Source organism: Bactrocera dorsalis, chromosome 3 (assembly GCF_023373825.1).
Source record: "Bactrocera dorsalis isolate Fly_Bdor chromosome 3, ASM2337382v1, whole genome shotgun sequence".
In the NCBI taxonomy this organism is placed as follows: Eukaryota; Metazoa; Arthropoda; class Insecta; order Diptera; family Tephritidae; genus Bactrocera; species Bactrocera dorsalis.
In genome coordinates, this window is record NC_064305.1 from 35,025,220 (window position 1) to 35,097,308 (window position 72,089).

General features: G+C 38.3%; 2 protein-coding genes and 1 pseudogene across 2 annotated transcripts; all 3 read right to left on the reverse strand.

The window, feature by feature from the left end:
• Positions 1–22,749: 22,749 nt before the first annotated feature.
• On the reverse strand, positions 22,750–23,673 carry LOC125777549 (uncharacterized; annotated as a pseudogene).
• A 3-nt stretch (positions 23,674–23,676) lies between these two features.
• On the reverse strand, positions 23,677–24,647 carry LOC125777550 (uncharacterized). Its single transcript, XM_049452649.1, has 2 exons — positions 24,601–24,647; positions 23,677–24,157 (listed from the first exon to the last, which is right to left on the reverse strand). The coding sequence occupies exons 1-2, from the start codon at positions 24,645–24,647 to the stop codon at positions 23,677–23,679; spliced, it is 528 nt and encodes a 175-aa protein (XP_049308606.1).
• Positions 24,648–47,911: 23,264 nt separating this feature from the next.
• LOC125777551 (uncharacterized) lies at positions 47,912–49,144 on the reverse strand. The gene is made up of 4 exons (XM_049452650.1): positions 48,550–49,144; positions 48,223–48,467; positions 47,998–48,157; positions 47,912–47,931 (listed from the first exon to the last, which is right to left on the reverse strand). The coding sequence occupies exons 1-4, from the start codon at positions 48,677–48,679 to the stop codon at positions 47,912–47,914; spliced, it is 555 nt and encodes a 184-aa protein (XP_049308607.1). The 5' UTR covers positions 48,680–49,144.
• Between the last annotated feature and the right edge of the window lie 22,945 nt (positions 49,145–72,089).

The following is a 72,089-nucleotide window of genomic DNA, read 5'->3' on the forward strand; positions in this document are numbered from 1 at the left end:
CGGTATTGGCTCGATATAATCTGTGCTACATTGTAACAATAACACTTCAATTTACAATATATTGCATTTGAGGCATAAGTGCAAGTTTGGTTTCAGAGCAGAAAAAAAATGTCAAAATTGTCGGCTAGTGTTATTTATACTTTTTATATTGAGCAAGTCATACATACAGAATTTCAAAGTGGGGTGCATTAGTTTGACATCGTTGCTAACCTGATGTCAGAAGATCATAAAATTTTATAGCGAACTCCACAATTGTTCCATGGATCTTTAAATTGGAGGCGAACGATGTTAAAAATGGATGCCGCGTTCACTTAGAATTACTGCCGTAATTTTAAGTAATTGCTAATCAAAATACCAAAAATATCAGTTCTTCTCTTCTCTTACCACATGAACTCTTTGGGATGATCTGATATTTACATTTATATGATATCTATTTATAATTACAGTTTTTGCGGCCATCGTCAACTCGCCTCTACTGAGTGTCCTGGTAAGAACTTGTACATACTTGTATGTCGAGATCAAGAAACTGCTGCAACTGGCACATATAAGTTTACTAAGTTATAAGAATATTGGAGAAAATAAAGGCTGATGCTTGATAATAAAAACTTACTATTTTACAGATAAAGTAAAGATCCCTGTTTAGAAATCGGTAAAACTAGGGTAGAAGAGTTCTGTGCACCTAATTCTTATCAAGGTATACATATCCTAATATTTTCGGACTTTCAGACTCATAATACACACACTAAACAATTCTTCTCAGCAAGCGCTAGTTGACGACATCTCTACACAATTGCGAGATACTTCTGACCTAGAGTAGAACGTTGAAGAACTACTTGCTCTTCAAATTTCTTACAGCACATTATCTTATAGACATTCATGCGATAAAAGAAATGAAGTTCATGTCAAAGCTTTATGGATGTAGATGAGGTGGTAGCAATCAGGCACTTTCACCTTCATTGTCCAGCTTTTGCAAGACTTAAGTTGAAACATCACGGCAGGCATACTTTCAACTAATCAGGATACATAGACGAAACTGACTGACATTAGCCTTCTTCTTCTTTACTGCTTACGCCGGTATAGCCAAGTTAACGAAGCAGTCGTCCCTTCTTTTCGCTGTTTGCCGCCAATTCAAGATACAAAGTAGTTTTGATGAGAGGAGGTATTTCGTCTTGTCCACGTTCACAAGCACAGCTACATATTTCACTTCCATATCCTGGTCCTTAGTCTGGAGAAAGCAGAACTAACGGCGCTGTTATTGAAGCCAATGATACATACAAATTACTCGTATTATGCTCTCCAGCAATACATTGAAGAAGTCGCATTATACAAGGTTTGTCCGGAAAGTAACAGGATTGGTATTCTTTCGCCACGAATATACTTCGGATCGTACGCGCACCGACTGGATTCCGTAGAGGTCGTTCCTAGCTAACTAACGAACGCCTGGTCTGTTGTCTCCGAGCACCTGGAGAGTCAGGACAAACATTTTCGCACGATGTGTTTCTGTGAGTGGTGCAAGCCGAAAATGCAGCGTTCATTACAGCAGTATACGAGTATGCGATTAAATTCTGTGTGAAACTTAGTAAATCTGCGACACAGACGTTTTATATGATTAAGCAAGCTTATTCAGATGTTGCTTTAACAAGAAGTGGTATGTTCTTGCCCAAAAAAAAGAAATTCGAAGTTAAAACGATGTTCATTGCCTTTTCTGACATCAAAGGTTTCGTCCACCACGAATTTTGTTGGATAAACCTTCAACGCCAAGTTTTACGTGGAATTCCTCAAGAGACTGAAACGAAGGGTCAATTAGAATGGACCACGACCAGGACAACCTCCCGGCTCACACCGCCTATCTTGTGAGCTACCTAACCAAGGCCGGCTTCCCAATGTTTCCGCATCCACCCTACAGCCCAGATGTGACCCTCTCTGGACTTTTTTGTTTCCTTTCCTGAAAAGGCCGATGAAAGGGAATCCAAGCAGCATGTACCTATCTCAAGGCTACTGCTGAGAATGCCTTCCGTGACAGCTGATGCTGGCAGCGCTGCATCGACGCAGAAGGAGACTATTTTGAAAGTTTTTAAAGAATTTTATCGATTGTTTCAATAAATTTTTAAATCGACTCACTTCTATTACTTTCCGGACAAACCCTGTAAGGAGTCCCCTTTTCTGAAACTTCGTTTCTATATCATGACAACGCTTTTGGTGTTACCAAATGTCAGCTTACACAGCCGTATTAGCTTTGTGGGGATATCAAGTTCAGACATAGCGGTATAGAGGCAGTGTTTCGGCTTTAAAATCGACGAAAAAGTGGCGTGGGTCGATCTTTCTTTCACGGGTCTTTTCCATATTGTGTACATTGTGAAAATCTGATCCATACTAGATTTTTCAAACCCAACGCCACACTGATAAAGTTCAATCAGTTTGTTGACGGTGGGAATCAGTCTTTCATACACTACGCTCGTTAAAACCTTGCATGGGGTATTAAGAAGACTTATCCCAAGTTATTTGGCGCAGGTCGTAGGGTCCACCTTTTTATGGAATGGGCAGAGCAGACTTAGATTTCAATCATCGGGCATGCTTTCGTTCGATCATATATTGCAAAGTCTTCATACTCATGCATTTTGGCCTCGTGTTGTAGTCGATCGGAACGTTGCAAGGTAGGCTTTCTCTCCACTGCGATACGAGAGTCCTCATCATACCAGCTGTTCTTTCGACCTTTACGAAAACCAGTGGTTTCGCTTGCAGCTGTACGAAAGGAGCTTGAAATGCGATCCTACAGTTCCACAGACACACGTCAAGGACACTGGATACATGTCGTCTATCTGTCACAACCTGCCCTACCACTAAGCAACTCCGAGATCTATTCCACGAGAAAAACCATCCGATGGACTCTCCTGCTCATCCAGACTTCACGGTTATTCTTCAGGTACAGATCTCAGAAGCTATTCGTGGACATCTTTTATAAGTTCAAATTTCTGACATATGTAGGTAATCCCGCAGAAGGAAAGCTTCAATGAAATGAATACGATCGACATGTTTGAGTAGAGACCATTACTAATTAATTTATGAGTTGCATTTTTTTACTTGAAAATAGCAACTCATTTCAATAATTGCTTCATTTAGGTATTAAATAATTCAAATAGTTAAAAATTTTATCAACCGAATTCTGGGATCAAACAAAAAATTAATATTCTCACATTATTTGAGCATATGATTTAAACGAAGCAAAATCATGTGGTAACTGTCAAAGTTTATGACAGTTACCAAAATTCTCAGTGCACTCTGACAGTGAACGAGAAACTTTTGCGGCCAACTGACAGCGCACCGAATACACGGACGAAAGCAAAAATTCGCCGGCAGATTCAACGCACCAAACGATAGGGAGGGGGTACGCGCAAACCACTTTCAAACAAACTTCCGGCAGTTGAGGTGGACTACCAAAGCATGGAGAGATTAAGAGTGGAGTAAAAGTGGAAAGAATAGAGCACGCCGAGACAGTGCGCCCAGTTATAACTAAGAAATCAACAGCACCTGGAAATTAATTATTTCATATTTCGGAACGGAACAACAAAACGTAATTTCCACTAGAAAAAAGGAAAGCCGCATGCATACGAGTATTACGAATTACACACAGCACAGGCTGCGAGGGGGGTCAGAGAGAGAAGAAGAAAAAAGAAGGGGAGCTGGGAAGCAGTGAGCGGGGTCATAAGGAGGGCGCGCGTGTCAGAGGCCAGAGGTTGTGTGAGTGCGCTCGGTTCCATTTTCGACTGGCGCAGCTGGCTGACTGGCAGTTGATTACGTGATTGGAAATTCATTATTTTCTTAACACACATACAACCCTGCATATTCCTGTATACATATTGTATATGTATTTGTCTGTTGTGTTGAATTTTCTCAGCTGAAGGGAAATGAAATAAAATCAAAAGAAAGCAACGGAATAAACAAATGAACGCATAGATGGACAGAGATAGCATTAAAGAATAAAAAAAGAGATGAGAAGAACAAAGTTGAAAATAAGAGGTGAATAAACAATTGGAGCGACAAGGGAGCAAATAGCGGCAAGTGAAAAAAAGAGAAATGGAAGCGAGTGAAGATAATACACAACAAAAAAGTAACGAGTGAAGCGTGGCACCGAACGGTAGCATCCTGTAGCATTATCTGCGCAGCGGGATAACCAAATGGTGAGCGGCGCTGTGTGGAGGTGCGCGAAGGCTGTTTGGTTCAAAGAAATGCGTGCTAACAAGAAATTAAAATAAATGCAAATAAATGAAAGACAAATAGAGGTACAGTGCGTGACTGAGCTGCGAAAGCGTACGAGGGCTACTCGAGAAGTCACTGAAATTTCGTAATTGGAGGCAAAGTTGTTGACGAAAAGTGCCGTTGAGGAAACATAGAGTATAGTATCTCCAGTTTCACTAGGTTAGGTTAGGTTAAGAAGTCGATCTTAACAGGGATCTCACTTGGACCGCTTAGAACGACTAGCCGTTCTGACGCTTAATATTTTTTTAACAGATTTTAAAAACGACAAAACGATTTTAGCCTATAACAGATTTGTTGAGATGGCTAATGTAAGTTTTTACTTTCTTTCTGGTTCGCCTAGGGTAGGACTATTGATATATTTTAGCCTCAGTCTTGCAAAGGCCGGACAATGGAAGAGAAAGTGTCTAGAAGTGTCCGCTTTCACTTAGGTTTTTATGTAATTTTTTTTAGATTTGGGGCGTAAGCAACTCCACATATTATTATAGGATTCAGTATACAGCTAAGAAGTATTAGAAGATTTATTAGGCGATAACGCGACTTTAAAAAGCTTTACGTCTATATTTCCGTCGGAACGTAGATCAAACTAATTACTAGTGAGTCCAGCTATTCGTACAAAATACTGTTATGACTAAGCTCAGTGCTCCGGTAATTTAGGTCAAAGTATTCGAGGTTTCTGGAGTATCCAAACATATAATCTACTAGATTATTCCGTGGAATCATGACTATAGCTTATAGTACCATGATCTTTTCTGTATACAGTCTTTACTTACTATTTTCTATGTATGCGATGTAATTCGGTAAAAACTTTTTTGAGAAAAAAGTCAAAACCCTTGACACGAACATCTCTGACTACTCTCGTAGAGTATTTAAATGTTGAATAAATAATAAAGCAAAAATCATCTAATAATACGATTTTTAAGTTTTATAAGAAACTCATAAAATTACGGTTAAAGGTTGGTACGCAGCTCTCAAGTAATTGCTCAAGAAAAAAAAATACATTATTTCTCAACTAATTTTGACAGCTGGTTACGCACTGTGAATGATCCACATTAGAAGAGCAAGAGAGAATAAACAAATAAAATAAACTTTGTGCGTAATAGTATGTATGTATGTATGTGTATGGTAACATAAATATTTTCATTGAGATTTAAGAAATGTTGTTGATGATTGGTAGGTTTTGTACAACATTTCAAAATGGAATATATTTCATAATAATGATTTCAACTAACTTAGAATGAATTTGACGATTACTTCGAATTTCCTTCAAGAAACAATTGTTGATTTGATGTTTCTTCGCAAAACCAGGTTTGCCATATTCACATTTTATTGAAAAAAAGTATTAAAAATTAGTACTAGATTTCTTGAGAGCTGCGTACTAGCACAAGTAACTTTATCGCAGGAAAGTTTCTTGACCGTTTCTTAAGCGTTTTTTTATATGAAGTTTGTACGTTTCTTGAGAGCTGCGTACTAAGCTTAAAAGTGGAAATAACAAAACCAAACGCACGTGGTAAGTATGCAGTATTGGTGTGCTTTCAGTGATTGAAAAGCTGTACCTAAACAATGAGACTCCGTTGCTAGCATTTTTTATCGACTTGTTTTTTCTTCTGTGCGTGGTATGCGTGTAATAGCTAATTTCAAGAATGTAGTAAGCATTTAAAAAAAATATTCACTTTATTCTGTACTAATATAGGATTTGTTTTTGCCGGCTATTAACTAAAAACGTTGGTGCAAATTACGACGTAACACTGACATCTTTTAAGGAAGCGAGTTTGGTGGCCAGAAGTTAAGTTAGCAGATATTTAAATAGCGGGTTTTCAACACCAAAATAATCAAGTAACTGTGGAGACTCATCATTCCGGTGGATTGGCGTGCATTGGATCAGGACAGATCAGGACCCGGCAGATGGCAGCGTCGCCTGAGTAAAGTAGTACTTGAAGCAACCTCAGGTTGAGAAGAACGTGTTACAATAGATGATTGATTCAAGTCTATTATATATAGTCCATTCTTCGAAAGGAAGTCTAGTCGACTTCTTCAATACACAGCAAGAAGAATTCAATCTGTAAAAACATAAGCAATCCTTTTGTACTCAAGCGCATTCTTACCCCTACAAACTCCCACCTCTTGAACACACAGCTCAACGCAAAACTGTAAAGGGCTTTTCAAATCAAAGTAGGAGCGAAACAAAAAAATCCTACAATATCAAAACAGATGTTCATGCTTAAATATCGTATGAAAAGTATGCACAGATGATAAAAACCGTCCGCCGCAACAACAATAGCAAAAGCTGTATTGTTTATGACCTCAACCTACCTCTTGACCTACGAGGGACTGCTACAAGACTTACACTAGATTTTTCGCTTGTAAAAACAACTATAACGACGACAGTAATAATGCCACCCAATCCAACGTCCAAATTTTTCTTACGACTCCCCAAAGCATTGTTGCCCACTTTGACGGCGATTTAGGGAATTCCTATGGGTCACTCAACGCGTTCACCAGCTATTTTTATTGTTGTTTGTTTTTTAAATAACTCATGCTTGCATGTGTTGTTTTATATTGTTATGTGTATATGAGAATGCGAGTAGGTGGTGTAGAAAATACAAAACCCGAAAAAAGGGGTTCGGCCGGACAGTGCGTATACGTAACTTTAAGCTTCAGTCTGATCTCTGTAAAGGACTGATAATGAATAGATAATGATATGTTTTTGTTATTATCTTGTACATCTATACATATATGTATGTGTGTATTATGTTTCTTTACCGGCATTTGTGTGTCTTCTTGCATGTCTCATGCGTTTGACTTTTTAGTCGAACTTGGCAGCGATTGAAAATGGATTTTTATGTTTCTTTTAAATGCTGCTAAGCAACTCAGACGCACTAGTGTGCTGGTGTGTGTACGATTGTGTTGGGAGAGTCAATAAAAAAATAATAAAATTTTACTAGCATAACAAAGGCAGCAAGTAACCATAATCGAGAAAGAAAATATGCGCGAAATGGAGGCGCAAAGGGATATCATTACAGTGCAGAAAGTGATGAAAAAGTATTGCGAAGAAAAAAAGAGAGAGAGAAGTAGGAAATAACTTTTCCGCATATTTGTTTGAATATTTCTTGCGAACACTGAGTGCCACTGGAGTGCATTTCTTGCATGCGAATAATTTTTAAGTGTAAATAATGGAAACAACCGGATATTGAAGTTCTAGAGAGGTAGTTTGGGGTGCTAAGTGGTAGGATTTTGTTTTTGGGTAGGAGATAAATTCTATAAATCACAATATTCTCTTTAAAATAGATACATTTTAGTGCATAGTTAAGAGTTAGTACATGAGTTAAGATCCCATCGAAGTCTGAAAACAACGGCAGTTATCCGCGAGTGATTTGTCTTGAAGCAGACTCAGTGATGTCAGTTTATCACATATGTCATATAGTTTATTGCATTTAAGCCCACATATTGTTTTGAATATGGAGCCTACCTGTGTGAGTTTATGCCCTTTTGGTTCTCTATTGACCGCATTGACACGAAGTAACCGGTTCTAAACTCAACACCTATTTCTTCAAAGTAGTCGAATTACGATGAGGCACAAAGCATAGTGTCTCTAAAAACTAAGTCAAGACAATGTCAAACTTCAGGTTGCTTTACAATTTCAAAAACTTTAAAACTTTTTCAGCTCTGCGATGTCTAAAGAGTTTTGGATAGCAAAACGTTTAACACGATAAGGTGTAGAAGCTCCAAGTACTTGCGATTTGCTATAAATTATGCCGTCAATCAGATATAGACTCGGTTATTTCATGGTCTGAATACTAGAGCTCGCAATAAGTCGTCCAAATATAAATTTCCTATCAGATAATAAATAAAACTTATAAAACGGTAAGGTGAAACTAATGAGGAGTAGCAGACATAGTGGAAATTTGTGAAAAACCATCTTTTGCGGGACTAGCGTCATTTAAGGTAGCATTATGAAGATGAATATAATCGAAATCGGAGCAGCACACTCCAATGAAGTCTAAGACGTCAAAACTAAGAATATTGGTTGTTTTCTGGAATGCGCAAGGCTATCCACAATCTTGAGGATCTCATCTATTTATCATCTCATAATCGTCGGGTCTACGTAATGGGAAGTCTCGAATTCTCAACTATGCGATATTTCTCCTAATTTCTTCAGGTATGTTTTCTACCGCTGCAACAACAAAATCTTATCCTATCTATACTAATATTATAAAGCTGAAGAGTTTGTTTGTTTGAACGCGCTAATCTCGGAAACTACTGGTTCGAATTGAATAATTCCTTTTGTGTTGGATAGTCCATTTATCGAGGAAGGCTATAGGCTATATAGCGAACAATAGGAGCGAAGAAACAGTGGTAAATGTGTAAAAAACGAGGGAAATTATTTATCTTTGAGGGCTTCCGTTCCTTGAGCTGCGAAAGTGGTTCAAGATACACAAAAGTTATGTATGAAAGAATTATTTCTCTTTTAATGATCTAAATAAAAGTCCATAAGTACCGTTTTTGTGATAACTAATTTGGTTGAAATTATTTGTTAAAGTTATATTAACATAATAATATTAATTTTTCTATATTTATTGTTATTTTCTTCTGTCGTTACATGTAGTATAAAACTATTCAAATTTTTGAGGTAATCCGTAATTTTTGTGGTTAGCAGTCATTTTATTATTTTAGATCTTACTTGCTGATGTTAATTCTTACTCTGCTTTTCTTAGAAAATGCCTCGGAAGCGAAAATCTGGTATATCCAAAATGGCATGGTAGTTTTATTGACTGGTGATTTCCGTCAAACCCTCCCAGTGATTCAGATGGGGACACCAGCAGATGAAATTCAAGCGTGCATAAATCATCACGCTTATGGTCGACAGTTGAAAAACTCCGCCTGAAAACTGATATGAGAGTGCATCTTCATAATGACGTGGATTCAGGACTTTACGCAGAAATGTTGTTGAAAATTGGTGATGGTTGTTTAGCTGTTGACGTTGAAGGCTATATATTACTGTCAAGAGAATTTTGTAATTTAGTAGAAAGTGATGTGGCTTTCATTGCTAATGTTTTTCCGGAATTGCATCAAAATTTGTGTAGTGATCAGTGGTTGTGTGCAAGAGCAATATTAGCACCAAGAAATGAAATTGTTAATAGGATCAACACTGATATTTTAAACGAGGTTCAAGGAAAAATGAAGGAATATTTGTCAATGGATACAATTATAAATACGGAACTAAGTACTTCAGATCCTGTGGAGTTTTCAAATTCACTTGAACTATAGGGTGTACCGTCACATAAACTTCATATATACCAGTAATGCTTATGCGAAATCTAGATGCTCATCTGCTATGTAATGACATTATTACATTATTACATCAGTCATCGACTAGCTAAGAAAGCGATCGGACGTGTTGACTTCAGAAAACGCTCTCTCGCATCTCTAGTGTAAATCTCAATAAATTCGTGTCTACTCGTGTTACTTCTTCTTGTTATAAAAAAACAGAAAACAAAACACAAAAAAGAAAAAACACACCAACAAAAAAATGGCTCCTGGGCCGCCGGACAAATCTTCCAACAGATTTGCTTTGCTATCAGAGGATGTCAATTCTCCAAAAAGATCACGGATTGACTTACAAGCCAAAAACTTTCCAAAATTACCAACTATAAACAAAACAGTGAAAAATTCCAAATATTTAGTGATTTCTCCAACCGATACTGACAAAAGACTTACTAAACTTAGCCCATTTGCAATCAAAAAAGGACTTGAATCTATTTCTAAAGAAATCGATTCCATTTCGAAACTTAAAGATGGAAGCATCTTAATCCTTGCAAGCAATGCTAAATCGAGTGAAAAATTTTTAAAATCAAAAGACCTTTGTGGTATGTGTGCAATATCAGTGAAATTACACGCCAGTTTAAACTCAGTAAAAGGTGTCGTTTTCGACAAGAATCTTGCCGAAGTTGACGAAAAAGAACTTATTAATGAGCTAAGCTCCCAAGAAGTGACAAGTGTATACAAGTTCACCAAACTAGCCAAAGAAAAAACAATTAATTCTGGCCTCATTGTCTTAACTTTTGACAGATTTCAACTACCTAGTGAACTCGATGTAGCATGGTACAAATTAAAAATTAAACCTTACATACCCAACCCCATGAGATGTAAAAACTGTCAAATACTTGGACATACCCAAAAATGGTGTAAAAATAACCCATCTTGCTCCGTTTGTAATCTACCGCCCCATAGCGATACAATATGCAGCCGCATAACATGTGCAAATTGTTATGGCGAGCACACCTCATCGGACAAAACATGCCCAAAATACCAACAAATTAAAGAAATCTTAACCATAAAAACATTAGAAAACATCAGTATGGGCGAGGCGCGCCGAAAATATAAAGAGCAACACCCTATGCAAGTGGGCACAACTGTACCCTTTTCGCAAATAATTAACCACTCTCATCACAAACAAACAAAACAAGCAGAAACCGAAGACATATCATCAAAAAATATTCAAAAACAACACAGTACAACAAATGCATCGGCACTTACAGTGCATCACCATCCAATATCCAACAACTACAAATCAAAAGCCAATAATGAACAAAATATCACTCAACACAAAGATGGTCATACAACACAAAATTCTAATAACAACAATATCACCGATCAAACTTCTCAAGAGCAATTGATCTCTCTTCTTTCTCGTTACACATCTCATATCAACGAGATCTCCGAAATACCAACAACTTCAACAATCACTGATCATAGCTACGGAGGAAACAACAACACAGACTTGTCAAACCAGTTCGAGGATATCTCTGATAACATTTAGCAGCGGAATTAGTAAGAGTAATAATTATTCAATTTTGCAGTCTCTACATAATGACTCTCAACTTACTACAATGGAATTGTAAAGGTTACTATAACAATTACACAGAAATAGAAATTTTTTTAAAACCCTCTATAACTCAAAAATTGTTGCTTACAAATTAACTATTTTAGTGAGCGCCAAGCCTTATTGCCAAAGCAATATACAGATTATTATTTTTTTTTTACATTTTTAACACATATAACACAAAAAAAGGGAGTGTACAGCTTACAGGAAACAATGAAGTCTATGATCAAGAAAGTGGGCAAAATTATGAGTAAAATGAAATCCTTTAGGACAAATGAAAGTTCTTGAAACAATTATTGTTTTTTGGTATAAAGCATAAAGCTAACCCGCACTTTTCCCCGTGTGAGTGAACGCGTGCACATTTCGGGATTTTGCATCGGATTTTTTTTCCGCACAACATTGAGGCCAGTAGCTGACCTTCTTCACTTAAGAAAAAGCTTCATTGGAAAAAATAAAGTTAGGCGACTTAGTTTGTTTTGCTTATGCTTGATTAGAGGAATGGATTGTAACGCTACATTCTACATTGCTTGACAAGACGAAAAAAATTATACGAGTAGAATTTAGAAATGTGAAACGGTTGTTCAAACACATGGTAGTCTCACCAATGTAGATCTATCACTATGCTCCCCACAAATTGTCCTAATGCCTTTAGCTAAGAGCGCAAGCCTTATTGCCACAATAGTGATATTTTTTCAATTTACATCACAATGTACTTCTCAATTGTGCTATATTAGTGCATAAGTCTTCTTCAAATAAGCAATTAACTGTGACCGTCCAAATCAAATATTGCTACAGCACAAATTATATAGTTTCACCCATATTAACAAAGAAGCCGCACAAATTCAACAATAACCATAAGAAAGCTGACCTTCTTATTAAAACCAACAACGTAGAAATACTAAACATAATGTTACGATTTCAATGGTGGAATCCTTTAAAGTGGGGCTCCCAAAGCAAGACGCTAGAGGAACAAATTATTGCAAGCGAATTACATATTAAGTCAAATTACAAAAAGAAGAATGTGCCAACTCACTTTATCAACACAAAGAAAATATCACCAATGTAGATCTATCACTATGCTCGCCACAAAAACTATCTTCCTCAATGCACATGTTGGAATGTTATAGATGATCTCCACAATAGTGATCACTTTCCTATACAAGCCTTCAATTTTCTGGTCCCATTCGGAAATACATCTCTTTTAACATATTCAACAACTGTGACCGTTCCTAAAGATTGCCAAAGTTTCAAAATATTGCAACACAATTCATTATATAGTTTTCACCCAATATTAACAAAGAAGCCGCTATTGAATTCAAATAGAAAAAAAGGCTGCCAATGAATCTATTCCAAAAACCAAACGTAAAATACTAAACAAAACGTTCTTGGAATCCGAATCTAAATTTTCATTAAGGCAGGAAAGCAAGACGCATGTTTAGGAAAACTTATAGGGCAAGCGAACTCCAAGCATAGAAATATAGATACAAAATGATTGCCAACTCCCACTTTATCCGACAAAAAAATATCCAAAACCAAAGCCTTTGAAGACCTCACAAAAACTATCAATCCATCCTCACCAACAAGCTACATTTTGGAAAACAGCCACACCTTCTCTCCGGTACTTACAACCCTTTGGCATCAAATACAATTTTCCTTTTTAACAACAAAGTGTGACAGTTGTAAGTGGCGCGCCTCAATTTTATTCTTCTAATTCTGACTCATCAAATTATTGAAAAATAAAAAGTGAAATACATACTCTTAACGCAGAATTAATTTTTCTCCGAATAAGTACACAAAGTTCTTGGAAACAAATTTTACAATCGAGGAATTCGAAGCATGTTTAAGGAACTCCAGGGGCACAACTCCAGGCCAGCGATAAAAGTAACCTACAAAATGTTTGCTACTCCCTATAGACATGTAAATCGAATAACACTATATAATCGGTATAATATTATCCCACAGAATTTTAAAACAGCCACAGTCATACCCATACTTAACCCTTAAATGCATGATTTTTCCTTTTTAAAATTCCAAAGTGTGTATTTGTAAGTGGCGCGCCAAGCTGTCAAATTATTAAAATTAAAAAGTGAAATGACATATCGTGAAAGTGTATATTCAAAAACCAACACAGATATTTTAAGCACCTAATAAAAGTAAAAAGTACTGTGTTTGCTACCGTTTAGAAAATATGTAAGGAAGAAAACACTGATGTATATATACATCATCATGCATTTAAGGGTTAAACCAAGCAAAAATGAGATTTCCATCCAAAATTATAGACCTATATCCCTATTACCATGCTTAGGAAAATTACAAGAAAAATGATAGCCAATAGCTAATGTGGTCATGCTTAAAAAGGATCCAGCACAATAGATTCTCTGCTATATATTGACACCTAATAAGCAAAAATCTATCAGTAAGAAACCATGTGTCAATATTAGCAATAGATTTCCAAAGCGCGTTCGATAATATAGGAGTTCACGTTATACTAAAAAAACTAGTGGAATGGAAAACAGGGGAAAAAATGTACAACTATATAAAAAACTTTTTAACAAACAGGAAACTTCGTGTAAGGGTTAACAATGTCTTTTCTCCATTATTCCCTCTGTCAAATGGAATCCCTCAAGGCTCCCCATTGTCAGTAGTCCTCTTTTTGATTGCTTTTGAAGATATCGTCACTATCCTAAAAGAACAAAAAAACATAGATTTCTGTCTGTACGCGGATGACCTTTACATTATGTGCAACAAAAAAGATCCAAATGATATCCAATCCATCTTCCAACATACATTAAATAGCATCCACATCTGGTCAAAAAGATCTGGCGCTAAACTCTCTTTACAAAAATGTAAGCATTTTCATTCCTGCAGAAAACATAATTGCAGGAGAATAATTATTGATTTCAATAATATTACAATAGAAAATACCGATAATATTAAGATTTTAGGGTTGTATTTTGATAAAAGAAACACATTTAACAAACATTGTACATACATTAAGCAAGATCTCGCCTCCAGACTCAATATAATAAAATACCTTTCCTCAAACAAAAGCCATATCCATACTAACACACTCATAAATTTTACAAAACTTACCATCCTCGCAAAAATTGACTATGGATTGCAAATTTATGGCAAGACCTCGAAATCATCTCTTACGAAAATAATGGGCGCATATCACGCTGCTGCCCGATTTAGCCTCAGGGCCTTTCGGACAACTCCTGTCAAATATCTGCTAGCCGAAGGTGGTTTTCTTTCATTAGTAGATCGTGTCGCTTATATTAGAGCACGTTCTGTTAACATCATATGTTCTAACAATAACTCAATTTTGGATAAGGAAATAAAGCTACTTAAAACCCGAAAAAATACCATATCTATAAAATCAGGTCTTGTGGAGATGTTCTATATGATTAAGCGAACACAGAAATGGGTATTCAAAAACTCAGGGAAACATATCACTCCCCCTTGGTTGCTATGTTCCGAATCACTTATCAATACGCTTTCTGTATACCCAAAAGACTCAACTAGCCCTCTTATCTATCAACAAGCATTTCTAGAGACAGCCGCTCCATTAAAAAACAACCACTGGAAATTTCTATTTACGGATGGATCAAAAAACAATAATGGAACATCTTTTGCAGTAGTCCATGAAAATGGTGATCTCATAGCAAACGGAGTTTTACAATATCAAACGTCATCCTACGAGGCTGAAATACAAGCTGTCCTAAGCGCGTTGCAATTCGCCACCAATAAAAGGAATAAGTATGTCATCTGCACAGACAGCAAAGCAATACTGCATGGAGTTCATAACCTCAACAATCACTCAGAAGAAATATCTACTATTAGGACTTCCTTAATAAACTTAAAAAAAAGAATCAAGCTCATGTGGATCCCAGGTCATGTCGATATAACGGGAAATGAGTTAGCAGATAAAGCAGCCAAAGCGGCCTCAACATCTCCCCTTCAGCTATTTATACCATTTCCGAAAAAACGAATCAAATGTGAGATATTACAAGACCTTCACCAAAAATTTCAATACGAATGGAGCAAAGAAATTGGTCATTACAAAAACTTAAATCCCGACAAACACGCAATAAGACTTTCAACCAATACCACAGCTGTAATGAACAAATGTTTTATAAGACTACGCCTTGGGCACACCCGTCTTACACATCTTCACTTGATGAAGAAGGAGTCACAGCCAACGTGCCATTTCTGCAACTCATCTCCTTTAACCATCACCCATATCCTTAAGGAATGCCAATCCTTAAACCTCCACCGATCCACCGTATTTCATCAAGATCCCATATCCATACTAAACACCCCAAACGAAGACAATGTCAAAAATATTTTCAACTATTTAAAACTTTTAAATATACATAAATTAATATAAGTTATACATTATTTAACCAAAAGTAACCGATAGCCCTAGTTGCTAGTGTTTTTTCACATTTATTGTAATTTCAATTATAATAAATAATAAATAAATAAATAAATACATTATTACATAGCAGATGAGCATCTGATTTCGCATAAGCATTACTGGTATATATGAAGTTTATGTGACGGTACACCCTATAGTTCAAGTGAATTTAAAAACTCCACAGGATATGAAGTACTTACGTAGTTCCGTATCTATAATTGTATCCATTGACAAATATTCCTTCATTTTTCCTTGAACCTCGTTTAAAATATCAGTGTTGATCCTATTAACAATTTCATTTCTTGGTGCTAATATTGCTCTTGCACACAACCACTGATCACTACACAAATTTTGATGCAATTCCGGAAAAACATTAGCAATGAAAGCCAAATCACTTTCTACTAAATTACAGTTGAACGATATATGAAGTTTATGTGACGGTACACCCTATAGTTCAAGTGAATTTAAATACTCCACAGGATATGAAGTACTTAGTTCCGTATTTATAATTGTATCCATTGACAAATATTCCTTCATTTTTCCTTGAACCTCGTTTAAAATATCAGTGTTGATCCTATTAACTATTTCATTTCTTGGTGCTAATATTGCTCTTGCACACAACCACTGATCACTACACAAATTTTGATGCAATTCCGGAAAAACATTAGCAATGAAATCCACATCACTTTCTACTAAATTAAAAAATTCTCTTGATAGTAATATATAACCTTCAACGCCAAAGCTTCGGGTAACAAAATTGAGACAGAACGTACTTGGTGCTACTATTTCAACAGGTGTCGGTAAGGAAAATATTGTTATAATACTTCGGATACCAATTATTCCCACTGACTTTCCATTCAAATTTAAAAGGGTTCAGTTTCCCGTCAAACTTAGCTTTGCTGTTACTATAAACAGGGCACAAGCACAAATATTTCTGTTAGCAGGAGTGCATTTAGAAACCCCATGCTTCTCTCATGGTCAACTTTATGTAGCCTGTTCACGTGTATCTATGCCCAGAATTCACACATATACGTATTTGCACCCGACGGGAAAACTTATAACATGGTCTACAAAAATATCCTAGATTAATACTTTGTATTTTATTTTTTAAATTGTTAGAATTCAGAATTATTTATTTTTGTTACGGGAAAATATATTCTAACATTAGTTGTTGCATTTCAATACGCATATTTTAAGGTGTTGAATCTTCATTGTCTGTAGGAATTTTTAAAAATTGTTGATCTCAGCCAAGCAATAAAATTTAGTTATCATTTTGACTCATTTCTATTATTATACCTTACCCTTTATCTCTCATACTTATTTAATGGCTCTACTGCGGGCGAAGCCGCGGGTAATAAGCTAGTCTATCTATAATCCCAAGAGAGTCGGGTCTACATATAAAGAACACATCCGGATTTTTATCCACCCAAGGACTGTCAACTCGGCAGCATTCCCATAAATCACTTCATGGATGTTTTTTGCCGCTGTAACAACAACAGCTTAAGAAATGTTATTAGAGAATCACCTAAATTCATAGCTTAAACATAGACCATGGGGGTTGTTAAACCAAGCTCAAACTTTTTTACAACTCATTATATTTGCCGTGGCTTCAAAGTGCAATTGTATTAAAAAAACACGTCTGTATTGTATAACCGTCTATCGCCAAATAGCCGCGTCCTTATTGCATACCTCCTTAAATATACATTTGCTTAACGGATTGTAGCATCACGCCACATGATATATACTCGTGTGTGCATACATACATACGAGGGCTGTCCGATAAATAACCGACCTCAACGTGAAGCTAGCGGCACATCTGAAAAAAAAGTTTATACTTCAAATTGTACATACAGGTGTCCCTCGAATAGCACGGTACTTGAGTTGCACGAAATCTCGAATAGCACGGTTAAAAATTGCGACAACCCTCGAATAACACGGAGTTCGAATTACACGAAGTCGCGAAAATTCCTGTTAAAAATTGAGTATAATTTTCCTTCGAACGACTGTTTGTAGTATGACGCAATAATGCATTTGAATAACGCAATATTTAGTCCGTTCTCCTGAGCAGTCGTCTCGAATGGGTTAAAGCAGATCGAAATATTTAAGACGTTTTTTTAAATTTTGTGCATAAAGTAGTGAGTGCTTCGCTTACTGGCTCGTGTGACTGATTTTAAATTTTCCAAAGTACTTACGAACTAAAGATTTTTTAGTTGAAGATTTGTAAGGTTTCTATAATTATATTGTGCAGTTATTGAAATTTTATCCTCGATTCTTAGGTTTGCAAAATGTCGTTGGGAAAAAATTACCCTTGAAAAGAAACGTTATTACACTTAAGAAAAAAATGGAAATTTTAGACAAGTTAAAAGAAGGAGTTAAAATATCGACTTTAGCAAAATCATTGAAGCAACTATTCGGACAATTAAAAGAAATGAGGACAAAATAAGAATGAATGTCTTAGCAGGTTGCTCTACAACATCAAAGCGAACGGATTGCGCACGGGATGTTAACGTTGTCAAAATGGAAGAAGCTCTTTCAATTTGGATACAAGATTGCAATGATAAACGGATTCCTTTAGATGGACTTACTACCAGGCAGAAAGCTCTGAATATCTATAAATATTTGAAGGAAATGGCAAGCTCATCTGCACAAGAACAACAACAAAAGTTATTTTGTGTGAGTAAGGGCTGGCTCGAGAATTTCAAAACAAGATTCTCGTTGCGCAGTCTCAAACTTCAAGGTGAGATTGCTTCAGCGGATGCAGAAGCTGCTGGTGTTTTTATTTTAGAACTACAAAAAATTGTAGAAGATGGAGACTATTCAGTGGATCAGATTTTCAACGTAAATGAAACAGCCTTCTATTGGAAAAGGATGCCATCTCGAACCTATATTTCAAAAAGCCAAAAATCTGTTCCTGGTTTCAAAGTGGATAAGCAGAGACTTACTCTTTTCATGTGCACTAACGCATCAGGGAATTTTATGTTAAAGCCTATGGTTATTAGCCGATCTTTGAATCTCCGACCATTAAAAAACATCGATAAGTCTAAGCTGTCTGTTCATTGGCGAGCAAATAAAAAAGCTTGGATGACAGCAAATATGTTTAAGGAGTGGTTTGAAAACTGCTTCATTCCGGAAGTAGAAAACTATATGATGGAAAAAAATTTAAGTTTCAAAATTTTATTGCTATTATATAATGCCAGAAGTCATCCCAAGGACTTATATCATCCAAATGCCAAGGTTGAATTCCTTCCCCCCAATACAATCACTTCTCCAGCCCTTGGACCAAGGCATTATCGCAACCTTCAAAGCCTATTTTGTTCGAAAATCGTTTGAAACAATTCTGCAAAAAATAGATTCAGACGAAAATAAAACGCTTCTCCAGGCATGGAAAGAATTCTCCATTTTGGACTGCATAACAAAGATATCCTCTGCTATAAGTGAAATAAAACCTTCAACAATTAACGGTTCTTGGAAGCCAGTACTCCCTCATATTGTCCAAAATGAAAATTCTGATTCATCCGAAGAAACTCTACACAATGAAATTCTTAATATTGCTCATAAGATAGGTGGAGAGGGATTAGAGAATATGAATAGCCAAGATCTGGACGAACTGTTTCAAGAACATACTTTGACTACAGCTGAACTAATAGAAATAATTAATGAGCCTGATGAAGACAGCATTGTAGATGAAGACGAAGAAAAGTATCCTGAAGATTCTTCTCCCAATATTTGCGCCACTGATGTGCAACAAGGTTTGGATTTAGCAAAAAAATTAGAGCTTCATTTTATGGAGATTGATCCGTCACGCAAAAGAACCTTCCAAAAAAATTTAAAAATTTGTTTAGGTCCATACTTGAAAATTTTAAACACTACGGAAAATAAAAGAGTGCCATCCTCCAATATCAACTATGAAAATGTTTCCAGTGATGAGGAGATTCTACCACCTCGAAGAAAGAGAATTCGTATTTTGGATGACGACAGTGATCAAGAAATTTCCATAGATAAGGATCCTCTACCTATTCAAAGAAAAACAAATCACTCTTTGGAGACTGACAGTGGTTGAACATACATACATAATTTAAAAATTATTGCGTTTATAAAATTTTACCTTTTAAGTTTTTAAGTTTCACTTTTCTAAATTGAATGAAGTTTGTTATTTTTGTATACATAACTGAAATTTTATAACTAAAAATAAAAAAAAAATATGTTCTTATTTTTAATGTTTTCTTAATTAATCTATGGAACCAAATGTACAAATTTGTATGGATCTCGAGTTTCGAGTTGCACGGTTTTAAATAGCACGGAACGGTATCTCCAAAATTGTATGGTTTATAGGTATCAAATAACACGATTTCGATTAACACGGAACCAATTAATCGTGTTATTCGAGGGATACCTGTATTATAATAGCTACTCGCCAAAATTTCAGAAATTTATCTTGCGCAATTATCTGTTGACAGTCGTTTTTGTGAGTCTATTTCGGTGATTTCCCCAAAATGGAAAAAATTGAATATCGAGATGTAATTAAATTTTTATTTTTGAAAGGCAATACGCCTTCACAAATCAAAGATGAGTTGGACTCTGTGTATGGTGACTCTGCACCATCGTTTACCACCGTAAAATTTTGGGCAGCTGAATTTAAACGTGGTCGCAGGAGCTTGGAAGATGATGAACGTCCTGGGCGTCCAAAAACTGTAACCACTAACGATAACATCGCTAAAGTTCATCAATTGGTACTAGACGACCGCCGGATTAAAGTTAGGGAAATAGCTGAGATTATGAAGATGAAACTTGGATTCATCATTATACGCCCGAAACAAAAAAACTATAACAGGAGCATACTACGCATCATTATTGGACAAGCTAAAGGAAGAAATTTCGAAAAGTCGGCCACATTTGCAAAAAAAGAAAGTCTTGTTCCACCAAGACAACGCACCATCTCACACTTCGCCATGGCGAAAATCCACGAATTGCTGTTCGAACTGCTTGACCATCCACCTTATTCACCGGATCTAGCACCAAGCGACTTTTTTTTGTTTCCTCAACTTAAAACTGCGCTCGGCGGCCAGAGATTTTCGTCAAATGAGGAGGCAATCTCTTTCGTGAACTCGTATTTTGCAGACAAAGACGCCAAGTACTATTTGGAAGGGTTGCAGAGATGGGAGCATCGCTGGGAGAAGTGTGTGGAGTTACAAGGAGACTATGTAGAAAAATAAAAAAAAAAAATTTGAAAAAGTCGCGTGCATCATTGTTAGGTCGGTTATTTATCGGACAGCCCTCGTATATATGTATGTCTATAGTTTACATATTGTAGATTTACATTTACATTCGCTAAGCTAGAGTGAAACTACTAGTCTACGAAGACAAGGCTAAAAGGAGGACACAATCATATTGATCATTCAGCATTCAGCAACCAGCTGACTGGTATTGGTTTGCGTCCTTACTAATTGTACTTTACTGTATTTTACTGAACTTTAATCTTGAACATCCTGCCCGCCTGAATGCTCGCGGTTCAGTAATTCTTCTGTAGGACCTGTTAGGCGGCATAACTTCTGCACCGGTCGCTGACACCGCTGCTTAATACGAAGTCCATTTGATGATGTCTGGTTGGTACCAGGCCATCACTGGAGCTTCAGACAAAGGAGGGTCTGGACGACAATTGAATGGTCGTCCGATCAGGAAGTCAGCCGGTGTTAGCGCTATCCCTACTCCAGGATCATAGTAGAGAGCTATGAGTGGTCTCGATTTTAGACACGCTTCGATGGGAGCAGGAGAGTAGACAATTCAGTGTAACGCAACGTCTGGCTGCCCACGATCCTCAGCAGATGCTTTTTAGCTGAACGAACTGCTGCCTCCCATAGACCGCCGTGATGAGGTGCTTAAGGTGTTATGAACTTCCAACATGTACCTTCAGCTGCCAGATGTTGTTGAGCATGTGCTCTTACCCAAGCCTTTAAGTCTTCCTGCCTTTGACGATTATCCCCTACAAATTGTGCTCCATTATCACTGTATAACGTGGTACACATACCCCGTCGACTTATGAAACGATCGTAAACATCTATAAATGCCTGTGTACTTAAGTACTCTGCCAGCTCAATGTGTACCGCTCGTGATGCCATGCAAATAAATATGGCAGCATAAGTTTTTGTAGTTGAGGTGGCGCGATGCGTTCCCATACGAACATGGAATGGCCCCGCAGTCATCCAAGCCACATCGAGAGAATGGTGGTGCCACTAGTGCACGCTCTTTCGGGAGCGAAGCCATTTGTTGACGTTGTATAATTTTAAGATGCCTACGACATGTAGTGCAGGCCCAGATAAAAGACTTTTCTTGCGCCCGTGCGCCGATAAGCCAGAAACGCTGTCTAAGGAACTAAAGCATTTGTTGTATTCCACCATGAAAGCAACGTGTATGAGCATCAACGACTAGTAAGTAAGCCAGAGCTCCACGCGGAATTATAATTTGATGTCGCTGATCTTCACTTAAGTCGGAGTTTCTGAGTCGAACACCTACTCTCAGTATGCCGTCTGTATCCAAGAAAGGATTGAGTGCTAAGATTTCACTACGACCAGCAATTCTGGAATGCAATGCAAGACCCTTAATTTCTTGTTTAAAATGATTACCTTGTGATTGTCGAACATGCAGAAGTAAAGCCCAGTGCTGGTCTGCGACAGAAACTATATCGTTTCTGTAACCACGATATTTGGTTAACCAGCGTCTTAACCAAACAGTGGTGTTAAGTAAACGACTCAATTTACTAAATTTCTCTATGAGAGGTATCCGGTTGTCTTTCGTCATTTCGTCATAATCCACTGGTAATTAGCTCTGGAAACGAAGATGGAAACCACACGAGATTCAGCAATTGAGAGGTGCCCCTCCTCCTCCGTTAAAGAAGGTAAACGCATTTCATCCACGCGTTCGTGAATGCACGTCGGGCCGGTCCGCCAAAAATGATGATCTGCTAAGACGGCGGGAGATAAGCCTCTGCTTGCACAGTCGGCTGGATTTGATTGCGAGCGAATGTGCTTCCAAGCGTTGATGTCTGAATTGGCTTGGACGTAAGCTACCCGATTGGATACATATTGCTTGAACGTGGATGGTGATTTGCGTATCCAGCATAAAACAATAGTAGAATCATTCCAATATGTACATGGGGCGTTCTTAGACCTAAAGCTTGACGTACGTTGTCCATCGCCTAAGTTAGAAGATGAGCACCACACAGTTCGAGGCGTGGTATTGTCACATCCTTAATTGGTGCTATCTTCGTCTTCGCTGTAACAAGAGCTGAGCGTGACGTACCACCTTTATCGATCGTTTGAACATAAATAACTGCTGCATACGCTTTGCGACTAACATCGCAAAAGCCGTGTAAATGCACCAAAGAGCCCACTTGTATGCCTAGCCAACGAGGAATACGAAGTCGTGTAATATCCTGTAAACTGTTGCGGAATATCACCCATGAATTGAGTAGCTCTGGAGGAAGTTCAGCATCCCATGGCAGGCCAGCCTTCCATAAGTCCTGTATGAATAGTTTGGCCACCACGACTATAGGTGCCAATACCCTAGTTGAATCATATAATTTCGCCACGTCACTCAAAACCTTTCGCTTGGTATGCATTGACGTGCCGTCAACTAAGCCTACCTTGAAGAAGAGCTCGTCGCTCACTGAATCCCAGTAAAGACCCAATACCTTGGTTGTTGAGTTGTTCAACTCTAGTTCTGATGCAGAAACTGTTGTACCGGTTATCGCAGATAATACGTATATAGAATTGGAATTCCACTTTCCCAATATTAATTGTCCTTGTTTCAAAATAGTCGCTACATCTTGAGCACGGGTAATAGCAAGTTCATCGCTGTCGACGCTATCCAAATAGTCATCAACGTAGAAATTATAAAGTATGCTATGACGCGCTGCGGCAGCCCGCCTTGGATCATAGATGACGTCATAATTGTCATTCGCACATTCACGCAGTGCGCGTATTGCGTTGAATGGACTACAAGCCATTCCATAAGTTACCATCTTCAATTCGTACACTTGAAGGGGTTCATTTGGCGATTCACGCCAAAGTATTTGTTGCCATTAACGATGTCGTCTATCTACCAGTATTTGTCGGAACATCTTCTATATGTCTGCAGTGATGGCTACCTTGCATTTACGAAAACGGTGAAGAATGTCGACAATATTAGCATGTTGTCCAGAAAACTGTGTATCGTTTAAGGATGTCCCATTCGATGTCTTCACGGAAGCATTGAAAACGACGCGAAATTTTGTGGTTACCGCATGATGAGGTATGAAGTAACTATTTTCTTTCTTGGTGAAAGCTTGCTTGCTATCCTCCCTATGATCGAGAGCAATGTATTCTCGCATAAATGCAATATACTGCTCACGAAGACATGGGTCGTTCATCAACCACCACTCGAGTTGTAGAAACTGGCGGAGTGCCGAATGATGACATTCTCCAAGAGCAGGAGCATCTGGTCGAAATAATATTTGCACCTGGTACTTGCCGTCTGAGGTACGGGTCACTGTGTCGTTGAAGATCATCTCACAGTCATCCACGTGTACTTCGGATGATAGTATGGGCTCTTCGAGTTCCCAGAAGCTTCGAAGTAAGAGATGTGTGTATAGTGGGGTGAGCAGAACTGGTCCAAATTCTACCCAACCAAGACGAGTGCTTAAAGAGCAAATTTGCTCTGGAGAACCCTGGATGAAACCCACCTGAAAGAGGGCCGTTAGCAAGTCAGCACCAAGTAGCAGATCCACCGGACTTGGAGTGGCAAACGTTGAGTCAGCTAGCGGTAAATCTTTTAAATGGCTCCAAGCTTCTGCGTCTATATGCGTATCTGGCGTTACTGAGGTTATTGTCGGCACGACATAAGCCTCGAGTTTGAAGTTAATATTGTTGTTAAAGGCAGCCTACATCTGTACTGTTATATGACCCTTACTGTAGACTGCAGCGCTAGAACCGATTCCTTCAATTCGTATCTCCCCTGGACGTCAACGAAGACACATACGTTTTGTAGTAGCATCAGTAATCAGACTCACCTCAGAGCCCAGGTCGCAGAGATCACGACATGCGAATTGTCCTCCATTGTGATCGATCAGGATGACCTTTGCAGTCGCTAGTACAATGGTCCGGTCTCCATTAGGGTGGGTCGATTCCGGACTTTTTCGATTCGGTATTTCTAATAGTGCGGAAAAGTTGCCTTAGTACTTCCTGATTCCAATGCAACTTTTTGTTTTGAGATCGGATTGCATCTTCAACCCGAACCTCGGCATTGAAATTTCGGAAATTCGCCTAAAATCGTGAAATTGTCTACCTAGCACCTGAAATACGCATCTCATGGCAAAATGTATAAAACAAAAGTTATTTGTCACATCATTTGCTACCGAAATGGTATATGTGATCATGGCCGTAGGACGAACCGTTCCCGAGATACGAGCGAAAAGGCGGCGCGCCACAGCGCAAGGTGAAAATCGGCTTGCGGCCACACTTCTTGACGTTGATTTCGCCGAGTGCTTTCACTCACATTCATTCACCTACGCCAAAGGACACGTTCGGATAGGTCTCCACACTAATATTTTTTCATCGAGTTCCTTCACTCTTGTCGGTGATTTCGCCGAGTTCTATCACTTACATTCATTTCCCTGCGCCATACGACACGTTCGTACTGGTCTCCACATAAATATTTTTTCATCGAGTTCGTTCACTCTTGTCGTTGATTTCGCCAGGTGCTATCAGTTATATTCTCTCAACAAAACACAGAACTCAAAATGTCTGTATCTAAATTTAAATTTAGACAGAAATGTCCTGTGTTTGGCATATATCCGTACAATCTCTCTGAGTCCCAGTTACCTACTTACCAGGATGTTCTTTTGTGTTATCAGTTTGAAAGATTTCGTATAGGGCGTCTCCGAGGCGACAACTATGAACCTAGGAGTAAAGACAGAAATAATTGCAAAAAAGGTTGAAAATACTTTCTAAAAGTCATCTATTCCGATAGTTTCCCACACCAGAGTTGTACAAATGCTCACCACATACCATAAGAAATTTCTGAATCTTAAAAAAATGTTTTTAAGGAACCCAATAGGTTTGAGCTCTAAAAGAGACGACTTTGTCTCTTCTGCCGGAAAATTATTTGACATCGCTGCTTGTAAATGCATTTATTTTTCTTCTTGCACTTGTCCAAAGGAAAGGAAAGTTCCTATCAATGAACAACCATTTCTCTTGGACCAGAGAACCACAAGAATTGGTCGCATTGGAAGTGTTGATCTACCTGAAACAAAAAAGATTACAAAGAAAAATGAACGTAAAGAAAAGCTTTCGAAACGTCATTCAACATCAACACTTACCAGGAAAGTATCAGCTAGAACACGTGACCATTCAGATCAGCCAGACTCTCATAAAGACGACAACAATGTAGGCGCGTCGCACATTGATTCTTCGAAAAACGATGGTGATGATGAATTTTCTCTTCCATCCTCCAAAACCAAACAAAACACACTAGTATTACAACACACTGCTTTAGCTGCCCAAAGATTTGGAGTAAGTGATAGAGCAGCGGCGTTGATTGTTTCATCGGCTTTTCTGGATGCCAAAAAAGCAGGTTTGATAACAGAGGATCAGGCTAGCTTTGTCACTGACAAATGCTCCAGAACACCAAAAGTATTGACTCCGTATATGGGCTGTATTTTGACGGCCGCAAAGACAATACACTTACACAAGTCAGCGAAGGTGAAAAGTACTACCGCGACACTGTCAAAGAGGAACATATTTCTCTTATAGCGGAACCTGGTTGTCATTACTTTGGCCACGTCACTTCTCCTTCCGGGTCAGCTGAGGATGAGACGCAAGCTATATGGCAACATTTAAAAGACAATTCAGTTGATGTGGAACATCTAGAAGTTGTCGGTGCTGATGGCACCAACACGAACACAGGTTGGAAAGGTGGAATCATTCGGAAACTAGAAGAAAGAATAGGTAGGCCATTACAGTGGGTTGTTTGTCTTCTACATTTCAACGAACTTCCATTCCGTGCTCTTTTCGAACACATAGAAGGTGCCTCAAAGAGTCCAAATACATTCTCTCTCGACATAGGTAAACTGCTCCCTTATTGTGAGAAGTTGCCTGTTGTCAAATTTGAAAGTTTTCCATCCTGCCAATTACCTTCTGAGGTTATTAATCCGACCCAACTTAGCACAGACCAAGCTTATCTCTATAAAATATCAGAAGCTGTTATTTCCGGTCAATGTTCCTCAGATTTAGCGTCGATGCATCCAGGTAACATGTGCAAATCTCGCTGGGTCACCTGTGCAAATAGAATTCTGAGATTATACATTTCTACTGACAGACCAACAAAGGAAATAAAGATTTTGGTCAAGTACATACTTACAGTTTACTCACCTTTGTGGTGCTCAATAAGATTCAACAGTTCAATCAAAGATGGCTCGCGCCATCTCTATGCTGCAATTCAAAGGTCGAGATACTTACCCGCTAAACTGCGCAAGGTTGTCGATTCATCCATTCAACAGAATGCTTTCTTTGCTCTTCCAGAAAACATTATCCTTAGTATGATGACTGACGAACGGATAGAAGTCAGAAAGTTGGCCCTTGACCGTCTTCTGGCAGCCAGAGAAGCAGAGTCTGACACCATAAATGGAAGAGTTAGATGTAATAAAGTGCCAAAGCTGAATTTCAAAGCTAATACTTATTACGATATGATTAACTGGAAGACTATTACCTTGACTGTTCCACCAGTTCTTTGTTCAGTTTCTAACGAAGAACTCATAAAAGGGCTGTCGGGAGACACTGCAGAGGTATGGAAATTTAGTGAATTGCCCTCCCACACCGTGGCAGTCGAGAGAATCGTCAAACTGGTGACAGAGGCATCTTCTAAAGTTATTGGCCCCCAATCTCGTGATCTTTTTATACGCTCTACACTGAAATCTAGGCAACAAGTGCCAAAGTTTAGTACAAAATCTGATTTTATCAATAAATTTGACACAGATTCAGACTAAAACAAGCCTGACATATGGTTGGTTGGTTGGGTTGGGCTTGGGAGGAACCCGAAGAGCAGCTACCTCCACGCGGTGGGTTCTGGGTGACCAATACAGGTTAGCTGAGAGCTGCAACAATTTTGACCTTGCGCTGTGGCGCGCCGCCTTTTCGCTCGTATCTCGGGAACGGTTCGCCCTACGGCCATGATCACATATACCATTTCGGTAGCAAATGACGTGACAAATAACTTTTGTTTTATACATTTTGCCGTGAGATGCGTATTTCAGGTGCTAGGTAGACAATTTCACAATTTCCGAAATTTCAAGGCCGAGGTTCGGGTTGAAGATGCAATCCGATCTCAAAACAAAAATTTGCATTGGAATCAGGAAGTACTAAGGCAACTTTTCCGCACTATTAGAAATACCGAATCGAAAAAATTCCGGAGTCGACCCACCCCAGTCTCCATTAATGAGAAATGACCCGACCTTCCTCAAATGTCACTGTTGTCGTGGGTATACCTGTGGCACCTGCGGTGAAGTTGTGTCCACGGATATATTCCTATCGGTTATGTAACTGTTGGTGTCTTCCTCCATAGTTGGTGAATTGTTCGCAACGTGGTCTTTGCAAAGGATCGTATGATGACGATGATGGCACCTTAAGCGATGCACAATCACGAGATCCATGATCACTTCCAAGGCAGTTGAAACATAATGAAAGCCGCTTAACTGTATCCCACCGTTCCGGTATGGAAAGATTAACGAACCGTTGACACTTGTGTATTCGGTGTCCGTTAGCACAAAGTTGGCAAACAACCGTAGCCCCTTTCACAGAATGTAACGACTGTGATGAGTTTACCGTTGCAACGTTAGCCATAACGGGACGGGTTGGTCTCTGATGAAGAATTGTTGTGCCGTTCGTAACTCCCTGAGGCAAATTGTTGGCACGCTTCTCAACAAATATCAAAAAGTCCTGATATGTTGTTCGTCTGAAGGCTCATCCCCCACTCATACCTGGTGATTGTGGGCAATTTAGGTAGCAGAAGTGGCACCAAGAGGGCGTCCCAATGCCTTACCGGAAGACCCATTTCGCTTAAAGCTCGCATCACATTTTGGATGGTGTCAACTAGTCGAAGCAAGTCCTTCTGAGATTCGGCGGATTGATTAGGTAAATTCAGGATACGCTGCACGTGCGATTCCACTAACAAACGTGGATTATCAAATCGCCGTTTCATCTCCTGCCACATGTCCTCATAGCCGCCTGTGTAAAGTCCGCCGACCAATGGCGTAACTTGCTTAATTTGTAACTGGAATTCAGATCCTTACGATTGTAAACTAGTGCCTCGAACAAATCTTTGAAAGGCAGCCAATTCGCTGGGTCACCATTGAACACAGGAATCTTAATTGGATCTAATCGCATGTTCAATTGATTCGCAACACAAATACCACCTTCACCAGCGCCACATATACAACGTAGTCGAATACATATTTGTGCGTACAGCAACTCCGTAGCAGCCAAGAAGTCGTCATGTATGGTCAATTCGCTGGATTGTGCTGAAGACACCAGGTCCCTATGATACTCCATAAACCTTTCAAAATGCTTGTCCAACTGTGCGCGAATCACATCGCACTCAATACTGTGCGGATCGTAATTAGATGCTTCAGTCATTTTGCCAATGATTCAAACTAGCCATCATAAAAATCTTGACTTTAAAACGGGATCGAAAAGTACCTCACTGGAGGCACCAAAAAGATGTAAAAGAATTGTATTAAAAAAAACACGACTGTATTGTATAACCGTCTATCGCCAAATAGCCGCGTCTTTATTGTACATATACCTCCTTAAATATATATTTGGTTAACGGATTGTAGCATCACGCCACATGATACATATGTGCATACACATATTGTAGATTTACATTTACCTTCGCTAAGCTAGAGTGAAACTACTAGTCTACGAATACAAGGCTAAAAGGAGGACACAATCATATTGATCATTCAGCATTCAGCAATCAGCTGACTGGTATTGGTTTGCGTCCTTACTAATTATGCGCAGGATTGCATTTTACTGAACTTAAATCTTGAACAGAGGTTGTGATGAACTGCTCCAGGTTTCTATTGGAGGAGGTAATATTCCGCTATGAACCGACACCCAAACAAGTCCGATGATGAAGTAGCCTAAAAGTAAGATTGACAAAGAGTTCCTTACAAAAACCCGCAATGATGACGAATAATCAATTTTATTGTGCCATGACCAGAGCATATACATATATTCTTCAATCCATTATATCTACTCTCCTGACTTCTTCACTCATCCAGCGTCAGCTATTCGATTGCTTTTTTGCTTAATGCATTTGAACATTTTTCCACCATCGTCGTGTTGTCGCCGGCCTTTGAGGCCATCGACGGGATATTATTACGCATTCGTAGTATTTTATTTGTGTGCAATGAGGCATGCAACATAAATGTTGGAAATGGTAGTTCAACTATATTCATATGTAAAATAAAGTGTGTTTGTATGTATGTATGTGTATAAACTTATATATACATAACTCGTGTTTCTTTGTAAATTGGTTAGTGGTTTGTAGTTACAATGCCAATTACGAAACATTCGAAAGTTTGCGTTTTAACAAGTTGCGATATTTATTTAAATAAAAGAAATCAGTTATCGAAAATCGAGAGTCAAGAAGTTTTCAGCTTTTAATGTATATTTTGATGCTGAGGAGACGCTCTTCCGATTAATTTCTATTCACGTATACTGATCTCTCTCTAACAGCTCTGTAAAAATCCATGTTTCTTTGCTTTTTTAAGATGTTTTTTGGTTGAGGAGACAAAATCTACTTCAGGTTTTAGTTCTTTAAGTACGGACTCGTTAGACCTCAATAATTGTTATATATATTTATTGAAATATGTTATTCAATATCTCGACAACTCTGTCTAATTAACTCTTCTTCTGCATAGCAACCATTCCCTAAGAATCTCTTTCATACCAATTCAACTTTTTACTGTCGAAAGTCTCACATGTGCTTGAATAGAATAGTATACAACCGCCAACTGCGTCCCACCGCCTAAACCAACAACTACGCTTTCTTAAACTGTATTGATGCAAAGTTCAATCACCGTTACCGAATAAGAGCTGTCTAATTGCAAAATAAAACAAAAAACACACAAAATTAAGAAGTAGTCAAACGAGATGACACACTCCGAACGTGCAAACGTCCCTTGATCTGGGAAATTTTCAATTCTTCTCGCAAGCACCGATACACTCAAGAACGGGCTGACTTTTTGATGGTTCGTCTGGATGTTTGTCACAGACCTTTACTGGTTTATGTATATACGATAAGCGGAAGAGTAACTACGAAGGCTATTTCGAATTCAGATGCAAATTGATTTATGTGCTTTGCGCGCCTCAGTGTTGCCAGAGCCTTCTGCACGCTTTCGCTTTACATGTTTTTTCCAGTGAGAAAAAGTTCGAACAGAAAGGAAATCATGTCAGAATCTTACGAAAAGGAATACGAGTATTACAGTTCGAATGCAATCATAAAACTCTGAAGAAAGTGCGTTGCTTCTGTTATTAACACAGATCAAAGACCAAATGGATGTAATCAGAGGCTCAAAGAGGTTAAATCAAGAAAGATTTGATTACATTATTACATTAGATGTCATCTATATTCTCTAGATGGACTACATGAATGTTTCAACTGCGATTGTCACAGTTTTGGAAATTCAAAAATTCATTGGCCATCATTAATCTCCGTAGATTCTTTCGGAAATTAGACGCTTCTATCCCTCCGCTCAACGGCATTCAAGCGCCGGCGCTGTTTGTTTGCTTTGGCGCTATCCGAACAAGTTGAGTTATAGTGGCAATATACATTTTTTCTATTGCTAGTTTCGTACTTTTGCTGCAAAGTGACGCTCAGGACACCGCCAACCGGCCAGCAGACGCCAAAGTGATTGTCAAAAAACACATTAAAAGAAATTTCATTTAAATGTTGACCGCGGCTGCGTCTTAGGTGGTCCATTCGGAAAGTCCAATTTTGGGCAACTTTTTCGAGCATTTCGGCCGGAATAGCCCGAATTTCTTCGGAAATGTTGTCTTCCAAAGCTGGAATAGTTGCTGGCTTATTTCTGTAGACTTTAGACTTGACGTAGCCCCACAAAAAATAGTCTAAAGGCGTTAAATCGCATGATCTTGGTGGCCAACTTACGGGTCCATTTCTTGAGATGAATTGTTGTCCGAAGTTTTCCCTCAAAATGGCCATAGAATCGCGAGCTGTGTGGCATGTAGCGCCATCTTGTTGAAACCACATGTCAACCAAGTTCAGTTCTTCCATTTTTGGCAACAAAAAGTTTGTTAGCATCGAACGATAGCGATCGCCATTCACCGTAACGTTGCGTCCAACAGCATCTTTGAAAAAATACGGTCCAATGATTCCACCAGCGTACAAACCACACCAAACAGTGCATTTTTCGGGATGCATGGGCAGTTCTTGAACGGCTTCTGGTTGCTCTTCACCCCAAATGCGGCAATTTTGCTTATTTACGTAGCCATTCAACCAGAAATGAGCCTCATCGCTGAACAAAATTTGTCAATAAAAAAGAAAAGAACCGAACACTGATTTTGGTAATAAAATTCAATGATTTGCAAGCGTTGCTCGTTAGTAAGTCTATTCATGATGAAATGTCAAAGCATACTGAGCATCTTTCTCTTTGACACCATGTCTGAAATCCCACGTGATCTGTCAAATACTATGCATGAAATCCTAACCTCAAATATACATTTTTTCTATTGCTAGTTTCGTACTTTTGCTGCAAAGTGACGCTCAGGACACCGCCAACCGGCCAGCAGACGCCAAAGTGATTGTCAAAAAACACATTAAAAGAAAAAAAAGGACACACTCAAAAATAAAAATAGGAGAAGATCAAGTTAAAAAGTGCTCCGAAAGCGGGTTTTAACAGCAAGTCTAGCTGGGGAATACGCTAGAAGCTTGCAACTTTCATTGAAAATAACATTCTGAATGCGAAGTGCAATAGAGATTGTACTGCCAACACGCTCAGCCAAGTCTAGGGGCCAGAGCGACACATGAGTTGTGCGGCCTGAGCTCGTACTAGTATGAGATTGGACTCGATGTACGTTTTGCGGTGGACTGTTGCTTCAATGTGATTTTAGGTAGTACTTTGTGTTGAAAGCACAAATAATAGCGCTTTTTATACCAAAAATAAAGATGGCAGCGTACAGTTGATGACAGCAGCCTTTGAACGGTGAGAAAAACAGCATGAAATGGAGTGCATGCGAAAGTAAACGGAGTTGTAAAAGACCAACCAACTCCCATTTGGAAGTACAACGCGCTGTGTGCGTACGAAAATACATTTTAGTGACTGTGTTCAACGCGTACTTAGAGTGGACCCACAATGCCTGCGGGCTCAGGATGCCAAGACTGACCTTAAATTAGGCAAAGTAAAGATCTCTTTGCACACGTTGTGGAAGCGCGGGACAAGTTGCAAAAGCATGCATTAACACACAGAGTTGCATCCTCTGTAAAGGAGAACATTCAGTTCTAAGTGCGACTTACCCTAAATATGTGAAGTTGCTAAAGACAATAGAAAAAATGAGAATAATGCAGCAGAACCTAATCCACTGCGCTGCAGCACAAGCATATAAGCACAAACCATAATAGAGAGCAACATTGATGTTGCCTTACTAAGTGAGCAGCGGCAAAGCAGCAATATAGTCCTGCAATGGACAAAGATTTACGTCTTGCTGCAGAGAAGCAAAAAAAGGCTTATTTTGAGCGCAAATAGGAGGAACTTATTACGTAAGCTGCTATGCTCGTCCCAGCGCGTCCGTTAGAGAATTTGAAGACTTCCTCCTGGAACTATCCTTAGAAAGCAGAGGCATGGTCCACTGCATGGGGAAGCAGAAGTTCAAACCATCGTTGGCGCTTAGTTCTAGAATTCCTGAGCCAAACCAAAGTCACAATAATGAATAGCGGCAGGAAAAATACTTACCAAAAAGGAAGTAAAGGCTCTATAATACTCGTAGACCTGTTGTTTGCAAATGACGTACTAAGCAGACACATTAAATGGGAGGTGTCAGACATGTTCACAAATAGTAACGACATGGCAATCATTGCTGAAGTCTTATTCTCTCGAGACCGGAAACCCTCACACATTAGAAGCTGGAAGCAAACAGATTTTGATACTGACGTTTTTGAGATAGCCTGGAGCACAGCAGTAGCACCGGGCGAAGGCAGCGTCCACTTAATAACCACATTGCGAAAGCAACTGGTGGCAGCATGCGACGCTACAATGCGAAGGGCGAAATGTCGCAATAGGCAAACCCCTGTATACTGGTGGAATGAAAAAATTTCCACGCTGAGAAAGCTCTGTCACACAGCTCGACGTCGCCTACAACGCAATCAAAGCGACGAAAACGAAAACCGTCTCAACCGTCAAACCGTCAAACCGTGAAACCGTCTCAAAGAAGCTTTTAAAAGCCACAAAAGGCTCTTAAAGTCAGCTATAACCCGAAGTAAAAGAAACTGTGGAGAAGCGAATGGAGACCCCTGGGGTACTGCTTATAAAATCTGTATGTCCAAATTCAAAAATAAGCGGCAGCAACCCAAATGCGCTCCGTTCATGAAGAAAGTCGTCGAGGCATTATTTCCGACGCACGCTTCGATTATTTGCGCTGTGCGACGAAACGAAGCTGCTGAATCATCCCCACTGATTACAGAAGAAGAACTATTGGCCATAGATAAAAAATCTAAAACGACAAAGCGCCTGGTATCGATGGCATACTAAACAGAGCTCCAAAGCAAGACATAATTTCAAAGCCCACACTTTTCGCAAAACTGTACATAAGAGATGTTCCCCGATGCCTGGAAAGTCCAGCGCCTGGTTTTAATCCCAAAACTAACCAAACCACCAGATGAACCTCCTTTGTACCGACCTCTTTGTATGCTTGACACAATTGGCAAAGTGTACGAAAGCATAATAATAAACCGCTTGGAGATTGTAATCCAGGAAGCCGGCAGACTAACGGAAAGACGATTCGGCTTCAGAAAACAGAGGACTTCTATCGACGCACAAGAAGTTTTTCGACACTGCGAAAAGTGCAGTAAGTGGCAAAAAATGGAAAGGTGGTACAAAAAAATATTGTTCGCTCATCACCCTGGATATGAAGAATCCTTTCAACTCTGCTAAATGGACAAATATTTTCGAAATCTTATAGTGGTAGCAGTTGCTAAACAACTTGATGACCTCAAAAATAAATGTAATGAAAGCATAAATGGTATACACCAATGGTTTTCTTCCATAAGTTTGGAACTGGCTGAGCACAAAACAGAGGTATTGCTCATAAGCACCAGGAAAATTGAGGAAAAAATAACTCTCACTATAGGAGAGTGCGTGATTACAACCACAGTTGAAGTATTTAGGAGTAATATTGAGCACCACACCGAAATTCAAGCAGCACTTGGCAAACATAGCAAATAAAGCAAATAAGATTGTGCGTCCAACCGCCGACTTTTGGGAACTCCCAGTTCCCAACTTTAAGTGTTAACCCCAAAATAGGAGAAGACGCCTGAATAAATCTCTACTGAAGTAAGGCTTGCCAAATCTTTAAATTAATTATTGTTTTTATTTACACAACTAACTCGATACACTTGTTTATACCGTTACAACCACGCAACGCCGCCTCTTTAATTGCCAGCCGAAAGTTTACTTAACGAACTTAAAAATTAACTTTAATGCATTTAGACATTTATTCATGCACCTAAGAGCAAGTCTGATGTTTTAGATCCAACAAGTTTTACGCCGCAGAACTGTCTGCAACTTTGAATTACAACCAAGTCGACAAGCGCAAGCGGCAAACTCAGTACAAAAATCTAACCAAACCTATGTACAAACAAGCGGCAAAAGGTGGATGAGAAGTGCTAGTTTCAAGTTTCATCGATTTATCGACGGAGTTTATCGGTGCGAGGCGAGTTTCCTGCATTAATTCAACATCTTTTTGCGAAAGTTATAGAGTTGCATTTAGCTGCCAGCCAAAGCCTAGAAAAGCACAAACAATGCAAAAAACAACAAAGTACTAATAAAAGCGGGGGAAAAGCAACAACTGAAGAACAAATAAGACAAGTCTAAGCGGCGACAACCATTATTTGAAATGCAACAGTTTTTAGGGACGAGCTGCCAGTGTGCAATATGGGAGGTGGTTGTTGTTTGGGAGGAGTCGCGCGCTTGCATCAGCAGATGATGTGGAAATATCAAACAAGTTGTTTTCGCTTGCAAAAAGGTTTTCGATGTTCTTGCTAACACCAGGGGGCGATACTAAAGGGCAGCGGCAGGAAACAGCTGAGCAAAGACTGCCATAGAAGAGACGCGCGCCGGTTGTCGGGGCGAAAGGAAAATATTGCTGAAGTATTGCGCTGATGGAATGCACCTTTAGGTTTGTTGTTGTATTTTTACTGTTGTTATTTAGTAACTCTTTGGAATTGTGAAAATTGCGGCGACGGCGAAGGCGTCAACAGCGACGCGCCCCAACTGACTGCCTGGCAGCAAGCACGATAAGGAAGATGACAGAAGGAATACATGAGATAAGATACTTATTTCGGATATGCAGCATAAAGTGACGCGCTGAAGTGCTGTAGTTTTCATGGGCAGGCGTAGTTTACAATTTAGCTTGCTGTTCACAGTTATTTTGATTCCACTACATCCACCAGTATATTGAAAATCAATTTACAGGCAAATTGATAAGCAAAAGACAAACAACAACACAGCAGCGCGCTGCGGTGACATAAGAGATGGCAGGAATGATAGCTTTGACAGCATAGCTATAATTAGAAGCAACTAAGTTCAGAGGAAGAAAGAATAGAGAAAAGTTAGTGAAAAAATTGTTGGTGTAGAATTGAGTTAGTGACTAGTATTATGTTGGACTTGGCTTGGCACACAGTTTAAATAGCAAGGGGTGGCTTTCCTATATAGCTGATATATGTTTGTATTGGAAGTCCCACGGAATTGTAAGCTGGATGCGTTTGTCTAAAAAAGGGGGCGAACATCTCTTATACAAGCGGTTCGATATATAAAATGGGGTTTCCTGATGTTAGTACTCGTATCAAAAAGACTCAAATTGAAAACACTCTCGAAAAAGTTAAACAGTACAGGATTAAAACTTTGCCGGCTATAAAATGAAAGAATTGTTTACCTGTCAGTTCGTATCGTTAATTCTTTATTCCAGTTCCATTTGAAAGCCAGTGTGTTATAATCCGAAAGGCAAGAGCTGAGAAATACCCTTCCATCCGGGGCACCGTTTCATATAATCATATAATTGGATCAGAATTTATAACATCGCTTGATGCGACAGCAACAATGTCTCATTTTGTTCGATCTGAAGATATATGTAGATTTTTGAGATTAACTTATGAGGACTTAATATCTAAAGTAACCGCGAATAAATTGTGTCTAAAAGTCAAGCTTACATTCTAGTTAAGAAACTATGGCAACAAAATCGGTTAAATTAACATACTATAAAACGTACATACTTACGAGGCAAAGCTAGGAAATCATCACACTCGGGTTTAACATGGAATAAAAGAGCGGATTTAAAGAAATAAACGAATAAAAATTAACTTGACTCGGTCTTTGAAGGACTAGAGACCTTAGAACATAGAAGTGGATAAATGAAGGAGTGTATGGAAAGTGATAAAGTAATCTTTAGAATGAATAAAACATAGTTTCGAAATGAATTCGGTCTTTCAGAAATCTGAGAAGTTAGCATATTAAGATCAGAAAGGATGAGTAGGGATTAGATTTTAATACTCCAGGAAAAAGCAAAAAATGGATATAGTTCCTTTTTGAGTTGAGATCTATGAGTTTTGAAGACATCAGTCATGAATAAAATTAATGAAAGTTTATCGAGTGGCCATTATACTGAATAAAATATAGTCAGCCCTATCACGCAATCCATCGTAGACTATTTTTTAATACGCTTTTATTAGCTTCACTTGTATGTATGTATGTATGTATGTAACTTTTTTAAGTGGTACTGAAACCTAGAATATTTGAGCGACACTGTAGGAAGGCGATAGTATGTTTAAACAGCTCACCAAAAAGATGCGCTTAAAAGTATGCAACATCTATATAAAACTAGTTTTGGTGACATTTAAATAGCATACTGAGTTGGGTGTCGACCGTTCATTAGATGCAAGGTTGTACAATACAGCATGCAGTAATTTATCTGGGCTCTCGACTGTTTGCTGCTGGACAACTTATGTAGCACTCAGTTGTTGTAGATCTTTGAACGGTATTCGAATTGAAGAACTAGACTGTTCAAAGTTGACAGGCAAACCCCCATGTAACAGTGAAACTTTAGAAGAAATGATTCGATTAAGAAGTAATAATTCGTAAAGTCGTCAATAGAACTTGGTCGCAAATAATGTAACAATTAGTCAATGAAAGGTTACGAGCAGATATTAAATGCTGCCTACTTATCGATTTACTTAACCAATACTAAAGGTGGGCCATCTAACGTTTTAAATTTGAATTATCTATATTGTTTAAATGAGTTAAGTATCCACCCACTCTACGCGGAAAAACGGGCGCACACTAATAAGAAAGCTTAGTTCACCACAGCTGATACCACTCAACACAACTCAACACCCCTCCACATCAATCAACGCAAATAACAAAAAGGCTGGAAAAAAGGATTGCGGACACATTCGATCGACACAAGCCGCACGTCACCTTTCGTTCGCCACATTCTCCATACACGCATCGCCGATACACACTCGCTAATATACTGCGTCGCGTTAATACCCTACGCTAATTTACTTCGGTACGATCAACACCGATCCTGTGCGCTACGGAAAGACTTTTGTTTCGTCAGCGGTTAACTTTTGATACCTTTTTCCGATCAAGTCCTTCTACATCACCAAGTTCAACAGCGATCTCGGCCGTATTCATTTGACCAATTAATTAAGTTCTTCCTTAAGTGTAAATAAAATTTGTGTCAAAAATAAATTATCACTTACACTTACTTATAAGTTAAAAGGAATGCATTTTCACTATTTAAGTTTAAGTGACTCATAAAACCTTATATACAGTGGTGGGCTTCCCACTTGGTTTAGCAACCAAATAAACATGGTCCTTCGAGCCATAGTGAGAGGCACTATGGATTATTAAAACAAGCAAAAAAAAAAAGATTTGTGTGGTGAACAAAAACCAAAAACGAAGCTGTGCAGTGTCTCAAAAAAAAAAAAAAAAAAAAGTACAGAAGAAAAATAGTGCAGTGACACACAAAAAATAAACAAACAAAGTGCAACAAAGTGCAGTAACATAAAGTGCAGTGACGAACAAAAACAAAAAAGAAAACTAAAACCCAAATCAAAAGAGCGGAAAATATAGATATACTGAATAATACAAACATACATATTTACCAATGCTAAAATATAAAACAAAATAGTGCAGTGGAACTAAAAAACAAAAAAAAACAAAGCTGCGGTGACAAAGACAGAAACTTACAAAACCAAAATATAAAACTTTACAAACACAAAAAACACATAAACCAGGCGCGAAACCCCCAAATAGAAAACAATAAAAACCACACACAGAGAATCGCGCGCGAAATGTAAAAGTTCCTAAATAATAAAACAACACACAAAACGGGCGCGAAACCCTGAAACAAAAAATACATACATAAATGCAATAACAATACGGGCGCGAATTTAAAAAACAAAACCACAAGCAACAACATCTTTAAGGACGGAAAGAAGAGAGGAGAATTGGCGATAAAAGGGGCATGTACATACATACATATGTTATCCCCAAATCAAAGTGAGCGTATCAATTTCACTTTAAATTTAATATATGCACATAAATATGTATGTATGTTTTAAGTTAGGGTTTTCCTATTTAAAACCTAATAAAAAATCAGTACCCAAACTGTAATAATTCAGGGCTGTAATTCAAATTGCCGCATTATTAAAAACAGTTTAATCAAGTACATAAGCTTGGTATTCCAGCAATACCCCTTTTGTTTAACAAGAACAATAAGCAATCAACTCAAATGCGATAGAGAAAAACAGATAAAAATAATACATATGTATGTGCATATTAAAATACCATATATTTCACTTACTTACCTAACAAGTGTAATTGCTATACATATTAATACATTAAATTACATATATAAGAGGACAACGGATAGTACAACTTTTTTCTATTTCGTTTTCGTGCCCTCTCTCTATTACGAAAGAATATAAACATACGGCATACAAACTGCCTATGCTTAAACAAATGACGCGGGAAAGTTAACAATACAACAAATTGTTAAAACATATATATACATACATACATAACTAAACAAATTCTCAAAAAAACCCAAAAGTTCAAAGTCCATATTGGCAATTATACGGCAATACCTCTTGTTCTTTGGAAAACAAAAACAAGCAGGATTGCAGGCAAAAAAGCGCATTGATCTCTTCAACGAGCTCTCAATCGCACAAAACATAAGTACATATATACGCATATAATACAAGTACACGTATTAGGGTGTGCCTAAGTACACAACATTAGGACATAAAAAATATAAATTTATTAAAACAAAAAAAAAAACATTCAATAAAATTAATTCTATAGCAAGTAAAAAAAAAAAAAAAAAAACACGGTAATAATAAAAAATAAAGAATCCGTTTTATACGAGATAAGCTCTTATTTATTAAAAAGAGAATTCGGTTTACAGTGAGACAAATTTAACTCATTTTGACCAATTTTTTACTAAAACAATGAACAACAACAAAAATCAAAGTACACCTGGAGCTACACGCTCAAAACAGGTTGCAAGATTTATTTCAGAAAGTGACAGTTTATCAAGATACTGCACTAGATTTGCCGCTTCACCGATTCACGAAAACTCGGAATCGTTATTAGAAGTAAAAGGCCAAAATATTAAAAACTTTTGGACTCGCCTCCAAGCGGCTCATGACGCCATATTAGAATCTGACGATTCAGACTTGCCACATAATTTTAAATCCTCGGCTTACGCAATATACGAAAACTGCTTAGACCAGTATGAAGAAACGAAAGCTATGATCTCCGATCAATTAAAGCTAATAAAAGCAATTGCACCTACTCCCCACAGTAGAGTAGAGCTGCCACAAATAGACAATCAGGAGGCAAGTTCAGGCATCCAACTCGAGGTGCCTGCATGTGATACAGAAACCTTTTACGGAGGTTATGAAGAATGGCCGTCCTTCCGGGACATGTTCACAGCCGTTTACATCAACCATCCACAACTATCAAAGGCACAAAAACTGTTTCACCTCCGATACAAAACAAAAGGTCAAGCAGGCGAAATAGTTAAACAGTTCGCATTAAATGACGACAATTTCAATTTGGCTTGGGAAGCTCTAAAAGCTAGATTTGAAAACGAAAGAATACTGGTCGATAAGCAAGTAACGACACTATTAAACTTGCCAAAAGTTAAAAAAGGAACAAGTGTAGAATTCATCAAACTAGAATCCACTGTTTCAAATTGTTTGTCGATTCTATCGACACTAAATATTCCCACAGACAGCTGGGACCCAATTCTGGTAAACATTTGCACCGACGCATTACCAGAAAAGTCGTTACTTGTCGTTAATTGCGGAAAGGTTAGAAGAAAGAATAATCAAAACTAAGAGCAAACACGACCAAAATGGAAGCTTAAATAGACCCCAAGTTAGTAACAAAATCCATTCAAACAAAAACTTTTACAAAACGCAATCGTTCACATCCGAACAGAAAAAACATACGTCATGCGAACTATGTAAAAGAGGGCATAAACTTATATCTTGCCAGAGGTTTAAAAACTTAAATATTAACGAAAGGAACAACTTTGTCAGGTCAAAAAGACTCTGTACAAACTGCTTGTCCCATACACACAATCTTAAAAATTGCAAAAGCAAATATAATTGCTTATATTGTCACAAAAGACACAACTCAATGCTTCACTACAGCACATTTCCTAGCTCACCCCAAAGAAGCTCTTATACACAAAGAACCACAGATTTAATTGCAAAAGCAAATCCTGAAACACAAAATACTAAAAATTGCCAAGAGACACCATGCTGCTCAAAGGCACAAATATCTCAAACGCTGCACAGCGAAGCACAAAATGGACTAGTCACAGAACTAGTCACCACCATACCAACTCAAGTTGAGTATCATAAAAACAAATACCTTAATTCACAATTAAGGAAATTTCAGAAGTTAAGGAAACTTCCCCCCATAACTACTCAATTAAATAATGGCCGGTACGTCGTACGATTACCACTAGAGCCACAATTTTGCAATACCCCACATAATGGTAGAAAAAACAAAGTCAGATTCCCCCTGACAACTTCATATAAAAACAAAAATATATGTTGGTAACTTTTCGACCCCGCAGGATGGCTTTCGCCAATAATGGAAAAAACAAAATCCTGAATAAATCATTAAGCGGTGGATACTAAAAACCAAATTAGTGCATACGCACTTAACCACCATATATAACAAAATTGTTCCAAAGGGATAAAAAAAACAAAAAAAAAAGCAGAGGTCGTTCTTATCGTCCCTATATAAGTGCTCCACATAAGGTTTTGAATGGGAATCTGTTGTATAACTTGAACATCCCACTTCAAAAATTATAATTCTAAATGAAGCCGTTCGCAATTACCGGCTACTCTCTTGCAAGACCCCTCTAATGCCACAGTCCTAACTCCAGGGCTAAGGAGTACCCATTCTGGCCATATCTGGCCAGGCGTGGAGTTATTATCCTTCATAAGGCGAGAAAAAATAAAGTCAAAACATTACCGATAATACAGAAAAGGCATATAATAAACTACCGGTATGCCAAACCGATATAAATTAATAAAAGCAATCAGCGTTTTGGTATAGTAACACAATAAGTCGTCAAAGCACGCAAAATTAATTATTACCTCAAGCACCAATATTACACAAAATACAATTGGCTATTAAAACCCGATTTTCCCGATTTACAGCATGTATTCTGCGCCCTCGGCAACTCTACCAGCAGTACGCCGAAATACATGCAATAGCATATACATACGCAATACTAGGCAAAATATTCGCCTAGGGGGCCCAGGATGTTTAAATGAGTTAAGTATCCACCCACTCTACGCGGAAAAACGGGCGCACACTAATAAGAAAGCTTAGTTCACCACAGCTGATACCACTCAACACAACTCAACACCCCTCCACATCAATCAACGCAAATAACAAAAAGGCTGGAAAAAAGGATTGCGGACACATTCGATCGACACAAGCCGCACGTCACCTTTCGTTCGCCACATTCTCCATACACGCATCGCCGATACACACTCGCTAATATACTGCGTCGCGTTAATACCCTACGCTAATTTACTTCGGTACGATCAACACCGATCCTGTGCGCTACGGAAAGACTTTTGTTTCGTCAGCGGTTAACTTTTGATACCTTTTTCCGATCAAGTCCTTCTACATCACCAAGTTCAACAGCGATCTCGGCCGTATTCATTTGACCAATTAATTAAGTTCTTCCTTAAGTGTAAATAAAATTTGTGTCAAAAATAAATTATCACTTACACTTACTTATAAGTTAAAAAGAATGCATTTTCACTATTTAAGTTTAAGTGACTCATAAAACCTTATATACAGTGGTGGGCTTCCCACTTGGTTTAGCAACCAAATAAACATATATTTCGACATTGGAAACGTCAAATACCATTCGGAAAGTGACAGATATTCAGTAAAAAGTCTAAAATTTACGAATGTGTCGCTATTCACCAGAAGAAAACTGGGAAATATTGAAAAAAAAAAAACCGAGGATGGTCAATTTTACCGAAAGATCATCTTTTTGGACGAGGCTCATTTCCACCTCGATGGTTACGTTAACAAGCAGAATTGTCGCATTTGGGGGACAGGACGGCGCTACGTGCCATACAGCAAACGCTACACTCAATCTTTTACGCTCTATCTTCGAAAATCGCATAATCAGCAAAAGAAGTGATGTGAATTGGCCTCCCAGAAGCTGCGATTTAACTCCGTTGGACTATTTTCTGTAGAGAGCTGTTAAAGATAAATGTTACGCCAACCATCCAAAAACAATTCAAGATCTAAAGTACGAGATTCAAGCTGCTGTAGCTGCCATAAGGCCTGAAACCATCGAGAAAGTACTCCAAAATTGGGTGGATCGGATAAGCTACTGTAAACTTAGCCGTGATGGTCATTTGTCCGAAATTGTTTTCCACAAATAAATTTCATAAAACAGCCTTTTAAATAAATGTTAGACATTTGAAAAATATGAAGCCGTTTTTGTTTAATTGACTTTTTAAATTTAAAATTTTATATGGCCCACCCCATACATGTCATAGCTCATATTTTAACAAATTTGGAGTTTGTCACATCAAACTAAAAATTGAAAAATAAATATAGTTTAAAAAAAACTAAAAAACACGCTTTTAAAGCATATCAAACTAAAAAGTGAAAAATAATTCTTTGTATAAACTAACAATAATAATGAAAGAAAAATTCCTGCATTATTGTGAGAAGAGCGTGGCATGCTCGGTATATGAAAAATATGTATGTCCCAAAGCACCCCACGCTTTTCTCACAATAATGTAGGAATTTTTCCTTCATTATTATTGTTAGTTTATACAAAGAATTATTTTTCACTTTTTAGTTTGATATGCTTTAAAGCGTGTTTTTTAGTTTTTTTTAACTATATTTATTTCGGGAAAAATACGAAATTGCAATTCGAACAATTCCAAACGTAAGTTCAAAATTCGTGGCATTCACTGAATTCACTCGAAACGTTAAATTCTGAATTTTATATAAATAAAAATGTTAGCGGATTCATAATTTTTCGTGAAATCAATTTGAATACAAACGACTTCAGTTTTATTAATCAAAATTAAAATTTTCTTTTCTGATTTCGAAATGTTAAAATTCAGAATTAAGCCTGGTAACAAAAGTTTCGAATTCACATGCATTCAGTGATAGCAAATTACGCGCATTCGTAGCTTCGCTACGATTTATTGCGAAATAGGGCTGAGTGTTCTTGACTCCGTCTTTGAAGAACTAGAGAGGTTAAGATTTCTACTACTTATAAGCTAGCAGATTTGTGTTCTCTCTTAGGGTTGAGCTCTAATTAAAAGCAAAGTAGAATAGTAGAGGAATAAAATCTAAACTCGTTCTTACTGAGATCAGGTCGGGTGAGTAGAGATACTATACTAAGCCAGTGGTTCCATGAGAATGGAAAAAATTACGGTCCCTTTGCCCCTTTTTGAGTTGAGATCTACCTAGAATTAAATAGTTCTAAACACCGGGACTCGAAAAACGAAATTCAGCTAAGTATTTAAACCAAGTTTAGCGAAAGCCGCACGGCTAAGCATACATATACTTGTATGTACACCCCTGAAACTACTTTATCTCAACAGCAAATCTCCGCCAGCAATATGACACGCACTTTTTATTTCAACCATTACACTTTGAAAGTTTTATATAACGGTGTTGCCGTGTTTGTCAACTTCTTTATATATTAGAAATATTTACAAAGACCCTTGTGTGTTTTAAAATTCAATTTTTGTGCTCGGTGCTCCACGCCGTATACACAATAATAAAAATTAGACAAACTTTGTGATGGTGAGATTATATGAAAAGCACATACACACAAGTAACATATATGTACATATATACATATAATTGCAACAATAACATTAAAGCATTGGAAAACGACAAACTTTTCATTTCGCACTTTTCACCTTATACGCTTTTAAGTTAATAAAATATAGAATAAAAGTTTTTCCATGTACATGCACTGAGCTACAATAGATTAACACACGCACACAGAGATAAATATGCTGGTAGATACATGCACCTGCATAAATGTAATTTGTGCACGATTCTTTCATTCGCACAATTTGCATGGAGCAAATTTATTCAATGAAGCATTTCAAGGCTTGTCAACGAAAAGTGCTAGCACGCTTTTGCTAGCGAGAAAAGGGGAGAGTGAGGTAAGAAGCGGCGATGCTATTTTATGTAGGAAGAAGACCACAGCACCGGAAGTTGACAGTAGGAAGCCAGTTATGCAGAGCGTGGTAGTCAGAAGTTGAAGTGACTAATCGTTGGTTTTCAAACGCGACGACCGAGGAGTGTGCAAATAGAAAAAGGCTGATGCGCCGATTAAGCTTCTGTTCAAAGCACACAAACATATATAGGTGTACATAGAGTCATGGGTGAACATACTGATAGCTGACAGTGCTGTAGCGTCCAGATTATATGTGCTTAGCATTTTCACCCTGTTATACATTGATACTGAATGCTTATGCGTTTACCTCTGACATGCTTTGTGCTCTTTGTAGTTTTGCCACCACTAGAGCGAGCGTTGTGTGTGTGTTGATTGCTGCCGCTGTCTCGTTGGTGTTGGCGGAAATTCCTTCAGTCGGCAACAGTTTGTCTCTTTGGCGTTGTCGTTGCTGCTTAATGGCCCTCTTTGTCACGGCATTTTAACTTTGATTTGCATTTATACTTTTATCAGACGGTGTGCGAGTATCCTTTAACATTACATTTGCATATATTTTGTAGAAAATATTAACGTTTTCGAATTTTGCAAGGTTGGCTGGAAAATTTAGTTTCACTGGATGTTACTTTGCTGCATTTATAAAAAAATCCCGAATTATAACTGTTCTGATATATTCGAAACTATTTAAATTACTTAAATGGTAAACTGTTCTCGTTTTATTAATTTTGCTACTGTGAGAAAAAATATTTACATACAATGTATAATTTTTTTTAGCATACTTGTCTTTTTTGTTAAATAAAAACTCTTTCCAATTATTAAAAACTTTTTCTTCTTTTTAATTATTAGAGTATTAATGTTTTTTTAACTTTGCAATTGCAAGAACATTTATTCACATGCAATTATAATTGTTATAGCTTTCTATAGGTTTTGCTTACAAGTTCATAAGTAATCTCTTTTGAAATAGTAAGCCGTTCTCATAATGCTCTAAATAAGTTACAGAAATTAAGCCTTCAACCCTTTCAATTCCAAAAGTTAAAAAACAAAACTTAAAAATACCTACTTTGAAAAACTATATCACATATTACAAATACTGTTCTCAGTTTGTATCTGAAACCAAATAATAAGGTTTCCGGAACCGTGAGAAGAAAATAAAAAATATGTATTAGAAATAATTATAATTCGAATAATAATTCGGAAAACTGTCCTCAGTTTAAAATTTTTCCCAAACATATAGTAAGATTTTTCAGATCAGTCTATTCGGTCACGATATGCAAAGTAATCGGTTTTTTTTTATCAAACTGTTCGTAGTAACAGAATGGCATACCCGAAAAGGAAAAAGCACTGATAAAAGTCCAAAAGTCATTAATTACTCGTATAACCCTTTTTTTAGAAAATATAATGCCTGGATTCAGATTTTTGTTTTAAAAAAAAATTTTTGATTAACTTTCATACAGCATAGAGATTAACAAATTTAAGAAGTTTAAGAAAGTCTAACGGCGGCTTAAAATATTCAGAGAACCTTGACATTGGTGGGAAAACGGTGTACTTCTTAGATAATGTGCCCCTTCGTTATAAATTTAATAATGAGACCTGTTACCTTCATATAGCTTAAATCCCTCCCATATACGTCATTTGATACATGTTAGTGTTCTCCACAATTTAACCTATTTTAAAGTCAACACCATTAAACTTGTTGCAGTAAAATGTCACTCGCCTGGCACAAAGGTTTGTCATTTATTCAATTCACTGAGTCAATGCGTTTATGCCGCATCATTGCTGCATGAATAGCAGCACTTATGTCACCTCATTCTCTATGTATGCACCATCTAAATGCTATCCCAGCCAGCATTTACATATAAAAATAAGCGTTTTGTAAGCGTTCAAATGTAAGCAAAACACTTATAAAACGCTGCTGTGACCTTTACAAAAGACATCAAAGTAAGGGGTTTATAATCGAAACGGACCGATCATTATAAGCGTTTAAAAGACAATTGCAAAACATGTTTTTTAAGTAACGTAATTACACGTTTTCTAAATGCTTATAAAACACGTTTAGAAAATGCTTAAAAAACACGTATTTTTAATGAAATAAGTAAGCGTTTTAAACATTTACTTTGTTTTGGATATGTTTTTTTATTGAATTTGGTTTCTTCATAGAATAATATTACATTAAAATATAAAAATAGGAACTTCATTGTTTTTTCATTTAAAAAATGATTACTACGTAGTATTTTAGTTTACTTTTTTTGTTGTTTTAATTTTAATACGATTTTTTGCGTACTGGAAATATGACTTAGAGGCAAACACAAAGTCCTCTTCCTTTCCTCAATTTTCAGCGAAAGTTTCTGCAATAGAATTTAAATATGAATATAGAAATGTAACTAGAAACCTTTTAAACGTATTTCACTTACGATGAATAACAGTGGCGACAGTGAAGGCCCTAATGCACTTCTTATCTGCAGTTCCTCGCCAGGAAAAGCTCTCGGCAACGTTGTCAGTCATAATCTTCTGCCACGCTTTCGTTACAAATTTTCTCGAATTGGATGTTGACCATCTTTTTAGATCTGCCTTCTAAAAATATAAATAAAATCGACATCAGTATACAGTCACCGGATATTTCAAATTTAAATTCTTACCAGCAAGGAAAATTTATCTATATCTTCCAGAATAGTTTTCTCAAAATTGAGGAAGTCTTCAATATTAGCATACGGCTTGCTTGGTATAATAGTAGCGTTATTATGTGATACGGCTTTTTTAAGATCAATGATTTCTTTGCGCATTCCCTCAACGTTTTCTGTTAGGCGCAACAATATTAGCTTATTTTTTTCCTCCACCTTTTCAACAGCCCTTTGACATGCGTCGATGATTACTGATTGAATTCCTGCCGAAAAAAATATAAAACAAATATGAGAAAAGTGTTGCGGTGTTATGTTAAAAGTATCCTTTAAAAATAAATATCTTACCCGACAACGTTGCACTATCCAAAGAAGTTGTTGTTGTGCTTGGACTTGGTTGCATCACATAAATTGTTTGTGAGGATGCGATGTCATCATTAATGGGGTCGACGATGAAATTGAGATTGTTCTGCGACATGATCTGCTATGAGTGGCACAAATATATAAGACGATCTGGTGTAGAAGCATATAACTTTTGATGTTACTTCGTCAAGCGTATGGTGATTCGGTGTTTTGTTAAAACTGAGATTTTCGGCACGGTAAATATTAAAAAGCGATGATTGAAGCGGCTTATCATATAAGTTATGTAAGTCTTGTACCCTTAGCCCGTGAAGTACAAAATCGTTATCAGCAGATCTTGATATGGAAATAAGTTTGAAAATTAATTTTTGTACTAAATAAAAGTTCTCAGGCGCAATAGATGCCATCGGACGAGTTCTCACTTTCATCAGAAATATAACCATCGTTTGGCAACAAGGAATCTAAATTATTCTGTGCTTCAGGCACAACCTCCTGTTCCACAAATTCACTCTGGGTACTTACAGAACTTACAGCCGCACCGTTCCATAAATGTTCAAAAATTTCGAAGCTGCTGCGCACAACACTTTTCTTCTTTTTTGCTGCAGACATTAAATAAGTAGATTATTACCTTTTTTAATAGCAAATGATAGTTAAAAGTATCAAACGCACTTAATTTAACAACTTTAAGAACAATTTTACATAATTTATTAACACAACTTATTAGCACAATCTTTTGCGTCGAGAACTACACGTTTTGCTTAAATTTATGAAACACTTGCATTTGCAAGCAAATTGTCAACGTTGCATTTGCAAGTAAATTGTCAACGAGGTTCGCAAAACACTTGCATTTGCAAACAAATTGTCAACGACATTCGCAAAACTCTTATTTATGCAAGCTTGCTGCAATCTTAATTTACAAAACGCTTGCCAATATGTTTGCTGGGATGTTTCCATAATTGGATACACACGTGAAATGCACGTATTGACTTTTATTTGTATTTTATTGTATTATGTTTGCCAGTAGTCAGTAGTGCTCGCATGTGTCTGTCGATCTTTCAGCTGCTGGTGGCAAACTGCAATTGCGTCTCAAGTTGAATCTAAAGTTGCGTCAGCGGCAGCTGAAGCGTCAACGACAATAACAACAGCGCCAATCTGTCGCGTCTGGCAGTCATCGCTGAGTGCTGACTACACTTATCTGGAAATTGGTGCTAATATGTTTAGATACAATAATAAAAAAGACACGCCAGCAGGGTTGCCAGGGGTATATAATAAAAGCTCATACTATTCGCATCGTTCTTTCAAACTTATTGTTCAATAAGTAAAGGCACTAGTCGATAGTAGCGTCTATCTGATGAGAGTTCAGTGATTGAGATCAATTAACTGGGCGTGAGTCACTGAGGGTTTGGTTTGTTATTCTCGTAGATATTAAAAAAGACTCAAAATTCTATTAGTAAAGTCAATTTTATGAACAATTAACATGAAGTATGGAGCTGGATTCTTGAAGCTACCATCATCTCAATCCAAAAATATTTCGGGAAGCTCTTTTCTGCTTATATTTAAAATAGAGTTCGTAAATATTATATATGAATTGGGCTGTGTGCGGCAGCTGACTTTGATTGTACCAGTGAAGCCACAAGTTAGGCAGATGTTATTTTTGGAGTAAGACTTTCATGCTCTGAAGAGCGCTGTTCAGTCCTGTAATGTTATACTTTTTATAGAAGCTTGGACTCATTGAATTTTCAGTGTGAGGTTTGGTAGGCTTAAATAAGATGGGTTATAATATCTTATTGAAGCTGGAAGCCAAATAACTAAATTATAGGGTTTGTCCAGGACTGAGTCGATTAAAAAAAATTTACCCAATCGTTACAGTTCTTTAAAAACTTTAAAATAGGCCCATCCGCGTCCAAGCGTTGAAGGCTTCAAGGAAGGCATTCTCCGTAATATCCTTGAGAGCCGAGCTGCATGCTCTTTGTCTCGGGATCATACTCAAAGATCCATGACTCGTCACCTGTAATTACGTTATTCAAAAATTGGGGGTCACTTCTACACATGTTCCAATTTTCATGGCAAAATTTTACTCGCCGCATTTTATGGTCGTCAGTGAGCACTTTTGGGGCCATCTTCGCGCACACCTTGCGCCTGTTCCAGTGCTCCGTCACAATGTCATGAATCAGAGACTATGAGAAACTTAACATCTGGACAATTAAACGAATACTTAGTCGATGGTCTGAGTTTGCGTATACGAGTCACATTGTTGGTGTTTGTCGAAGTCGCAGGTCCTCCAGCACGGTCTTCATCAGCGACCTCTTCTTGGTCCTCTAAAAAGACCTCGTGCAACCGAAACACACCACTTCTTACTAAACCAACATCTGGGTAAACCTGCTTGATCATATCAAACGTCTCTGTCGTAGATTTACCAAGTTTCACACTGAATTTAATCGCGTACCTCTGCTCTAACGAACGCTGCATTTTCGTCTTGCACCACCCACAGAAACACAACTGACGAAGTCAACTGCCCAGCCGCTCATTCGTTAGCTAGGAACGCCTTCTACCGAATCCATTCGGTGCGCGCACTCTCCGAAGCACAGTCGCGGTGGAAGAAAATCAGTCCTATTACTCATTATACCTTATTATGTTGAGTTTACATAAGCATCTTTTCGGACAACCGTCGACATAAGGTCTAAACTTTTCAATGAATGAATAATTTATTTTGTGTACAAAAGATTCCTTTCGTGGTTTCCTTGGAATACTGAATACCAGAAAAAAACCCAGCTTTGAATACGGATTAGGCAGAAAGAAGATCTATCTTTCTAAATGGTTTATTATGCGGTTCTCAAAAGTATCGAGTTTTGATCGCAGTTGCTTTTAGCCTCATTTATAGTATTTTTTACTTAGGCTTATCGGCATCGCATCGAAAATCGACTTTCGTGAAGACATCTTGTCAACTAACAAGATTTGCATACAAGAACTTGATTCCGATTGCTAAGTTTGAATGGCAGCTATATGCTCTAGTGGACCAATGTGGGCGATTCCGATAAATGAGCAGCTTCTTGAAAATAAATTTGTGTCTGCAAAATCCCATCTATATCTCAAAACTATTAGACTGGTTTGTGTATATACTCGCATAGGTAGGCGGACATGGCTAAATCGACTCAGCTCGTCTTGCTGATTAACGTCATGAATTTTCCGACATTCTCTGAGTGCTACTAACTTCCTAATAAACTAAATATATCCTAGTTAGGTTACACATACATATGTATTTCTAATGCACTTAACGCTTCTCGAAGGAAGCTTCCGTGGTAATCCCAGTTTATGATTGTCTCCATGAAAAATGTCATTCTCTCCGAAATTAGTTACATATAATGGCAAGTTGGCTCTTATTTCAACATCTCACTTCTTCTGTCTCGCTTTCCCCATTTCTCACTTTCATTCTTTTGAATCACTTCTCTACCTATTTATCTGTCGCCCTGTCTCCCGCTTTACCTCACCGAGCTTCATCGCATCAGCTTGTGTGATTATAATAACTGTTTTTGTTTTATATTTAATAGTTTTGAACTATTACTTATATATTTAGTTAACACTACGAAAAATATCAACCTAAACTTACCACACATCACTGCGTCGACGGATCTATCTTACGCTATTTCAATTCGCTTTATCGTTTGGCTTATCGAAGGCGTGCACTTTGTTGTTTTCTCTAACAACATACTAGTTTGCACTAGTTTTGGAGTGTACTACTCGTATTTGTCGCTGTTGTTGCAGTTGTATTTGCCAGCTTGTTTAAAGGTTTCCGTAACATTGCTTAGTCTTGAATTTTTAACGCTTTACAACCCATGAACATAACTCAGCAAAACTTTCGATGGTAGCGACTGAGGAAATCTCTGAAGTCGGCGAGGTAACAGCGTAACCGTGTGTATCTAGAATCTTGCAAGCAGCACAAAGGATTGAGCTGCAAAATTTGACAAATAAGGATTTATGTGGCAGATGGAAGAGTTAGGGTATGTATGTACTGAATTGCTTAACGCGCAAGAAAAATCGTTCTCATGCGAACTGTTCCCCGGAAGTTGTCTGTCGTTGAATCCATTCATCATTTAAATATTTGCGAAACCAGCACAATTCAATAGTCGTAAGTCGTTAAGTCCTGAAAATTAAACAAGTAAGGAAGACTAAGTTCGGGTGTCACCAAACATTTTATACTCTCGCATGATAAAGTGATAATCGAGATTTTATTATCCGTCATTTACATATATTTTTATTTTGCTGTAAAATTAATTAGAATTAAATTCTGAGAGATTTACCGATATTTTCGGTGAAAAATTAGGTTAGGTTAGGTTAGGCACTGAGTTCTTCGTGTTCGATATCAGGGACCTTGAAAAGTTATAGTCCGATCACGACAATTTTTCCACAAGGGATACCTCAGCTCAAATACCGTATTTGTGTAAAGTTTTATTCCGCTATCATCATTGGTTCCTAATGTATATACGAGTATTATACAGAGAAGGCATCAGATGGAATTCAAAATAGCGTTATATTGGAAGAAGGCGTGGTTGTGAACCGATTTCACCCATATTTCGTACATCAGGGTGTTAAGAAAATATTATATACCGAATTTCATTGAAATCGGTCGAGTAGTTCCTGATATAAGGTTCAATTTTTGAAAAAAGCCTGGGTGCAGCTTCCTTCTGCCATTTCTTTCGTAAAATTTTGTGTTTCTGACGTTTTTTGTTAGTCGGTTAACGCACTTTTAGTGATTTTCAATAAAGACAATAAATTTCACCGCCGAGATCGTATGAAAGGGTTTAAAGGGGGCCGGTATGAAAATTGGACAATGGGCGTGGAAACTCCCACTTTTTGGTGTAATTTTATATTCTTATGGCATGGTACAAAAATTGCACCACAACCACGCCTATTTCCCATATAACACATTTTTAAATTTCTCTTTATTCTTTCACTTTTCAGTACACAAATCAAAAGTAATTACTATTGACCAGAACGAATTTTGTACTAAATTCCTTTAAAGCATGCCACCTTATCACCAAAACATGTAAAAATCCCAACAAAACTGTTCTAGCACCTAAGTACCGAACATGTGGACCCCAGTATCTACCCCAGTCAACCGAAAATATCGTTCAATGTGTGAGATACTCATTGAAATTCATATAGAATTCTTCTCCGACAATATTAGTTCTGTGTATCAATACTTCTTTGAGGCCCCATATGTCTAATATAAAGATTTTCGAACTTCAACGTGACTTTATGCTGGATATATTGGGAAATATTTGAGTTATATCAATGAAAATTACAGAACATGTTTTTCTTATATCGTTCTTTGTAGTTAAAACAGATACAATTGCGAAAACTTAACCTAGCATCAGGATTTTCGAATATCTGGCAAAATTTACTCCATATGATTGATCATTGTATGTGAACTACATAAAACCAATTTTATGCTGAATTTAGTATAAGTATGTATATAATTGCTTCGATTCCGATCGTCTTTTTAACGTTTTACATTTTTAAGGTATTTACTGGCTTTGGTTGTTACCAGTTGGAAGAATATAAATTTTCGGTTGCATCCGATAATAGCCCTTTGTTACATGTTCAATTTCGATTATAGACGAGTTAACAACAGCGCGCCAGGTCCTTCTCCACTTGGTACTTCCAACGGATTGGAGGTCTTCCTCTTCTTCTGCTTCCCCCAGACGGGTACTGCGTCGAATACTTTCAGAGCTAGAGTGTTTTTGTCCATTCGAACAACATGACCTAGCCAGCGTAGCCGCTGTCTTTTAATAGGCTGCGCTACTATCTATATATCAATGTCGTCGTGTATCTCATAAAGCTCATGCGATATTCGGCGTGACCAACGCGTAAAAGACCATAAATCTTTCGTAGAACCTTTCTCTCGAAAACTCGCATCGTCGATTGGTCAGTTGTTGTTATCGTACATGCCTCTGGACCGTATAGTAGGACGGGAGTAATGAGTGACTTATAAAGCTTGATTTTTGTTTATCAAGAGAAGACTTTACTTCTCAATTGGCAAAAGTTATTCTGCGTTGGATTTCAGTTTGTTGACGGTGGGCTTTAATCTATTACACAATACGCTCAATAGAACCTTATACGCGATGTTGAGGAGGTATATCCCAACGTAGTTGGCGCAGATTGTGGGTCTCCTTTTTATGGATTGGGCAGAGCACACTTAAATTCCAATCGTTAGGCATGCTTTCGAGCGACCGTATTTTACAAGGAAGCTAAGGCATGCTCCTTATTAGTTCTTCGCTGCTGTGTTTGAAAAGCTCGGCCGGCAATCTATCGGCTCCCGCCGCTTTGTTGTTCTTCAGGCGGGTAATTGCTACTTGAACTACTTCATGGTTGGACAATGAAACATCTGCTCCATCATCGTGGATTGGGGAATCGTGTTCGCATTCTCCTGGCGTTATGCTTTCATTGCTATTCAGCAGGCTGCAAAAGTGCTCCCTCAATAATTTTACTATGCTTTGGGCATCGATCACTAGATCACCTTTGTGGGTTTTACAAGAGTATGCTCCGGTCTAGAAACCTTCTGTTAGTCGCCACATTTTTTCGTCGAGTTTTGGAGCATTACCCTTTTCGGCCAACTTGTCAAGCTCTTCATATTCACGCATTTCGGCTTCTTTCTTTTTCTGTCTACAAATGTGTCTCGCTTTCCTCTTCAACTCTCGTAATTTATCTCATCCCAAACCTTTTCTGGTCGATCATAACGTTGCAGTAGTTATTGTTTCTCCGCTGCGAAATGGCAGTCGTACCAGCTGTTCTTTTGCTTTTCCGAAGACCAATGGGTTCGGTTACAGCTGTACATAAAGAGCTTGAAATACCGTGCCACAGTTCCCTTATACCGAGTTGTTGACAAGTTATCTCAGACAGCAGGAGTGCAAGTCTTGAGGAAATATTTGTCATTGTAGCTTATTGACGTCATACCTTATTTGTGTTTGTTGACGTGTGTTTTTTGCTGCACAGAAGTGTGCGTATATCTTGGCTGCAACAAGATAGTGTGCCGAGACGATATTAGGACCTCGGAGCGTACGCACGGCTAAACCCTGAAGACGCGTCTTCCGTCTATCGCAACATGATCGATCTGGTTGGTGGCCTTTCGATCAAAAGAGAACCAAATAAATTGATGAACTTTTCTTTTCTGGAACCTAGTACCATATTTCAGGCTCCGGCGAAATCGTTCAGTGTCAACCCACTTGTGGATGTTTCCTAGTGGAGTTCCTGGCGTTAAAGTCGCCAAGCACGATTTTGACTTCGTGGTGTGGTCAGGTGTTCCGATGCTTTTTGTCACTTTTTTACGTAGCGGGTCCCAATCCCAGCGCACAACCCTGTGGAGGGGAGGTTTCGCCTTCTCCCTTTACCTCGCCTGCAAACGGATGTTCTTCGACTACTCGGAGGAAACTTGGTCTATGACCGGAAGTCGTGAGCTGCTTGAGCGATACGTAAAAGGTTCATTTCTGGCCACTCCCAAGTGAATGTCAATCAGAGAACTTTCCTTACTTGAGTGAACTTCTACATATAACTTTATCCTCCAAAAAAATCGTCTACTTTTCTCGAAATCTGTATTTGAAGCTGAAACATAAAATGTCAGTGATATTATCATCACATATCATATATGTATGTATGTAAATATTGAGTTTGTAGTTGATAGCATTTTTTCAAAAAAGTCTTGCGGTATTTTTATTGAATCAATTCGTGTGGCACCCATACATCGAGCTTCTTAGTGACTCCAAGCTTCTTCAAATAGTTTATGACGGTTTGATGACTACTATACCGGTCTCTTTCGACCAACTCAGCGATTTTATCGCAACACCTGTTACAAGGTGTCCTAAAAATTTTGTGGTCAATGCAGCAAAATGACATTTACGTATCTATTTGTATCTTTAAATTTGTATCTCATAAAGTGCTAAATATTTTTTTAATGGACTCGCAACGCAAATTTTATTTATATGATCTCTTAATACATGATTTATTAATCGTTGAAATGTTGCAGGGGCTGTTTTAAGGCCAAATAGCAAAAGATTAAATTCGTAATGGCCACTTGCAGTCCCTATCGTCGGGGTGCACCTCAATCTGGTGGAATCCCTTAGCAAGATCAATTGTGCTGAAATAACAGCATTTTCCCAACTTATCAAATAAATCTTCTATATTTGGAAGTGGGAACTTGTCGTCTATTGTTTGTTCATTTAGTTTTCTGTAGTCAATTACAATTCGCCATTTTTGCTTACCACTGTTATCTGTTTTTTTTGGGCACAACCCATAATGGGGAATTGTAAGGACTACAACTCGGAAAAAAAAACATTTTGCGCTAGCATTTCCTGTATTTGCCTGTCCACTTCTGCCCGATGTATGACAGGGTACCTATACAGTTTACTATATATAGGAGTGACTTTTGTATTTATTCGATGACGATTTTCACTTCTGAAAGGTAAGTTTTCTCCATCTTTATAAAAAATATCTTTAAACTTATCTACAACAGTCTTTAAAACTTCTTGATCTTTAGAATTTAAATGATTAGGAAACATACTAAGTGACGAATGTTCTACTATTTCTTTTTCTTCATTAATAGATATTTCCAAATGTTTATTTTTTTGATAATCATCTACTATTAACTCTTCTTCTTCGCAAAAATAAATTGGCAAAGTTGCATCTTTTTTTATTAAAACTCTATTCTCGTAGTCGATTTTAGAACTCAAATTAAGCAATATGTTGTTACCTATTAGACCATCAAAGTAGTTATGAAATTTAAATTCTAGGAAATTAACATTAAAATTATGTTTATGAAATTCTTTAAACAATGGAAAGCTTTACTGTACGTCTGTAGTAACAATTCGATTTATAACTTTTGAAGTAATAGAACGTGATTTTATTCTCCATTTGGGATTACAAATATTTGTGTTCATGATAAATTCTGCACCTGTATCTATTATGAACTTTAGTTTTCTCACGTTTGTTTTAACTGTTATATAGGGTAACTTCCTTGGCCCTCTAATTGAAAATTTTGTTCGTTTTCATTGACTCCTATTTCCATAGGCTCTTCAACTGTTTCACTGCGAAAACGAATTCTACTTCTGTTATTTAACAGTTGTTCATTATTGTTATTATTATTCTGATTAGAAAAACTACTCGAGCTGCGATTAGTGGGAATTATAAAAAGATTAAATTGTAGAAGTACATCTACAAATTCTAATTTTGTCAATGAGTTCATCAACTGAATTCTTTTCGCCATGATTATCTATAAAGACTTTTTTTTATTTCCGGCCATGTAAGTGAATTTTCATTAATTAAAATGGATCTTCTAGCACTTCCGATAATTTTATCTTTAATCTGGCCAACTAACAGAATTTTACATTCTTCATCAGTAAAACTGTCTAATATTGGACACATGTAATCTATACGCTGTACAAAATTTAATAGTGCATCTCTGTTTCCGTCATATGGAGGAATGCTATTTATGTTGGTGGAAATGAGCTTAAATTTTACGTTAATGTTTAAACTATCCATATTTGCTAAACTAAATTAAATAAAATGCCAAATAAATGGATAAATTTTACTTTTTTAAAACTACGAGCTTTAACGGGTATGTACACAAAGGTGTGTTTGTATTGCTCTTAATGCAAATTATATACATACGTATCCATATACACCTATATGTATGTAAGTTAACACATAGTGCCCAATTTCCAGTTGTGTACGAGTGTGGTGAGGCCAATACAACATCTTGCATCATCAGCAGATTGTGTGGGCGACGACCGCCACTAAAGCAACGACTCAGATTACATAAACAATAACAACCACCAAGGCGGCGAGGCGGACGGACAGCGAACCACAGTGTCAATAGCCGATTGCGTAAACAGTTGACCAGCGATCGTTGCTTGCACTATCAGCAATTGGGTAAACAATTGTATGGAGCAGAGTCAGCACGACGCAGACGTCAAAGCCGGCAGCGTCGATTACTGGATATGGATATGCGTTCTTAGGCTTAATTGTTAAGTTAGGTTTTGGGCTAGTTTAGATTTAAGTTGAACTTTAGCCAGAGTACACGTCTGTGGCCAATAAAAGAGTACTGCAAATATATAACCTGCATTGTTATTGCCGCGTCCATCGACCGGCTGATACAGGGATTACAGCCTACATACTTTACTGGCGCCCAACGTGGGGCAAAGAGCAAAATTACGGAATTATCATATTCATTAGAAAATCATGTAAGTGAATGGCACAGCCAATCGTGATTGTTTGTTAAAAGCAGCATTATATAAAGAGTGAAGTGATCCTTTTTTATTTTTTATTGTTTTGGTGGCCGTTAACGATTGTGCCGCGTTTGAGTGAAAAAATACTTATGTGTGTTAGTTTGTTCAGGGTCTAATGAGCCACCCCCCTCACGATAAAGAGCTTTACGATAACTCAGTGCAGGAATTAATAAACCATACTAGAAGGTTACGTGTGGCAGACGTAGTGGAAACAGAAACGGATATGGACGCAAGACAGGTACAAGCGGTGTTAGAAGCCGCATTGGCGGCACAGGCCGCTCAATGGAAACAGGTTATTGATGAAAAAATTAGTGAAGTTAGGAACGAGATGAGTGCATTGAGAATCACGGCCCCTGAAGTAGAAAGCTACCAGAAAATTGCGGTAGTGCAGGGAAAATCGTGTAGTCAGACGTTAGACCTCGTCAAGTCATTGCCAGAGTTTGATGGTAAACAAGAGGAATATATTTCGTGGAGGCAGGCAGCGATGGCCGCCTACGAATTATTCGAACCTTATGAAGGCAGCGTAAAGCATTACGAGGCAGTAGGTATTATTCGGAATAAGATTAGGGGTTCAGCGAATAATATACTGGCCTCATTTAACACAGTTTTAAATTTTAAGGCCATTGTGGCACGGTTAGATTTCACCTACGCTGACAAAACTCCAGTGCGCATTCTCCAACAAGAATTAGATACCTTGCGTCAGGGCGATTTGAGCTTGTCACAGTACTATGATGAGATAGAAAGGAAACTGACCCTCATAATAAATAAAACGCGTATGACATATGATGCAGCTGCTGCAGCTGTCCTAAATGAAAAATTTAGATGTGATGCCCTAAACACGTTCGTATCGGGTTTAAAAAGACCCCTACACCAGGCTGTATTCCCAGCTAGACCAAAGGATCTACCAAGTGCCTTGGCACTAGCCCGCGAGGCCGAGTCGAGTCACGATAGGTACATGTTCGCGGCAACGTACGCTAAAAATGCCGAAGAGAGAGCCCAAAAGTCAGGGGGTCAAAAATCCCAAACTCGGCGGCAAAATAATTATTCACAGAATAGTGGCGGCGATGCCAATCACGCAAAAAATCCACATTACTTCAAGAGTCAGGTCAGAAATAATCCAGGAAAGGCTTCATCATTAAGGCAACGCGAAAATGATAGGGATTTTCATGGTAGAGGCCCCGAACCTATGGACGTCGATCTTAGTTCGTTTAAATTTAGGCACCCAACGGAATACCAACAGGCACAAGCTGCCGGTATTCACAATGCTCCCGTTCAGAGAAATAAGAGACAGAATAATTCAGAGCGTATGACAGATTTTAGGCGTCAAAGGATCAACAATTTGAATCATTCAGATGTTGATCAGGATTACCAAGCGTATGAGGCTGCTGCCGCAGCTGCAGTAGCAGAGGTAGACAATGAAAATGGGGTTGACTACGAAAGTGACTCTATTAATTTTTTAGAGGCCACTCCCGGCTACCGTTCCTTGAGCGGACGTTGGCTGGGAAAACACTAAGGTTTTTAATTGACACGGGAGCGGCAAAAAATTATGTCAGGCCCGTAAAAGAGCTTAAAGGCATAAAGTCGGTAGACTCCCCGTTTAATGTGAACTCTATCCATGGGTCCAATAAAATCAAACAGAAATGCCTGATAAATATTTTCGGGGTAACATCCCCATTCTTTGTGTTGGATAGTCTAACACTGTTCGACGGAATCATAGGCCTTGACCTGCTAACGCAGGTGGGCGCGACTATTGACCTAGACGGAGGCAAAATAAATTATGGTACCATGTCAGAAGATCTGCAATATCATAAGTGCAGCAACGTTAACTTTACAAATGTCAACGACATACAGGTACCAAGTTCAGTGAAGGCAGAATTTAAAAAAATGATCCTGAAAAGGATTAAGGCATTCGCAGACTCTAACGAGCTGTTGCCATTTAACACTTCGGTTGTGGCCACGATCCGAACCAAAGATAACGAGCCTATTTATTCGAAGTTGTACCCTCACCCAATGGGAGTGGCAGATTTCGTCGAAAAGGAAATAAGAGAACTGCTACGCAATAAAATCATTAGACCGTCAAGGTCCCCTTACAACAACCCAACCTGGGTCGTAGATAAAAAGGGTTACGACGAGTTAGGCAACAAAAACAAACGTCTGGTTATTGATTTTAGGAAGCTCAACGAGCGCACTATTGCCGATAAGTACCCAATGCCGAACATTTCAATGATTCTGGCAAATTTAGGGAAAGCCAAGTACTTTACGACTTTAGATTTAAAGTCAGGCTACCATCAGATTGTCCTCGCCGAGCAGGATCGCGAGAAAACGTCTTTTTCCGTTAACGGTGGAAAATATGAGTTTTGTCGATTGCCATTCGGTTTGAAGAATGCTGGAAGCATCTTCCAGAGGGCGATCGACGACGTCTTACGTGAACAAATTGACAAATCATGCTATGTTTACGTCGATGACGTCATAATTTTTTCTGAAAATGAATCGGAACATGTCAAACATATAAATTGGGTCTTGGAAAAACTGTGTGAGGCCAACATGAAAGTTTCACGAGAAAAAACACATTTTTTTAAAACAAGTGTGGAATATCTCGGTTTCATAGTAACAAGAGGTGGGGCAAAAACTGACCCCGCAAAGGTCAAAGCCGTTCAGGAATATCCTGAACCTAAGGATTTGTTCAGCCTTAGATCCTTTCTAGGGCTAGCAAGTTATTACAGGTGTTTCATAAAAGATTTCGCCTCCATAGCAAGACCTCTAACTGAGATCCTAAAAGGTGAAAATGGCTTAGTAAGTAAACACAAGTCTAGAAGGGTACCCATTGGTTTTAGTGAAGCGCAACGCAATGCCTTCGAAAGATTAAGAAACATCCTAGCATCTGAAGATGTCATCTTAATGTACCCAGATTTTAAAAAACCATTTGACTTAACGACAGACGCCTCCGCTCACGGCATTGGCGCAGTCCTCTCGCAGAATGGTAAACCGATTACAATGATTTCAAGAACGCTGAAAGATAGGGAAATGCATTATGCAACAAATGAAAGAGAATTACTGGCCATAGTATGGGCTTTAGGGAAACTTCAAAATTATCTCTATGGAACTAGGGACATCAACATCTATACAGACCACCAGCCTCTAACGTTTGCGGTTTCTGATAAGAACCCGAATGCAAAGATAAAACGGTGGAAGGCATTCATAGACGAGCATAATGCTAAAATTTATTATAAACCTGGTAAGGAAAACTCTGTCGCAGATGCTCTTTCACGGCAGAACATAAATGCGTTGGAGAGCGAACTCAAATCTGACGCAGCGACAGTTCACAGTGAATTGTCACTGACCTACACGGTCGAATCAACAGAAAAACCCATAAACTGCTTCAGGAATCAAATAGTTTTGGAGAAGTCGCGTTTCCCTCTGAAACGGAATTTTATACTCTTTGGCGGAAAAACCCGCCACGTTATTCACTTCATAGATAAAAACAGCCTCATTGACGAAGTAAAGGAGGTTGTTAACCCCCTCGTGGTGAACGCGATTCACTGCGAGCTACCGGCGCTAGCCAGCATACAACACGAATTGGTAAGATGCTTCCCATCTACCAAATTCTGGTACTGCAAAAATATGGTGTCGGATAACGAACAAGGATGAACAAAGGGAAATAGTCACTACTGAACACAATCGTGCTCATAGAGCTGCGCAGGAAAATGTGAAACAGATCCTCTGTGACTATTATTTTCCGAAAATGTCCAAATTGGCAAACGAAATTGTCACAAACTGCAAAATATGCACGAAAGCCAAATACGATCGACACCCTAGAAGGCAGGAACTCGGCGTTACGCCGATTCCATCGTACGCAGGTGAAATGCTGCACATAGATATTTTCTCCACAGACAAGAAGCATTTTTTAACTTGTGTTGATAAATTCTCTAAATTTGCAGTAGTTCAACCGGTACCGTCGCGGACAATAACGGATGTAAAAATACCCATCCTCCAATTGATTAATTTCTTCCCAGGAACAAAAACTATCTATTGTGATAATGAGGCGTCCTTCAACTCGGACACCATTGTGACTCTGTTGAAGAACCAATATGGGATTGATATAGTAAACGCTCCCCCTCTCCACAGTACTTCCAACGGACAAGTAGAGAAGTTTCACAGTACCTTGGTAGAAATTGCTAGGTGCCTTAAACTTGAAAGAAGAATAAGCGATACAATGGACCTGATCACTCAAGCTACCATTGAATACAACCGAACAATACACTCGGTCACAAATAAGGAGCCTATTGAGGTAATATACGCCTCAACCGAAGAATTCCGAAAGGAAGTGAAAGGTAAAATCGAACAAGCACAACAGGATCAGCTCGATAGAAATAACCCGTCAAGGCAGAACAGGGTATTTGAAGTAGGGGAAAAGGTAATGGTAAAAACTAATAGAAGGTTAGGGAACAAGTTAACCCCCCTGTGTGAGGAGAGGAGAGTAGATGCAGATCTGGGGACAACAGTCCTAATAAATGGAAGGATAGTCCATAAGGACAACATTAGATAAAGTACTTAGCCTTAGAAAATGACGACATTAATTTCTAATCACCTTATATTGCTTCTTTAGGTTTTCAATCACAATTCTTCTCACTTTCGGGATAGCGGCAGCCAAGTTAACGGATTACTCACACTCACATTACATACCGGTAGTGGACGGCGACGCACTAGTATGGAACGAATACAATTACCTGAGGCACTCAACTAATTTGACCGAGTTTATGCGCATGACAGACGAAACTGCCAACATGACGGACTTGTTCCCGCAGTCGCACATGCGAAAGTTGCTAGAGACTGACAATAAACATGTTAGAACATTACTAGCGACTATAAGCGTACATCATAGAATGGCAAGAAGCCTAGACTTTCTGGGTTCAGCCCTTAAATTTATCACAGGTACCCCAGACGCTGACGATTTCCACCAAATTAGAATGACAGAAGCCCAACTAATAGAATCCAACAATAGACAGGTAGTGATTAACACAAAGACACAGGAACAGATTAACGCACTAACTAGTACGGTAAATGAACTCCTCAAAGAAGCGAAGAAAGAAAGAATCGATACGGCGCACCTTTTTGAAATTTTACTCACTCGAAATAGGATTATGATCACGGAAATTCAGAATATAATGCTCGCAATAACCCTTGCGAAAATAAAGGTAGTAAATCCAGCAATCATTGATGACGAGGGTTTGAAATCCATATTGGTTGGGCCAATCACAGATATAGCAATCACTGAACTAATGGAAGTGTCAACCGTTAAAGTTATTCAGCACAATGATGTAATTCATTTTATAATCAAATATCCTAGAATTAAGTTTTTGTGTAGGAAAGTTTTGATTTTTCCGGTGGTACACAACGGCGTCGTGCTGCAAATCAACGAAAACACAGTGGTCGAGTGCAAGAGCGGAATTTTGGCGGTCAACAACTGTGAAGCAACAACAACTTCAACGTTCTGCAGCTTAACTACAAATACAACATGCAACTTCACACCGGTGGCACAGCACATTGTAACACGCAACCGAGTCACCTTAACGCTAGCACCATAGTTGACGACGGAGTCATAATCATTAACGACAGCCCAACCAGAATCGCCATTGATGAAACACCTGAGAAAAATGTAAGTGGCACGTATCTCGTCACTTTCGAGAACCATGTGTTTCTGAACGGCACTAAGTACGTTAACAGAATGAGTAGGCTGGAAAAGGCTCCAGGTATTGCTGCTTCACCCCTGCTGAACATCACTGGCCATGAGACCATTTTGAGTTTGCCTTACCTTCACCGCCTCAACAATCAAAATCTACAAACCATTGACGAAATTAAAGAAGAACTAACGACCGTCACGAGCCGAACACTTGCTTTCATCCTGGGTCTGGGAGTAGCTGCGTTGATCAGTTGCCTCGCTTTCCTCTGGCAGTACAAGAAGAAAACACGAGCATTACACGAGATCAACCTGGTAGTGAAAGATATGGCAACGAACGAGGACGATCGTGTTTCGAAGGGGGGAGTAGTTAACACATAGTGCCCAATTTCCAGTTGGGTACGAGTGTGGTGAGGCCAATACAACATCTTGCCTCATCAGCAGATTGTGTGGGCGACGACCGCCACTAAAGCAACGACTCAGATTACATAAACAATAACAACCACCAAGGCGGCGAGGCGGACGGACAGCGAACCACAGTGTCAATAGCCGATTGCGTAAACAGTTGACCAGCGATCGTTGCTTGCACTATCAGCAATTGGGTAAACAATTGTATGGAGCAGAGTCAGCACGACGCAGACGTCAAAGCCGGCAGCGTCGATTACTGGATATGGATATGCGTTCTTAGGCTTAATTGTTAAGTTAGGTTTTGGGCTAGTTTAGATTTAAGTTGAACTTTAGCCAGAGTACACGTCTGTGGCCAATAAAAGAGTACTGCAAATATATAACCTGCATTGTTATTGCCGCGTCCATCGACCGGCTGATACAGGGATTACAGCCTACATACTTTACTTGTACATAAGTGTGACCAACTTTCTCTTGCCTTCCAATTGCTTTTCTTTCCAAGATTTGCTGCAGCGTTGATGAAGGTGATGAATTCGGCCAAAGGTGAACTTGAGTTCTTGACGAGAGGGGAAAAAAATGTGCTGTTCTCTTGTGCTCTAACTATACATCTCCATGCAAGCGTTGTACTGCTTTGATTTGTTTTTGCAGTTTCCTTTTTTCTTACTGCCTTCGTTATCGTGTAATAACTTCGATACATCTCTTGTTGTTCCTGCTTTTTATTCGTTGTTTTTTATTGGTTAATTTTGATTTGGATACTTTTTTTCTGTTCTGCAGTAAGCTCTCTTTGAGTGCCAGAAATTATTCAAATACTCGTAGAATGATTTCTCTCTAAAACGGATTATTTACTGTTTTTTGAAACGGCTTCCTGATTACAGTTTTTTTCTTTTCTTACAATTATATAGAATTTTTTTTTTTAATTTCGGTTCGGTTCGAGGTTCGCAATTGACTGCGCCAAAAACGATGTTGAACGTTTACTTCTTTCAAGTTTAATTATTCAACTGACTCTTTACAAAAATTCTTATAAGCTAAAAGCTTAACTATTTTACAGTAATATTAATGAGTGTAGGAGAGAGTAGAGGTAATAATGTATGTTCGGGAATATGTTGTATGTATGTTTAGTGTGGGGGCGAACGTGTTGGTGTGGAGTTGGAAAAAGTATGTAAAGTGTGAATGGGAGTAGTTTAAATAAGAGTAAGCATACATAGGTAATTAAACATAAGAGTAAGTCTAAGTTACAATCAAGAGTACGATTAGAAAAAGTATAGGTAAAGTATATAGGGCTATTATATAACTATATTTTTTACGCCAATTTTTGTTTTCTATTCGTAAATCTATAAAAATATATTAATTTATTCAATGAAACTTAAAATAATTAATCAACATGACCAAAATAATTAAATTTCAAACTAAAATATTTTTGTCTCCCTAGCTTGTATTAAATGATACACTTTGTATTGGTTTGAAACTAGTTAGTTGCCATTCCGTGTTCTTAGAATTACTGTGCGAGTGGCTTCCATGTTTTTATTAAAATATAACATGGCAAACGACATATAAAAACGACAAGGCCATAATACCTACAACTCAAAAAAAAAACGATATAAAAACGACAAGGCCTACAACTCAAATCAAAAGCTGAACAAAAAATTCAGCCAATTCAGGAAATTCGCCACTCTCTGCACGGAAACGACGTGACAGCAGTCTGAGGAGGAGAGAAAAGCTCTCTAAGCGGAAGCTCTGCTTAGCAGACACAGGAGGTGATGCGGAGCGGCACACCGATTGGTTTAAGCAATTCATATCTAAATATATTACGTATAAGCCACGCCCCAGAACACAACTAATTCCGTAAATTGCAAAGACAAAACCAAAAAGGCACTGCATGAGTAAAGGCGAAGAGCGTTTCTGTATGGATGTCTATATGCTTTACCCGCTGGGAATCTGTTTGTCGCTGTGAACGTGCAGCGACACTTGCGTCCAGTGAGACAATGTAAACATTGAAGGTCGAACTTCGACAGGCGCGAAGTGAGCGGCGCACATTGGGATATCTGTGGCCGAAATTCAAAAATTTCATGTTGTCTGATTTTAATGAAAATTTCACAGTTTGTTACCAACTATCTGTACATTATTTTCCCAAAGTATTAGGATTCTATCAGCATTCGTTTTTTGTCCAGAACTACCCAAAGTTGGTGAATGTAGAGAACATCAAAATTAGCAAAAAATTTACTCAAAAGTCAAATCATTGATACAATAAAACAACTATTGAAATTCAACTTTGTTATTATTTTTCATTTATAATATGTATCAAAGAAAAAATTTGCATCAAAATCCATTGAAAAAAATAATGCATAAAAAATTTTGTGGAACAACATAATTTGGACGTCAAAATTTCAATGTTCTTCAAATTCAAAGTGGTGCATCTTTTTAGCGCTGTCTACCGCTGTCGACATACATATACCGAATTAAAGCCTGAAGTCTCAGCTAAACGATAAAAAAAATTCAGCTGCCCCAAATTGCCGCCCTTGAAAAAAACAATGTCAGAATGTCACGAAGATGTAAAAAAGTTGCTAAAAGAGACTTGATAAAAAAGAATTCAGTTGTATGGGAGGTGGGCGTAAAAGTGAGCGGATATTATTGAAATTTAACACCAACATATATAATGTCACAAAAATGCTATGTACCAAAAATCAGTGCTGTAGGTCAAAAATTAAGTTTCACCTTATATGGGAGGTGGGCGTAAACTAAAATTTTTTAACAAAATTTTTTCATTTTTTTCTTGATTGGCATCCAAAACAATGATGTACCAAATGTCATTGTCCTGCGACAACTCCTTATATTTTTAGCCGCAGTATGCCCTAGCAGAAACCTATGTGCGGCGTGTTGTGATTGCATTAAGAAGAGTAACACACAGCGAAAATAAATGCGAAAGAACGTGTACTTTTAGCTGAAGCGTTGGAAAGTTGTAGAAACGGGAACTAGTCCTTCAGTTTTTAAGATATCGATCTGAAATTTTGTACACATCTTTTTTCCATTAGAAACTGTAGTATTATATAGCTGCCATATGAATTGAATAATCAGACTTAAGCGCTTGTACGGAAAACTGTTTCATTTAAAGAGATATTTTCCCGAAATTTTGAATGGAATATTGTGTAAGGCAATGGTCTAAGCTTTGAAGAAATTGTTCAGATCGGATCACTTAAATAGCTGCCATATAAACTGAAAATTGAAATGAAGTTATTTGTAAAGAATCTTTTTGTATTTGTGAAGGGTTTTGTAGTAACTTTTTGTAGAATTAGAAAAAAAATATTTTCAACAAATTTAGCTGAAATTCAATTTAATATTATTCTCTTTTAAGTTTATGTTAGTATTATTTTTATTTTATTCGTTTATTATATCAGCCAAATCGAATACGCTAAGCGATTTTCGTGCGTGTCTGACGCTGTGCACTGAAAGGACAACGGTCATCAGTTACTTATTGCTCACACATAGGCCGCCAAGTACGCACTTGCACGTATGTTTGTACGTGTGCTCAGATTTTTGAGCAATTTCCTTCCACTGAGTCAATCGCTGACACTGTCACATTTGAGACTTTTTGTGTTGAAAAATCATTTTTGTGTGTATCAATTCACCCACAGTCACACGAACACGCAGTCAAGCAACATAGCATCTACATAGAGTACGTAAATATGTATATGCATATGTAGAAAATATGCATATAAGCCCAATATAAGTTTATATTGCACACAAGTTCGTTTGTAAGCTCGTGTTTGCTGTTTGGTGTGTTCGTTTCAGCCACAAATGTAATGCCACCATGCTTCGTCTTCTTAGTTTTTTGTATACTCTGCATTTCAGTTCATACATTTATTGCAATTGCAAACGGCGGCAAATCAAGAAGACATTTCAGCTGCTTACTTCCGTTTTGGTCCTTTCTTTGTGCACGCGCTTGGTCGTATGTGTGTTGATTTAATGCATTTTTCATTTCTCATCTTTCGCTTTTCGTTCACACATAAAAATAAATGGTTTATGCATGTCTCGCCAACACTCACTCGTTACTCCATCGAGATGTTGCGAAATATGTTTAGACGCACACAGACGCTGCTTTGATCGCATTGTGTTTTTGCCCCTTCCGCTACTTTTTCAATTCCAACTACTTCGTTTAACTTCATCAACCTCATCATGTGCGGCTCCTCGACTGCACTTTATCTTCCCATTATTGAAATGTGAAGTTTGATTGATAGTTGATTGTAATAGAAAGCGAGATTGCATGCTAGCGACAGAAGGACATATAAATTTTTATTCCACTAATAGAATAATAAGAGTCTCTTGGCGAAGGAAAATCACTTACTGAGTAGCTGTAAACCATTAATTTCGTAAAATTATGTGTAAGCAGTGGTTAAACGGAGACCTAAGTTTAAAGAGAAGGAAGTTCAGAAGGATTTTGCCATCAGCTTTACTCATAATAGGCGCACGCGAGACTTTCTGCTTATGCACTAAAATAGCTCCACGATAATTATTCAATCCATGGCAGCAGAATTACGCGTTTTATATGTCCAGAAACCCCATAATAAAGCTTCGGATTAGACATTTCTAGAGAAGATAAGTCATGTGTGGAAATTTACGAAAGTGAGAAAAATTCTCTGATCGCCCCCAATGAAAAGAAACAAACAACCTTGGCAAAGGAACAAGGATTACGAATAAAGGCTGTCATCCCCGCCGTCCATGAAGTGCGATGGACGGGACAAAGACTGAAACGGGTAGGTAACAGTGCCCATATAAAGAAGCTCAAATCCGCTGTGGAATTCGTGGTTGGGGAGAGACTCCGACGACGAGTACTGTCATTCACCCCAGAGGATGAACGTCAAGCCACAATACGCATTAAAGCAAAGTTTTTCAACATATCGCTAATTTGCACCCACTCCCCGACGGAGGAGAAAGGCGATGTGATCAACGATGTTTTCTATGAGTACTTTTAGCGCACCTATGACGATGTCAAAATCGTGCCTGACGATTTTAACGCGAGGGGTGAGCGTATATTTCGCACAACGGTCGGTAAATTTAGCATCCATGAGGAAACATCCCCAACTGGGTTGAGGCTGATCGACATCGCCGGGGCCACCAATATGGCTATATGTAGTAATATATTCCAAGATAAGAAAACTCATCAAGCTACCTGGCTGTCCCCGGCTCCAACTAGATCGATCATGTAGTAATAGACGGAACGCAAGTCACCAATATTTTAGATGTGCGTACGCTCCGAGGTCCTAACATCGACTCGGACCACTACGAAAGGATGCGGCAACTAACTGAAGGTTTCAAGATCGGAGCATACTCTGGTAGAACCCCCAAAGGAGATCTAGTGACTGATGTCTAGAGCATATTAAAATTGTAGAGGTAACACTTCTCCAGCCTCCTGGATGTCAGTGAAAGCTTAACACCAGGAGATGGGAAACCCGATTCCTCAAAGGATAATTATGAAGCAGACGCTTCATTTCACGATCATGAAGTAATTCGAATATAAATTACCTGAAAACAACAAAGCGGAGGGAGTCGATGGATTGCCGGAATACTCAGAAAGTTTGTGGCCTTAATCAAAAACCAACCTGTGAGAGAACGATCCTCGTAGCGTTCAAAAGCTTTTGACAGTAAACCACACAACGCTACTGCAGGACATCGAAAAACCTAAGCTTCCTCCAGGACTGAAGAGGTGGACCATGAACAGCCTGAGCGGTCGACAATCATCCGTACTATTACGAGGTGAAACATCTGAACTGAGAAGAATTAAACTGGGGGTTCCGCAGAGTGGTGTCCTCTCCCCGCTGCTGTTTAACTTCTACATCTCGAAACTCGCACAGCCACCAGAGGGAGTTCAGCTAAACAGCTATCTTTCCGACCTTTCAGTGTTTCCTCACTGCCCGGAACCAATTACTTTCCCCCACCAAATCCACGGCGACCATATTTACGAACTGAACAAAGGAGTATAGACTTGAGCTTAATATTGCAGTCGATGGCGTCAAAATTCCGACTGTCAATAATCCTAAGATTTTAGGTGTTACTTTAGATAGTCTATGCTCCTTCACTCATCATACGACCGCGATGTCTCCCATCGAACACCCACATAGTTAAGCGCTTATGCTCCCAGTTAAGGAGCATAATGAACTCCTCTCCAAGCACTCCTCTACGTCGACGACATCGAACAGTACGCCGACCGGACTTCGAACGCATCTAACTTCCGACAGTTACTGACCGCCATTCACAGTGGAGCTATCAACACTTTCACTGACTCCCTTCCAGTGATTGGCGTTCTTGGAGTCAAATCACCACCCATCGCAGATGAAGAGCTCGAGTTGCCATGAGAAACGCCAGTGACCATAGCGTAGCTTCGTTCTGAAAACAATAGCAGGTTAAACTCCTACTTGTCCAGAATAGACCCTGACATATCCAATATATGTCCTGCATGTAATGTGTCTCCGCATGACATTGGCCACCTCTTTGCATGCCCTGCAAACCCTGAGCTGTGAGACAAAAGATAGAAGACGACCCTTCGACCTTATCAATAGGTACATCTTCCATCCAGCTGTGGATAGAAGCAATCCATTTGAATTGAAATGCTTTCCACTATTGCAGTATTTGTGCAGTAGTTGTCTTAGAAACCTTACTATTATTTTACTATATATCGAAATAACCGGGACAATATTGCTGCTGTGTTAGTATAATAAGTACCTTACAAGCTACAGTTTTGGTTAGCTCTCACTTCACCATCTTCACTTTGTAGATGTGGTTATGGATGAAAGTTTAAAGAGACCAACCAAGTTATCTTCAAAACAGGTTCTACAATATTCGTCTCTTTATAATACAGTACTTATTTTGTTGAAGTTGACTTTATCAATAAAGTGGTGGTCGGGAACAAAATACGAATACACGATTGTCATCTTTCACAGTACTTGTTCAGCAACTATTTGAAGAATATATTTCATTTAAATGTTGACCGCGGCTGCGTCTTAGGTGGTCCATTCGGAAAGTCCAATTTTGGGCAACTTTTTCGAGCATTTCGGCCGGAATAGCCCGAATTTCTTCGGAAATGTTGTTGCTGGCTTATTTCTGTAGACTTTAGACTTGACGTAGCCCCACAAAAAATAGTCTAAAGGCGTTAAATCGCATGATCTTGGTGGCCAACT

Bases quoted from the DNA above. Each gene is read 5' to 3' on its own strand.
- LOC125777550 (XM_049452649.1), bottom strand. From the start codon at position 24,647: ATGGAGGACAATTCGCATGTCGTGATCTCTGCGACCTGGGCTCTGAG. The intron at 24,158-24,600 runs GTGAGTCTGATT...CTTACTTCGAAG, and splicing joins TCTGCGACCTGGGCTCTGAG to CTTCTGGGAACTCGAAGAGC.
- LOC125777551 (XM_049452650.1), bottom strand. From the start codon at position 48,679: ATGTCGCAGAACAATCTCAATTTCATCGTCGACCCCATTAATGATGAC. The intron at 48,158-48,222 runs GTAAGAATTTAA...TTATATTTTTAG, and splicing joins TAGATAAATTTTCCTTGCTG to AAGGCAGATCTAAAAAGATG. The intron at 47,932-47,997 runs GTAAGTGAAATA...ATTCTATTGCAG, and splicing joins TGTCGCCACTGTTATTCATC to AAACTTTCGCTGAAAATTGA.